Source organism: Chiloscyllium plagiosum, chromosome 33 (genome assembly GCF_004010195.1).
Source record: "Chiloscyllium plagiosum isolate BGI_BamShark_2017 chromosome 33, ASM401019v2, whole genome shotgun sequence".
Classification (NCBI taxonomy): Eukaryota; Metazoa; Chordata; class Chondrichthyes; order Orectolobiformes; family Hemiscylliidae; genus Chiloscyllium; species Chiloscyllium plagiosum.
In genome coordinates this window covers 22223559-22295647 of record NC_057742.1, presented here as the reverse complement: position 1 = coordinate 22295647, position 72089 = coordinate 22223559, and the positions used below count along the sequence as shown (strand labels likewise).

General features: G+C 39.4%; 2 protein-coding genes and 1 long non-coding RNA gene across 3 annotated transcripts; 1 reads left to right on the top strand and 2 right to left on the bottom strand.

Moving 5' to 3' along the window:
* Positions 1-16950: 16950 nt before the first annotated feature.
* LOC122539940 lies at positions 16951-48819 on the bottom strand. The gene is made up of 4 exons (XR_006309215.1): positions 48590-48819; positions 46744-46836; positions 21322-21418; positions 16951-17244 (listed from the first exon to the last, which is right to left on the bottom strand). It is a non-coding gene; the product is annotated as an uncharacterized LOC122539940 (long non-coding RNA).
* Positions 38999-45664, top strand: dlx4a (distal-less homeobox 4a). Its single transcript, XM_043675138.1, has 3 exons — positions 38999-39550; positions 40283-40476; positions 43717-45664. Exons 1-3 carry the CDS (start codon positions 39250-39252, stop codon positions 43966-43968), a joined length of 747 nt encoding a protein of 248 aa, XP_043531073.1. The 5' UTR covers positions 38999-39249; the 3' UTR covers positions 43969-45664.
* Positions 48820-53499: 4680 nt separating the features above from the next.
* On the bottom strand, positions 53500-57956 carry dlx3b (distal-less homeobox 3b). The gene is made up of 3 exons (XM_043675136.1): positions 57463-57956; positions 55799-55989; positions 53500-54776 (listed from the first exon to the last, which is right to left on the bottom strand). The coding sequence occupies exons 1-3, from the start codon at positions 57794-57796 to the stop codon at positions 54471-54473; spliced, it is 831 nt and encodes a 276-aa protein (XP_043531071.1). The 5' UTR covers positions 57797-57956; the 3' UTR covers positions 53500-54470.
* Positions 57957-72089: the final 14133 nt, after the last annotated feature.

The window sequence follows — 72089 nt, the reverse complement described above, 5'->3', positions numbered from 1 at the left end:
AAGAAATCTCCCACAGATCACAGATCAACAATTGCAGAGGAGGAAGCACTGAAGATCAGATGTCTTGGCTGTGGAAGATGGAGACAGTAGCCACAAACTTTAATAAATGCCACATCATCAAAGAAAACACATTCAGCTATATCATAACTTGCAACATTCTCACTGTGCCAATGATGAGTCATGTCTGTTATCTCCCAGATGGCTTTCATGCATAGTGTAGAGTAATAAGTTGTGGCAGAGACAAGTCCTCAAAGAAGCATAGTCCTTTTGAAGCAGCAATGTCTCAATGTTTCAGAAATACTCAGATATTCACACTGAGATAAAACCTTCCTCAGGGGTATTTGATTTTCCACCTGGTGACTCATACTTTCACAACTTACTACTGATTCATGAGGGGTGAATTGGCTCCCTCCTTTCAAGTTCGCCAGTTAGCTGGAAGAAGATTTATATTCTTTTTAGCACAAGATTAACCCTCCTGCTAATTAAAATGTAGTTAGCTAATGTCATTTTTATTAGTAAGGAGCCATCACAGTGAAAGGAAGAGTAATTCTATTATCTACTAACTCCAAGAAAAAGAATAAAGATACAACATCAAGCCTACATGTAGATACAAAGGGATGGTGTCGAGTACAAAAGGAAATGAAAAGGAAGGTACAGTTTTCCATCTTTAGAGTTTTATTAAGGTAAACAGTTTTAACCCAAGACCATGATTGTTTAATTGATGACTGAAATCCACATCAGTAGGAAATATTTAATTGTCTTTTTAGATTAGATTACCTACAGTGCGAAAACAGGACCTTTGGCCCAACCAACCCTCCGAAGAGCAACCCACCCAGAACCATTTCCCTCTGACTAATGCACCTAGCACTATGGACAATTCACCTGACCTGCACATCTTTGGACTGTAGGAGGAAACCCACACGGGGAGAATGTGCAAATTCCACACAGACAGTCGCCCGAGGCTGGGATCAAACCTGGGACCCTGGTGCTGTGAGGCAGCAGTGCTAACCGCTGTGCCACCATTCTTGGTGCACTGAGGTTTTTTTTCAATCAGAAGCTAAAACTGAAATTGCTGGAAAATCTGGTAACACCTGTGGAGAGAAATCAAAGTTAATGTTTTGGGTCCAGTGACTTGGGAGAATTGCAAACTGTGAAGAGAAACTGTAGACCTTCTAAAGGACATAGACAAGTTGGTGGAGTGGACAGATGGAGTTCAGTGTTTAGAAGTGTAAGGTACTGAAGTTTGGTAGCAAGAGCATTGAAAGATATTGCAAAATAGCAGGTACAATTTTAAAAGAAGTGCAGAGACAGATGGATTTGGATGTATATTGGCATAGATCACTAAAGGTAGCAGAGTAGGTGAAGAGAGCAATTAATGAAGCATACAATACTTATGACTTTAATAAAGGGGCATGGTATACAAGAGCAACAAAGTGATATTGAACTTGTGTAAGTTACTTTTTAAACCTCAGCTGAAGTATTGTGTACAGTTTTGGGTGCTAAGTGATACAAAGAATATAAATACATTCATAACAATACAGAAGCAATTTGCAAAAATGATTCCAGAGATAAGAAATTCAGTTATGAGATTGAAGAAGTTGGGACTGTTCTCCTTGGAGAGAAAAATGCTAAGAGGAAATCTGATACAGGTTTTCAAGAAAATAAACGGTCTGGATAGGAAGAAATGTTTCCATTTCTAAAGGCATCAAAAACCAGAGGGCACAGATTTAAATGATTTCTGCAAGAAATGCAAATGGTAGGTGAGAGTATATAGGTAAGTGTCATGAAGACAGGTTCAATTGAAGCATTCAAGAGCATACTGGATAAAAATTTGGATAAAAATAACATTGCAGGACCATGGAGGGAAAGCACAAGACTGGTAGTCAGTGATGATGCTTACTTGAAGAGCTGGTGCAGATGTGATGGACTGTATGGCACTATAACATTGTGATTCTGTACAACTCCATCCTTCACTATTACAATGACAATCTGACCATGAGAATATCTGAGTTATTGTTTCTAAACTTGATATTGTAGGTGATGTCGTTCATCTCCAACATGTGAAACTTAACATGCAAGTGTACATCAAAACTGGAGATGAGGGTTTCATCATGTCTGATCTAGTTTGTGTCTTTTAATAAAAATGTTAATTTGACGTCGGGTGATTTCGTTTATTCCATGTTAACTTCACAAAATTTAGCTAACTCTGACTGCTGTGATCATCTTACATTAGTGTGTGTTCCTTTCCAAAACCATTTTGGTCCATGAAAGTCCCAGGTCTCTCAATCAGATAATGGGATTCAAAAATCAATTATTCACACTTCATCACCATTATGACAAAGTCAACAAGAGTGAATGCTGACACCAGTAGTACCTGCATCACTGGGTAGAATCCTCTCCAATCTCTGCTCAGCTGGACATAGATCTTGTACCTGAAAAGTTGGGATAATAATCAGAATCGTTGAGCAGCCCCAGACAAACTACAGTACACTGACAGGCTTTTGCTATGGAGAGGTTGGAAGAGAGCACACCAAGCATGAGGTGGGAGATATTGTAGGCCACTGGGATGTTACCTTCTCTCATTGACAGAATGGTCAGTGTCATAGGCATGTTTTGGTGGGCGGCACGGTGGCACAGTGGTTAGCACTGCTGCCTCACAGCGCCTGAGACCTGGGTTCAATTCCCGCCTCAGGCGACTGACTGTGTGGAGTTTGCACGTTCTCCCCGTGTCTGCGTGGGTTTCCTCCGGGTGCTCCGGTTTCCTCCCACAGTCCAAAAGATGTGCAGGGTCAGGTGAATTGGCCATGCTAAATTGCCCGTAGTGTTAGGTAAGGGGTAAATGTAGGGGTATGGGTGGGTTTCGCTTCGGCGGGTCGGTGTGGACTTGTTGGGCCGAAGGGCCTGTTTCTACACTGTAATGTAATCTAATCTAATCTAATCTAATAGGCAGTCATGCATTTCAATTATGTGAAATGTCGGAGGAAGTGATGCAGGCTGGTACAGTTACAACATGTGAAAGGCAACTGGTTGGGCATATGAATAGGAAGGGTTGAGAGGGATATGGGCCAAGTGCTGCAAATAGGACTAGGTTAGGTTAGGACATCTGGTCAACATGTTGGATCACAGGGCCTGTTTCTGTACTGTGCATGTCTATGACTCTGTGACTATAGTGCAACATGTCTGCCACCTGAAATATATTGGCACATGCATTAGCCTTTGTCTGATGGCATCACACAGACCTGCATCAAAATAATTTTCAACACAATGGTGGCACTGAAGTGTGAAGCTGGGCCATATCAAAAAAAATCTTCTCACCCACAGCCTGCCTGTCAGTTAGTTGCCTTTGTGTTGCTATGTCTAACCCTACCCATGCCAAACTGTGGATAGCATATCATTGGCAGAATTCCCATGGATTCGAAAGCCAAATAATATTCTGAGCTATTATTGGAGAAGGCTGCCTCTACCTCTTCTGAAATCATGAGTGGTTTTATGTGCCTCTATCAAGTAGGTGTTTGGTGGAAAGGCAGCCATAAAATAGGACAGTTGTCCAGTCCACTGTATTTCCACTCACTGCTAAGCTCACTCCAATAGCACAGTAATACATTGGGTGGGTAGACACTGCAGTTGTCAGCCTACCCACCATTTGTAACTAACTCCCTTTGATCAATTGAAAAGATCTCATCTCTTTGCATCTAGGTCAATGTCTCACTACTGCACAATACAACCCACAATCAATCTGAAGTGTCTGGCTGGTGAATATTTACTGTCATAGAGTCATTGAGATGTACAGCATGGAAACAGACCCTTTTGTCCAATGTGTCCATGCCAACCAGATATCCCAATCTAATCCAGTCCCATTTACCACCATTTGGCCCATATCCCTCTAAACCCTTCACATTCATGTACCCATCCAGATGCCTTTTAAATGTTGTAATTGTACCAGCCTCTGCCACTTCCTCTGGCAGCCCAGCCTCTGCCACTTCCTCTGGCAGCTCATTCCATACACAGACCATCCTCTGCATGAAAATATTGCCCCTCAGGTCTCTTTTATATCTTTCCCTTCTTACCCTAAACCTATGCCCTCTAGTGTTGGTTTCCCTTATCCTAAGGAAAAGACTTTGACTATTCACCCTATCCATGCCCCTCATGACTTTAAAAACCTCCCTAAGGTCACCCCTCAACCTCCAACACTCCAGGAAAAATCATCCCAGCCTATTCAACCTCTCCTTATAACTCAAATCCTCCAACCCTGGTGACATCCTTGTAAATCTTCTCTGAACCCTTTCAAGTTTTACGACTTCCTTCCAATAAGAAGGAGACCAGAATTGCACACAATATTCCAAAAGTGGCCTGACCAATGTCCTGTACAGCCACAACATGACCTCCCAACCCCTGTGCTCAATCCTCTGACCAATAAAGGAAAACATACCAAACGCCTTCTTCACTACCCTATCTATCTGTGACTCTACTTTCAAGGAGCTATGAGCCTACATTCCAAGGTCTCTTTGTTCAGCAACACTCCCTCGCACCTTACCATTAAGTGTATGAGTCATGCTAAGATTTGCTTTCCCAAAAAAAAGCACCTCGCATTTATCAAAATTAAACTCCATCTGCCACTCCTCAACCCATTTGCCCATCTGATCAAGATCCCATTGTAATCAGAAGTAACTTTCTTCACTGTCCAGTGCACATCCAATTTTGGTGTCATCTGCAAATTTACTAACTATAATTCTTATACTCACATCCAAATCATTTATATAAATGATGAAAAGTAGTGGACCCAGCACCAATCCTTGTGGCACGCTACTGGTCACAGGCTTAAGGACAACTCTGAATCTGTCCCGTTTCCTGAAATGTTTTCAGCATGACAAGGGCCCAGTCAATCACACCATAATTAATGGCTAAATATCCAGTCACAGTCTTTAGGCATTCATTATGGCATGTACTGCAAGGCTTCAGTTACTAAATTTCTAATGGGTGCCATGAGATAAGCTTATAGTGGAGATCCTTTGTCACTTTGTTCACAGTACTTATGTTTCCTTCCAGATCCAAAGAGATCGAAGAACATGAACTACTGCAAAACAAACCATCATGGTAGCTAACTAAGAACTCATGTGTGCCAGCTCAAACTTGTTTCATGGCTAGTTCTACATTGAATAACAGTTAACAAATGTTCCTGGTTCCTCTGAGACTGTTCAAATTATGACGAGTATGCAGTTGATGCCACCCTGTATTGGTGAGAAGACTTCCAGACATATAGAGCTGAGAACTTGCAACATGGCTGGCAAAGGTTCCATAGTTGATGAACTGGCAAACAAAAACTGTTAGTCACCTGTCCTATGGACAGGATCACACTGGAAGATCTGCAGACTGTAGTGATTGTAACAAGGTCAGCCAGGCAGACATCATAGAATAAGAGTACTTTGATTGGGGCTGTTAATCTGGTCCAATCAGGAAGCCCAAACTGACAAATAAAAGCAAGAGTGTCTTTGATCACACAGCACTGCCCTTTGATGTGAAGGGCAGTGCTTCTCACTGGCCACCCGGGTGTTTTCCTATCTACGTGGTGGTGAAAATTGAATAAAGATTTGTGCACTTTGTGTCTCTCACTGTGTCTCACAGCTGCACACACACACCATGGGTGCTGGGGAAAAAATAAGCACTACCGCAGTTAGGCAGTAGTGTGGGGGGGGGGAGAGAAAAATAAAAATAAAAATAAGAAAATATATATATAACCAGGAAAAAGAAATAAACAGGAGCCTCTTCCTGAGGAAAAAAAGCAAGAGTGTCAGACATCATCTTCACTTGGAAAGTCTTGACACTGATCCAGCTTTTCAGAACCAGCTCTTAATGTGCAAATAAAGGAAGACCTGGTGACAGGATACCAGCCTCTGGAGTTACTTCAGTAGCAATGGGAGATAAGCACAATCCTGAAGAAATTCGCTCGTCAAAGTTATCTTTGAGTTAGGGTAATCATTTCTGGCATCATGCCATTATTTCGGAAGCTTGGCTCCTTCAATCCTACTGTCCTGCCAGTAAGCATGCTTTACTTTTTCCAGGCAAATGACATTGAGACAGAAGCAAAGCAATGAGTAATTCTCCTGACAGCTTGTGGATCTGGACCGTTTTCAGTTATTAGAACCTAAGTTTCCCTGAGGGATCAGATACAAAAGTCTTCCAAGAGTGAATGGATTTAGTTAAGGAAGATTATGACCCCAAACCTCCTCTAATTCTGAAATGCTATTAGTTTAACTCAGCAAATTGAGAACCAAGGAATCTATATCAGGATTTTTGACTAGGTTAGGATGATTAGCAGAGGGGTGAGACATTGTTTTAACCCTTAATGAGATGCTGACAGACCGTTGGATATGTGAAATTAATGATGTAACCATGTAAAAACACCTAACAGCTGAAGCCCAATTGGACTCAAACAGGCACTACAACTGTGATTTAAGATTTGTAGGTCAGTTTGAGGTTCAAGTTGTAAGTTTGCTTGCTGAGCTGGCAGGTTTGTTTTCAGCTGTTTTGTCACCATGCTACGAAAATCAGTGAGCCTCCGGTGAAGTGCTGCTGTTCTGTCCTGCTTTCTATTTTTGTGTCTTGGTCTCTGAAAGTGTGATATCATTTCCTGTTGTTTTTCTCAGAGGTTGGTAAATGGGGTCCAAATCGATGTGTTGATTGATCGAGTTCCAGTTTGACTGCCAGGCTCCAGGAATTCTCGTACGTGTCTCTATTTAGTTAGTCCTAGGATGGATGTGTTGTCCCAGTCAAAGTGGTGCCTTTCTTCATCTGTCTGTATGCATGCTAGTGGTAGTGGGTGGCGAGTTGGTGTTTGTGTCTCCTGGTGGCTAGCTTTCTGCCTATTTGTCCGATGTAGTGTTTGTTACAGTTCTTGCATAATGTTTTGTAAATTACGTTTGTTTTGCTGATTGTTGGTATAGGGTCTTTTAGATTCATCAGTAGCTGTTTCAATGTGTTGGTAGATTTGTGGGCTACCATGATGTCAGACTATTCAGACCCTTTGGCATCAGTGATATAATGTGGACAATGGGACCTAATGGGAAGGATTAATTGCCATGGGATCTAAGCAAGTAAAGGAATGAGCCAATAAGAAATCCAGTCATGTAAATCAAGTAAGTGGAATCCACTAGTGATGACTATGTTTATGTCCTTGGGCAGTTAGTGAGTGAGGGTCATGTGACAATCCATTTGGGTGTTCAAACATCTGAATTGCCTGTAGACCAAAGCAGGAAAAATTCAATACAGAACAAGCAAGATCTCCTTGTCCATCTCATTCTCTGTCTCTCACTCTTCACCCAGTTCTACACACTCTGTCTATCTGCTGATTTGATTACCTATGAGTTGTAAGCAAAGAATGTAATTAATCAACTTAGCAGCTGCTGTCACTGGAAGGAGAGAGAAATAAAACATTAATATTTTCACTATGTCGCGTCAGAAAGACCACTGAGTTCAGTCTGATGCCACACACACACACACTCACTGATTTAGACAGTTTAGGAGAATAGTCCAAGAATGGCTGATGAAATTCAACGTGAGCAAATGTGAGGTCTTGCACTTTGGAAAAAAGAACACAGGCATGGACTATTTTATAAACAGTGAGAAAATTCATGAAGCCAAAGTACAAAGGAATCTGGGAGTGTTAGTACAGGATTCTCTAAAGTTTGACTTGCAGGTTGAGTCCATGGTTAAGAAAGCAAATGTAATGTTGTCATTTATTTCAATAGGGTTGGAATGTAAAAAGCAGTGAGGTGCTACTAAGACTTTATAAAGCTCTGGTTAGGTCCCATTTAGAATACTGTGTCCAGTTTTGAGCCCCACACCTCAGGAAGGACATTCTGGCACTGGAGCATGTCCAGTGAAGATTCACACGGATGATCCCTGGAATGGTAGGTCTAACATTTAATGAATGGCTGAGGATCCTAGGATTGTATTCTTTCGAGTTCTAAAGGTTGAGGGGAAATCGAATAGAAACCTACAAGATAATGCATGGCTTAGAAAGGATGGATGCTGGGAAATTGTTTCCATCAGGCGGCAATACTAGGACTCATGGGCACAGCCTTAGAATTAGAGTGGGTAAATTTAGAATGGAATTTTAGAATGGTAGGTCTAACATTTAATGAATGGCTGAGGATCCTGGGATTGTATTCTTTCGAGTTCTAAAGGTTGAGGGGAAATCTAATAGAAACCTACAAGATAATGCATGGCTTAGAAAGGATGGATGCTGGGAAATTGTTTCCATCAGGCGGCAATACTAGGACTCATGGGCACAGCCTTAGAATTAGAGTGGGTCAATTTAGAATGGAATTTCTTCAGCCAGAGAGTGGTGGGCCTGTGCAATTCACTGTCACGGACTGCAGTGGAGGCCGGGACATTAAATGTCTTCAAGGCAGAGATTGATAAATTCTTAATCTTGCAAAGAATTAAGGGATGCGGGGAGTGTGCAGGTAAGTGGCGTTGAAATGCCCATCAGCCATGATTGAATGGTGGAGTGAACTCAATGGGCTGAATGGCCTTACTTCCACACCTATTTCTTATGGTATTATGGTCTTAAGTCACCAACCCTCAAGATCCATAAATGGCTATGACTTTATTGGACTTGAAATTCCTTAATCTATCTTTCATGCTGTAATCTATTTGTGGAAGTGTGAACTTCAGTCAGATTGGGTTAAGTACTATAAATACAGTTCTCTTTTCAAAAATTCATGGGGGCCTGTCTGTGTATGTCTTTCACAGTCATGGCCTACAGACAATTAAAAAAGGGAGGTAGTGGCACTTCTACACTCATTTCTTTTTGATTCTTTAAACTTCAACTCAGTTGACCCCAACCTCACCCAGGTGGTTCAAATCCATATCATAGTTATAAATCAACAGGTCACTGGTTCCAGCATGGTTCAAATGAAGTCAATGCAAAGGAAATGGAACACATTTCACCCGCATCAATCTTTGAGCCACACATTTACCTCTCTAACCTTATTTACCCTATGCCAACTTGACATAGCCTGGATAGTAATCCAGACTTAGTTCCCTTTTTGGATCTGCTTTTCAATTTAGCTCTGAGCTGCTCAGCAGAACCTGTTTCCTAGTGCTATCTATGAGTAGCACTATCTCGTTGGTACCTGCAAGAACCATGACAATTGATCCTTCCCCTACAAGTTCCTCTCCCAGCCCCCAAGTGCTGTCCTGGATATTGGCACTCGATATTGGGAAGGAACATAGTTTTTGCAATTCTGTATCTCATTCAGGTCTGCCATTGGTCCTTCTGCTTCTCTGCAATGATCCTCACTTCATCCAATTCTTTCAGTGAAACTGACTGCCAGTTCTGTTCCATAGCATAACAATCAAGACTAAAGGTATCTGAAACATATAGTTGCATTTCTGTAGCTTGTAACTTTTGTATCTTTAGTTACAGTATTCAAGCTTATTAGACAGTTACTTGCTCCGTATAATGCTTACTAAGTTATCAATTGAAATAAACAAGTTCTGTCAAACTTAAGTCAATTGAATCAATAATTTTTCTTAGGAATGCATTTGGTATTTTTGGGCCTCCTCCATTGCCACAATGAACCCACTGCAAATTGGAGGATCTTCTGCCTGGGCAGGCTACAGGCTGGAGGACTCAACATTGAATTCTTCAATTTCAAATAACCTCCCTTCCCATCACTTGACTCCCTTCCCAGCCCCACTCCCTCCCTTCCACTGCTCCCAGCTACCAACCGGACTCATCCTTCCCATTGACTAACCAGATCGTACCCTCTACCTGTCTTCACTTATCCCCACCTCATCATCCTGCCCCCCACCCCGACACCCTTTATCTGCAGCTCCCCCTACACCCACTCCCAGTCTTGAAGAAGAGTTACACCCAAAATGTCGAATTCTCCACCTCCTGATGCTACCTGGCCTGCTGTCTTCCAGCCTCCAGCTGGTGTATTCTGGCCTCACAGCAATAAATCCTGCAGGAAGTCAATGTTTTGTCATCTCTTTGTTGCTTTACTACCAATGCTTTTACATATTTCCTTTCATTTTACAAGCTTTGAAACTGCAAGATAGCAATACTGCATCACTTTTTCTTGTTTGGATTATATGTTTTATCAATATTCCATTAAATTAATCAAAAATGTGCATAGACAATATTGGATCATTTTCTTCTATTAAAGCTTCAAATGCTGTGAAATAACAATGAGGTAGCTCTGTACTGTTTATTGTGTGACTGCCTACCTTTTGCAGTCAAAATGATGGCTTCCTGTCTTGTGTGACACAAATGGTGGTTTTCCTCCCTTTTGTCGCCATTATAAAGGTTTCAGATTCTTTGTAAGCAAAATGGACATTCTCCTGGGCTTTCTTTACAGCCTAAAACACCATGCTTCTGTAACATTTCAATAAAGTTTTATGATTGCAGATTATATTACTCTTACATTAAAATATTGTTTTGAATTATTAATGTTCCATTCTTGATATGTCATTGGAGTTTTCTAATTATTGCCTTCTGTATCTTTTAAGTTGTCCTTTTGTCACTTTAAATCTTTCTCCTGACATTTTCAGTGTTATTGCCTCAGTACAAGTTAACACCATGGTCCTTAACATTGCTACTCTAGCCACACCTCATTCTACACACTTGCTATACCAGCAACACTCATTGTAAACAGCAAGTTCTGCTTCTTTGACTTCACGTTTTTCTGGCTAGGTCCTTTGCACCATTACTGTTTCATTCCTGTGCTTAAGAGGGAGTTTAACTTTATGCACAAAGCTCCAAAAACATTACTTCCCAGCTAAACCCCAAATCAGGAATGTCCCTACAGATTCCTTTACTCTAAGAACTCTGACTACCATGTGTGACCAATTTTTTAAGTTCTCATTAGCTCACACTGCTTGTCCTGTACTTTTTACCAGGTCTGAAGTGAATGTTTTAGTCTGGAGTGTTATCTCTCCCATGAGTTCTGCTGACTGCTTGTCTGTTCAAACTCTTGCAGTGCTGACTGTTTGAGTATTCTGACAGCCGTAAGGTATTTCAAGTTATAAATTCACTTTTCTTCTGACCTTTTTTTCCTCCTAGGTCCAAAAGACTGACCATTTTTATTGTCTAGTATTTCAGCAATGAAGTTGAGTATTGATGATCATATTTTATGCACTGTGGAACTAACCACCACCTAATAGTTGTGGTAGAGTGTTGGCACCAATCTTCTTTCTATACTGGCTCTGATTCACAGTGATAGAGGATAAAACGCAATTGAGTCTTAATGAGAAGAGATATTTGTCTTATCATTATGGTTTATTGCATGACAGCAATTGATGCAAGTTACATTGTCTCTTGATCATCTTAGTTATGCCTAACTAGCCAATGATGACACCTGTCTCCATCAGGATCTCAAACTATACTGCACCTTTGCAGAGATGCAAAGAAGAGATCAGGTTGGGTGGAGCTTCAGGCATTCTCCAATATTAACCCTTTCAGAATAATAATTTAACGTATCATGAAATCACAATTAGATGAATACTCACGTTAGCAAATGAATATCTCGGATTTATGTTTATCAACATTCCTTCCTAATTGAGCCTTTGAGTCTGTGATTTCCCCATTTGCGTCTCACATTATTATTATTAATACTTTCTAAGGCCTGAATCTCTGAGCTAGTATTGAAATGTGGTACTTCCTTACAAAGGGCTGATGTTACATAACCATTGATTCTGGGGCGACAGAACAAGATATATATATGTATTTATTCAAACCCATAAAATACAACTAGCTGAGGATTCACAGGCAGAACAAATTTGGTGAGAACAATTGCTGAGCTGTGACACAACCACACCACCCTTCAGCCACACTTTCCCAGTTGGAGGAATTCCAGTTCATTCACATTTTCCCATTTATATTCCCAATTAGTGTCAGCGTTTAGACTCTCTCATTATGAACTTGGCAAGGTTCAATCTGTCAGATTTTGCATTTGGCAAACCACCTGAACAGAAGGGATCTTTCCAGCCAGCATTTATCTAAAGGAAATGAGGCCTCCTACCACTGGCTTTCCTGTTTGGAAGTTGGCCAGTTGGTCAATTTGATTGACTGAATTAAATTGGAAACTAAATTCAATTGCACTACATTTAAAATGACCGTGAGACTCTATCACTAAACAAGACATTTAATTCCTCTGGATTTCTGAACTTTACCCTCCTCGGCAACACTCCCTACCTGTTTTCTTGCCTTCCCATAGGTATCAGAGATACTTTACTTGTTAACACTTCCCGTATTTTCTAGATGCTGTACCATTTATGGAATTCACTTGTACCTAAAAAAATGTTGTAGCCTTTTCCTCCTGCCACCTGTAAGAATCAGCAAGTTCTTGTCAATGATGCAAACTGCTTACAATATTTCTGTGGATGTTAACATGACTGGATGACCCGCTGCCAAAACATTTTATTGATACAATTTACATGTCAATTATTTGATTAACAAGTAATCCACCAACCTTTTTGCAGTTGTGTTCTAACCCCACAGATGTAGACCAGTTGTAATGTGTGCATCCTCAGAAAGTATATGTTCCTCTGAATGCATCCAAAATGTAAGTGAAAATGAATTCTCATGTGGTGTGCAATCAGAGCACGAAGAAAACGTTCATATTTAAAAAACAACATGAAGACTGTCTTGTCTTTAAAAAAAAAGAAAAGGAAGCACTTTATACAAAAGGAACCAATTCCTCCGCCTTTTTGTATTCTTGAAGATGCCATCAGTGACATTTGGTCATATTTTATCATGTCTGAGATGGAATCATATAAATTGTCATCTGCAAGCAAGATGAAATCAATGGAAACTTTAATGATTGCAGCTGTAGATCTTGCAAGTGATGTCATTTTTATGAAGATGTAAGAAATGATATGAGCTGGGTTTTTATTGCTTCTTCCCAAACAGAGCCAAACCATTATTTCACTGTGGGATTAATGGTCAGATACAGTTCTAGTTATTTGGATTTGAATCGTTTCCCAGCTTTTCTGGGTAACTCTTGTGCCAATAAAACTAAAGGAGAAGTTTAACATAGTTGTGGTGTAGCCTGGATTCTTTTATAGTTAAATGTCAATCGCAGAAAGAAAGGCCTTGCATTTGTATAGCATCATTGATCAACCCAGATATTCCAAAACACTTTACAGCCAATGAAATACCTCTGAATTGTAATCACTATCATGTGCACAGTTCTTGTACCCCATGATCAAGAATTTTTCTGCAATAATACCAGTAAAATCTGTCATTGTTTTTTTTTGTTCTCAACTTTTAGGTAATGTTGTTGGACTCACACCAACTGCACACATCTACTTAATGTGGTGGTTTTTTCTTTAATATACTATTTAGAACAGAGCAACTTGCTGGGACATACTTTAGAAATTCAGGGGCTCTATTCCTTCAAATACTTCAAAGAGATATTTCCTCAATATACTGCGCATTTGCTCAATGTTAATGCTTTACATTTTGGTACAAAAGGGGTTTTCTCAAATGACCAGGAATTGTTGAGTTTAGCACCTCACTTGTCCCTCACTTGAAGTAACAGATAAGAAATTCAAGTCCATATTTTCCATGAAAGGCGATTATCTTGTTCTCGATTTAATAAGAGATCCTTTTACTCTTAATTTCTTCAATTTGAACTCGACACTAACTTGAACGATGACCGCAAATACTGAACAATCTGCTTCAGTGTAAATATTTACTCATAATTAGCAAACATTTGAAAGGTGGAGGGAGCCATTTTCATAGATTGTTTTTTTTAGATGCTTGAACCTACCCCATGCAGTATGGAGGTTTGATTCTTGTCACAGAATTTTCTCTACTGTTATAGTAGAGAGTTAGCCTATTTAAAATAAATTGCCTGAACCCTGGGACAAAATAGAGGATGGAGGAAGTTCAGGTAAAGAATTTAAACACTTATATGCGGGTGTCCTTGGCATTGTGTCAGGGCTACAGGTTTAGTAAATAGAAAAGATTGTCAGGTATATATCAACCAGAAGGCACTGTTGTAGGAATTGGTTCTGGCATTGGTTCAAGTATGTAGCCAATAATCAACAAGCTCCTGAACCAGGAGAAACGAGACTCAGCCAAACTTTCAGATGTAATACACTATGTCAGATTTTGCTTAATGCTTGTTTCAGTGATTTAGTTGGTTATGGGCCAAGCAATGTTTTGATTTAAATGCCATGAATAATAAAGTACAGTAATCATGAAGCTCTGAATATATTATTACATGTGGAAGAAATTCTAATGTAACAGTATGGTTTAAGTTCAGTTGACTGCAATACTCTTGCTAAGTGAATATCTGATATGCAAAATTTTCCATTGACTGAAAATCAATCTAGTTTAAAATCTTCTCCTAATTGCTGCTGTTAACTGAATAAGTAGATAATTATACAAAGAATACAGAGAAGTGTAATGGACCCATGCTGCAAATTATAATATTTTTACATTTGATGTCTTTCCATTAAAGAGTTATCTGGGCCAAAATTTGACAAATTTCAACTAGTTTCTGTTAATCAGTGTCTAGAAACAGCATGTTCCGTCCTTTGAGTACATATGCTTTGCAAGTGGATAAACGCAAGAAGCATTGCTTACTAAATTAAAACTGGTTTCTATTGACTTATTTCTGAAAAGAATTTATGTTGTCTTTATTTATGTGTGTGGGATAGACAAATATGCAAACTCTGTCTGGAATTATAAACGCTAGCTTCATTGGACAACTAACATCTCGTTATTTTGATTGTTAAAAAACAAATCCATATCAGGCCAAAATCATTTTAATTAAATTCTCAGACAATATTTGCACATTTGCTATTGCAACAAGCAAGAGAATCATTTGCTGGCTAAATGAAGAAGAGTATCCTGCTGGCAAACAACATATTTTTTTTAAATTATAATTGCAACATCAAATTAGACAAAGATTCCTTGGACGACGAGAAATTTGACCATGCAGCACCTTTTATTCAAGCTCTAACTGGCTTCCTGCCTCTCTAGCAGCAGGAAATTCAAGTGGATTGATTATGAGTAGGAAGTTCTCCATTAGCCATGTTGTGAAAAGCTAGAAATAGATCAACACCAATTCTTTTTCTTGAAACAGGCATCCGACCCTTTGTAATTAAGGGCCTAACACTTTTGTGAGCCTCACTATAAAATTGGTTCACCCTGAAGGACCTGCCAAGTAGAAGAACAGGCCTATCTAAAACTTGACCATCAAAAAGCTTTCAAGCTATAATCAAAGATTTTCAAAGAAATATCAATATTTCTAACTGAATGTGGAACAAAGCTTTCTTCTCAAACCCACAATGAAAGGCTACTGCCAAACCAATACTCCAACTATTAATTCCCTTACCACTCTCACTCCAGCCAACCACCTGACTGAGCCATCTTTTCCTCCCCACTCCCACAAAGCTACTAAATCCAACAAATGGTCAACCCTCTCCCACACTTGCCTGATAGACAATTATAGTATCACATTGACCCAGGCTTCAAATAAACGTTGACAGCGAGTCTACATATTGTTATTAGAAAACTCAATTTTTTCATTGAAATTAAGCCAAAGGCCCACCATGACATGTACCCTCAAACCGAACTTTCCTCACAAGACATTTTATGCTTCATTACTTACACAGAAATACACACTTATAACATGAAATGCTGAGCTATAATAGAGGCAATATCTGCTTGACTTTGTTTAATTGAGTTCAACCACATATGTAGGTCACTGGAATGAAATAGAACTCTATGAATGTGGAAATATACTTCAAGGCTCATTCAAATACTCTCTTCTTTTGGTCTTTGAAGCAGTTTTAAAATTAGAAAATAGAATTAAGGATTCATATTTCATCTGTACTTTTAATTTGAAACTGTCAACTTTTCTAACTTAGTCAATAGATTTTTATTTTGTCTGAAATATATTTACCATTTGCACAATGCTGCCGATCTAACAGAAAGGCCAGGAACATACCTGAAATAACTGCACAGAGGCCAGTATCCTGTCACCAAATCACCTTTTATTTACTTGCACATAATGCACTGGCTATGAACAGCCAGCTCAGAGTCAGTCTCCTGAACTGAGAAGGTTCCAAATCTTCTGTTTATATATCTTTTTTCTTTATTCTTTTTTTTTTGGACACCCGGCCACGAACGTATCCCCTGTTTGTGTTTTTTCTTTTTCTTTTCTCCCCAGCACCTATGTTGTGTGTGTGCAGGTGTGAGACACAGTGAAGGGCAACAGGTGAACAAATCTTTATTCAATTCCCACCACCAGGAAGAAAGGAAACCCCCGAGTGGCCAATGACATGTAATGCCCTTCTCATCAAAGGGCAATGCCGTGTGATCAAAAAAGTGAAAGGGAGAGTAGAGATTAAATCGAAATAGAGTTGAAAATAATCTCCTGTTTATCTTAGCCAGTCAGGGGTTCCTGATTGGCCCAGGTTAACTACCCAAACAGAGATCTCACAGTTTACAAGATCCAGCTGGTCCAATGAACATGGTCACGACTAGCAATTGATGGTTTATAGCCAATGATGCAGTTGCAGTGTCCCTATCTTTAGCTTGGAAGCTTCAGGTTCAAGTTCCTGCCAGGAGCTGTTGGCCATGGAAGTCGAATTCATGATGTGGTTTAATTGACTGATAATCAGCCATGGAATCCTTCTGCCATCTCCCCACTGTTCCCCAAAAGGAAAAGACCCATGTATGAAGATATGCTTAAAAAGTGATTATATCAAGTACAGAACAACTGCCTTTTTAATCCACAGTCACAATTCAATTTATACTCAAATTTGCATTTCAATATACAAAAGGCGCAGAGGTGCTTAAGAAGTTAACTTTTGGTGTGTGATAAAAATGATTGTGACCATATATACATTTCAGATTAATATAGATTTTCAATATGCTTGTTGGGTTTCTTATTCTATAATTTATTAAATACAACAAAACAAATATTGCAATCAGAATGTTTTATTTTGAAAATGTAAGGTATGCAGAGTAATTTACTATTAAAATAAGATATATATTTTAACATGATGGAAGAGAAAGTGGCAATAGATTACTTGCTAGATTGACATGAGTGGAAATTGCGAGCAATTACTTATTTGTTCATAATATATATATATATAAGTGTAAATATAACTTTATAATTTAGGACTTGCCATGAGTATTTTACTGCATTTTGAACTTTAATCTTTGAAAGCTGTCACTAGTATCTTTCATACAGCAAAACGATGAGTTTATTGTACCTGGAAAGAAAGGACAGAAAAATGGATAACATACTTCAGGAAATGCCTCTCCCATCCTTCCACCAAGATCAAAAGAGTTAGAGTACATCATAACCCAGGAGATTAAAAATATATTGACTTCTATCAGAATATAGACTCTGCATCCCTGTATTGTTGTACAGAGTAGCTAAGCATAGTTAATCAAGCAGGCTGATTATGGGATGTCCCCTCCACCATTTTCCATGCCAAATAAAGAAATCGCCTCTGCAGACTCTTTTAAGATCTTTGCAGGAATTTTGGGCTAAAATGACAGATCTTTTGAAGGTTGCTGATATGAAATTTCTTGGAATGCATCCATCCAAAATTTGACTTTACACACTGTTAGATTGTTCCCCGAAGAAAATTATCAGTGACATAGTTGATAATAATTTAATTTGCAAGAATACAAATAATGATTTTTTTTAAGGTTTGTTAACTTTTTTTCACTTCAGTGTTCTTATCCTAAAAAAAGTTGCTATTTCAATATTAAAAAAATGTGAAAGAGACAGTGCTTTTATTTTGACTTTGTGCAGAGATCTGCTAAATGGATACCTGTGTTCTGTTTCTTAATGTATGTGCTTTCCTATTGCAAAACTGGTTACAATATCTAGATACATTTATTTATATAAATTTGCCACTGTTCTTTTATGTATAATGTATATTGCATTGTAACATAAGCTTTTAAGAGTGCGGTGTTAGAAAAGCACAGGAAGTCAGGCAGCACCTGAGGAGCAGGAGAATTGACGTTTCAGTATAAGCCCTTCACAAATGAGGCTTGTGGGCCAGGGGGCTGAGAGATAAATGGGATTGGGGGCAGGTGCGGGGGAGCTGGGGGAAACGTAGTTGAGAATGTAATAAGTAGATGAAGGTGGAGGAGAAGGTGATAAGTTGGAGAGGAGGGTGGAGCAGATGGATGGGAAAGACGGTGGACAGGTCAAGAGCGCGGTGCTGAGTTGGAGGCTTGGGACTGGGATAAGGTGGGGAGAGGGGAAATGAGGAAACTGGTGAAGTCCACATTGATGCCCCATGGGTTGCAGGGTCCCAAGGCGGAAGGTGAGGTGTTCTTCCTCCAAACATTGGGTGGTTGGGGTGGAGGAGACCCACACCCTGCATGTCCTTGGTGGAGTGGGATGGGAATTGAAGTGTTCAGCCAAAGGGCGGTGAGGTGGTTGGTGGGGGTGTCACCTATGTTTTAGTAGTAGCATCCTCATTGATTTTGAGGTTCAGAGGTTTAGGGTTCAAGCTCTATTCCACAAATGGAATCTTTAGATTTTGGCTGATCCGCCAGTGTATTACTGAGGGAGGTGCCATTAGACTGGGGGCTCTGCTTTACCGCCAATGGAGAAACAAAAACCCCTTGGGACTTTCTGAAGAAAATCAGTTGTTTCTCCCTGGTATCCTTGCTGATGTTTTTCATTCAACTAGTTTCACTAAAATCGAGTGGTGTGGTGTTGATTTCACCAGTGTTTGCGGAAATGTGCATTGTACTTGTTGGCTGTTGCATTTACCTGAAATGGAGAAAGTCACTAAACTTGAAAAGTATGTGATGGGCCATAAAACTGTTTGGAGAATCCTGAAGTTTTGAGAGATAAATTCAATTATTTATTTTCTAAACAGATAGTATTCAGTTTCCAATGGTTCCCTGTTTAGTTCCAGCAAGCTTCATCAGAAAATTTAACTTCTTAACTTACTTTGATCAGAACTTGTTTTAAAAACATTTATGCTGATTGAACTGAGAAATGTTCATGTTGAGAAATGGAATTCTTCTGTTTCAAGCTCGAGGGGTTAGTACCAGGTACTGCCCTACTGTTATGTAAGGTAAAGCATGTACTATGTTCTAATAACATCCATTTGTTTCAACATTAGAAGAATGTTGCTAAGTGCACCAATGTGACATCTTCCAGTTCCCAAGCAACCTATTTTGTGCCATCTCACTTGCAAGTTGAAACCACAATGTTCAAATTTTGGGTGAGAATTATTATTTTTTTAAAACATTGCATTCCCTTTTGTACCAAGAAATGCATTAAGGCCGCCCATACTTATTTCACATTCATTCCCTTTAACCATCAGCCTTCAATGGATTTAAAATCCGAGGTAAAAGCCAAGAAATAACAAATTACATGTGCAGCTCGAGTAAAGAAAAATAAAGAACTACAGATCCTGCAAATCAGCTTCCTCTCCGCAGATGCTGCCAGACTTGTCATGTTATTCCAGCAATTTCTGTTCGTGTTTGATTTTAACCATTGGTTTAATCAATAATTTATTATTATTGTGCTGTTGTATTTTAGATGCAGTGGGCCCAATATGTAAGTTAGCAATATAAAATTGCAATTTCAAGTGTTAAATAAATGCAAATATTTCTTCTGACAGGATGAAACAACTTTAGTTTTATGGAACGATGAGCTAAGAAGATCAGGAGTCAATGATTCTCAATTGGTTAGTGCCCACTCTCACACACAAAGGCGGTGCAATATGTTCAAAATGAGAAATCGAGAACTGGACTATCCTGTAACGCACAAATGACAATGGAATGAAAGTGTTTACTTTCGTAAGTTCAGCATAATTCTGCATGTTTCAGAACACCAAACTCTTGTTAGATAATATATACTCATGTCATGATCGAATTTCTATGACTGACATTTTACCAAGATGTAGGGCTTGACTTTACATGTAATATTTTCAAGGGTAGAAATTCACCCTCTCCCATCACTGTTGCAAAGTTGCCAGATCAGAGTTTGCTCCTGCCAAACCTATTCACAAAATTAATGTAAAATAAGCCAACAAGTATTTTTATTATTGAATTTTTACTTCAAATTATGCAAAGTTTTGGTCAAATGTGATCATGCAAAATTATTTCTTGAAATCTGCAGTGCCTAATCTATTTGCTTCTTTCAGGGCAAAAATATGGATATTTTAGGTAGTAATGATCTGGCAGACCATTCAGGCAATTTTCTTGGATATCTATCTTACAACTTCATTTGACAACTGCTGCCCATATTGCTAGGTTTTCTTCTCTTCACAGATTTATTCTTAGGCCCCTCAGATGTGCTTCCTGCAATCAGAATTCTCTAGATGCTGCACAATTATTTGTCTGCCTTGCAATCTCAACAACTTTATTTTGCTTATTTTGTACATCTGCCATTCTTTCTTGTTGCTAATTTGTCAATTGGAGGGCAAAATTGGTAAGAGTGCAGCACATGTAGGTGAGGTGGTAGCCTTGACTGCACATGTTGACATGTACAGATACAAGGAGCTGAACTGTTGCATTCAATGATGTCTTGTTGTATGATTCTATGAATGAGTATATTTGCAGCAGGATGAGTTTGACTCCAGGACCAAGCAATTGGTAAACAGAAAGAGTTTGTTTTTTTTTTGGCTAAACATCAGGGTTGTCTTATACGCAAGGTCAACCATTACTTGAATATATATGCAATGTGAGATCTAAATATTAAATTCAGGATATTACTTCTAGAGTCAGCATTGTACCACTTGGATGAGTCTTTTTCCTAGGATGGGGCGTCCAAAACTAGGTTTACGGTGAGAGGGATGTAAATATTTCATGCAGAGGGTAGTCCGAGTATGGAGCGAGCTGCTGGATGAGGTGGTGGAGGTGGGCAAAATTACAGCATAAAAAAAGCATCTGGATGGGTACATGAATAGGAAGGGTTTAGAGGGATATGGGGCAAATGCTGGCAAATGGGACTAGGTCAGATTAGGATATCAGGTCACCGTACGTGAGTTGGACTGAAGGATCTGTTTCCGTGTTGTCTGACTCTATTCCCCATTCTATGGTCAGCTTGACTTGAGATTATTGCCTGTCTGATTTCATGAATTTGTCTTTGCAAACATATCTTTCCTAATTATTATTACAAAACAAACCTTTTAATTGAGTGTGCAGTCGTGGACTACCTGCAAAGAGATTTTTTCACACAGGTTGATCTGGCTCTGTATGCCCTAAACAAACTGTCTGATTCAAATTGATGTTTGGTGGACAGGAGGACCCAGGGACGTCTTTGGCTTCAAGGGACTGTAATTCCCTGCTTTACCGTGTTAGATTACCTGGTTTGTGCCACAACGGTCCTCTGCAGGTCAGCGAAGGATTAGAAAGCTCAGTTCCATTAAAGGTCATGTGTTCATTTAAATGGGTTGATCTGTTCTGGGAATGTAGACAAAACAGTCTTTGGTTATACAAAGTAAAAACATTCAGAAAACAGTTAGCACCATAGAAATCCAAAGAATAGATAACTCCTGATGGAATTCATCATTGCACAATATCTGTGAAATCGTACAGTGGATAAAAATGTCAAAATTGCTCATTGCACCCCCCCCCTCCCCGCCCCCACCTGAGAGGATTTGTGATTATGAATCCAACGGCATTCATCTTTTCACATGATGTAAATGTATTTGCCATCTCTGTTTTGATAAATACCAACATTATTTTCAATAAAATAATGACTGGACAATTAAAATGTTTTATCTCTGGTGGTTATTTCATGTTTTAATAGCCTAGGGTTTGATTAAGTTGACTAATTTCAGTGAGAGAAAAAAACTGTATGCTATTATCCTAACAGACTTATTGCTATTTCTGGTGTTAAAATATTACAAGAGAAAAATTAATGTCTGTTCATTCCTTTAATGACTTTAGTTCTTGCTATACTGTTTAATGTTCTTTGTGATGCAAAGTAGATTGTATTCTTACATGAAAGTTGTCAACTGTACCATTTTTCATAATATTAATGCTATCATTTTTAATGAGATATGAAGTTGTTCAATGAACAAATATTTGTACAAAAAATGGCAGTATTTAGGAAAAGCAATAAGAATGTGTTTTTAAAATATAAAAGTGTTACACTCAGAAATTTCAGTAACACAGTTCAACTTTTTTGGGTCCTGTGATTGAGGTAACTATGGTGAATGTGTCTATAATCACTAGTCATTTTCTCTTATGTTGGATTAGTATCAAATAAACAGAACAATATACATTTCTAGGATATAGTGTCAAGGAAAGAATTCTAACGTTTGCCTTCACCTATACCACAGCTGAACAGATACACTTGCAATGCCATTTCAATTCTGGATGGATATGCTATGAAATAATTAAGTAACTTGATTTAATTGTATTCTTTATTTGCTAAGAAAGCTTTCTTACAGATTCGAAAACTTGAGGATCTATCACAAAAATTCTTTTGTACATAATTTTACAAGTGAACAAGTGAACCCTAAAATTGTTGCCAATACATCCATTACTAGTTGCCATAAGTTAAAACAAAAACTGAGAAAAAGCAATTTGTCTGATTTATGATTTTTAGAGAGGATTTTTGCAGAAATTTGGAATGTTTAGTAGTATGTCATGCAAATGTAATCTAGGACAGGAAAGAGTATCCTTTCAATTGCTATATCTTCCCAAAGGATCTGGAAGGCCATTTCACACTGTGGGGAAAGAAACTTTGAATAATCAATAATTGTGGTAAACAGAAGGATATTGACAAGATTTGTCAAGAGCAGAATATTAGCCGATAACTAAGATGTGAAACTCGATCACAAATTTGATTGTGCTTCCTTAGGAATGTCATAAATGTGTTTATTTGCAATGTAGTTAATTTGTGTTATTTTGTTTAAAAGCATATTTTTAATGTATTATAATAGATACATTAATTCCTTTTTGCCTTAGTTACGTAATGTAGCTGAATAAAAATTAGAAGTCATCAATTTATTTATAGTATGTATTACAATAAATACAATTGATGCAGACTCTAAATATTTGGTTAATGTTAAAATAATTTTAACTAAGCATCCTGAAAGAAACATTAAGTGATGCCATCTTACGTGCACAAAAAGGATTTTATAATGTTTATAATGGAGCCTTAACCACTGATGTGAAGGCTAAAACATTTCCAAAGGAAATACTTGCTAGGCCATTTATCTCATTGGTTATTAACAGGTACTAGGTTGTGTCTTACAAAACTATATGAAATGCTAACCACTTCTTAAGTATTTGCTGCTGACCTTAAATTCATAATATTTATGTACTTGTCAAAAATTGATCTTAAAAAGAATCTCAATTTTAAAAATTAATTTACTACTTGCTAATTTGTACATGTATATATACTTCACTCCAAAACTGTGAAAGTAAAACACTGCTGGAAAGCTAAAATCAAAACGGAATTCACTGAAAACTCTTAGCAGGTAAGGCAGCATCTGTAGAGAGATTGAGTTGAACTTGACTTCTTCAGAAAGTGAAGATGCATCTTCTACATCAATTTCTAGTTTTACCTGATAATGTCAGAGAATCATAGATTGGTTACAGATTATGTCATGCTTCATTGGAGTAGTGTTCTGGAAATCAAACCTTGCTATTTCCAGACTCATCACAAAAGATTTAAATTATAAAGAATTCCCCAATTTATCTGTCTTTTAGATCTAGGTTGACAGAAAACATGGACCAGGTTTCTGTACTTAAATGAGAATTACCTTTTATTACAAATAAGTAGATTCAAACTGCAGATAATAACTTATGAACCATCAACATATGAGTCCACTGGATAAAACTCTAACTCCCTCATAAAATCCCCTCTCTACTTACACATGGATGTCATGGAGGGGAGAGAAAGATTGGAAAGATAGTTTAGTAGTCTCTGTCCACAGGGTTTACTGAGATGATCCTTTTGCTGAGCAGAATGCTACTTCCCAATCTTCCTTTTTCAGGTACGTTCACTTTGTTTCGTGAGAATAGATGACCAGTTCACATTGATAAAGATCTCCAACTAATTAATTAAAAATCAATCCCAACTGCAATTGGTGAGAGGACAATTGGCAAGTTTTGAGAAGTTTTGTAGCTCAGGTTGAGGTTCTGGATGTAGGTTTGCTCACTGAGCTGGAAGGTTCGTTCTCAGACATTTCATTACCATACTAGGTACCATCATCAGTGAGCGTCCAGATGAAGCACTGGTGGTGTAACCCATTTTCTATTTATGTGTTTGGGTTTCCTTGAGTTGGTGATGTCATTTCCTGTGGTGATGTTATTTCTTATGGTGACGTCATTTTCTGTTCTTTTTCTCGGGGTGTGGTAAATGGGATCCAAGTATAGTGTGTTTGTTGATAGAGTTCCAGTTTGAACTAAGGAGGAAAAACAACAACAAACTGCCATTCCTAGATGTTGCAGTAGAGCGAACAATCAATGGGGAACTTCAAACCAGCGTCAAACCAGGAAAATAGCACAAATAGACTACATTTGAGCTACAGATGCAATCATCCCAACATCCACAAACAAAGCTGCATTAGAACATTATTTCAGTGAGCCACCACATATTGCAGCACAAACGAACTACGAAGAGCAGAGGAAAATCACTTATACAGTGTATTCAAAAAGAACGGGTACCCAATGAATACAGTCCACCGATTTCTCAGCAACAAACCCAAACAAGCAAACAAAACACATCCAGAAACCTTAGCCATTCTCCCCTACATCAAAGATATCTCAGAAATGACTGCCAGACTACTCAGAATCCTTGGCATCATGGTAGCCCACAAACCCATCAACACACTAAAACAGCAGCTAATAAACTTGAATGACCCTAAGCAGACAACAAGCAAAATTAATGTCATTTACAAAATACCTTGCAAGAACTGTAACAAACACTACATTAGACAAACAAGTGGAAAACTAGCCACCAGGATACTGTACATGAACATGAACTAGCCACAAAAAGACATGACCCACTCTCACTCGTATCCTTACATACGGATGAGGAAGGACAACGCTTCAACTGACACAACTTATCCATCCTTAGACAAGCCAAACATAGACATGCACAAGAATTCCTAGAAACATGGCATTCCAAATAGAATTCTATCAACAAACACATTGACTTGGATCCCATTTTCCACCCCCTGAGAAAAAGAACAGGAAATGACATCACCATAAGAAATAACATCAGCACAGGAAATGACATCACCAACCCAAGGAAACCCAAACACATAAATAAAAAGTGGGCTACACCACCAGTGCTTCATCTGGAGGCTCACTGAAGATGTTACCTAGTATGGTGATGAAATGTCTGAAAACAAACCTTCCAGCTCAGGGAGCGAACCCACATCCAGAGGAAAATTAATTGGTTATCATTAGGCTTAAGATACTTTTTTTTTACTGCAGAACAGAAAAAGCTCCTTCCCTTCCAAAAATCTGATGGCTTCAGCCTTGTACATTCATATTCACAAGCTGTCTGTGTAGCTAGGAACTCATCACATCAGTGATGGCCGATACAAGGTCTTTTTCATTGACAACTGGACACCTATTCGCAGGTGACCCAGCTATTTGTTTCCATCCAAATCTTCACAAATACACAGCCCCTGGTGCCAGTTGATCTGTAGCTTGGATTTGCCTACTGTTTGAACCAGCAGCTATGAAAACATCACTAACAGTGAGGGTCAATTTAAAAATGCGCTGCAATCCTTCAAAGATCTTTGACTTTAAAACTGCTCATTTTCCCATTCTAATCAAAAATTCCATAAAAATGGTCTTTATAATTAGGAGAAAATTCAGCACCTCCTGTCTGTGTGGCTCTCCTCAAGAGCATATGAATTTGTCTCACTTTCCCACCTTTTTCCTGTAGCCCTGCAATTGTTTTCTACTAAGGTTATTAATTAATTCTTTTTGGTGGCCTTGATAAATTTGCCGTAGCTACACTCCAAAAAGTACATTCCAGGTTCTAATCACGCGCTGCTTAAAACATGTTTTCCTCATGTTACTGTGTCTTTTGCCAATCCTCACCATATCTACAAGGTAGAAGCCGGGATTGCTATGGAATATCCCCCACTTGTCTGGATGAGTGCATCTCCAATAACATTCAGGAAGCCCAAAACTATATAGAACAAAGCAGTTCATTTGGTTGGCATCCTGTTCAACACATTTTATTATTCACTCCGTCATCACTAACACTCAGTGTAGCAGTCTGCAACATCAACAAGATACATTACACCAATTCACCAAGATTTCTCAAATTCCATAACTGATGAACCCTACAACCAAAGGGTCAAGGGCATCAGGTACATGCAAACACCACCTTTGCAACTTGCCCTCCAAGCCACGCACCAACCTGACTTGAAACTATGTTGCTAAACAGTCTTTATCATTGAATAGAAATCCTGGAAACCCTTCCTAACAACATTGTCATTGTGCTCGCCTGCCCTTCCTCTGGACTGCAATGGTTCAGGAAGGCAGCTTACCACTTTCTACAGACCAATTAGGGATGATCAAAAATTGTTGGCCTAGCCAGTGACAAGGATTGATGAATTGTAAAAATGTTTTAAATTGATGTCCTCTGTTTCTAGATCTGCATCAAAGGGAACTTTTCTCCCTATCTATATAGAATAGACTCCTTTGATTTGAAATATGTCACTTAAATTCCCTCAAATTTTTTCTCCAGGGAGAACAGTTCCACCTTCTCCAATCCATCTACCAGAATGAAATTCTCTGGTGTTATTCTCATAAATTTTCTCTGCCATATTTCTAATACCTTCACATCCTTTCCAAAGTACAGTGTCCAGTGCAAAGTCCTGTGTTTAAAAATTTCTTTTTTTTACTGAATTTCAAGCTAAATACAGATATTTACTAAATCACAATGATCAAACTGCTATCATTCAAATCCCTTGACTGTCCATGGTCTCTGAAACCTCTGCTGACTTCATGACTTCTATGGGCCAATGTTTTTTTTTAATGCTGTGGACCTCAATGACTCTATGAGAATGCTTGTTTGATTGAATACAACTTCTGTTCTTGGTGTCAGAAGAACGGTTAAAGACAAATGCTGACCCAAAGAAGATTTTTGTTTGGCAATTCTGTATATCTGAAATGAATTAGGGAGATCTATTTTAAAACTTGCAGAAAGTGGGTAGTGAATAAACTCAAGGTTAGGATGGTTCCAGATTCTCAAAGCAATTCGAAGTAAAAACAAAACCATTTGAGAAGATTCTCAGTTCACCAGTAAAAAATTTTGATACTCAGCTTGACACTACACTGAAGCTAGACTTCATTTAATGTCCAGTCTAAAGGAGGTTTCACATCACTGCACACCCCATCAGATCATGACCTGCCTCTGCAATTAAGTTGCAATCTTTTGTGACCCTTTGCAAGATCATCTGAGCAACTGAGCAGTAACTGTATCATTGAAAGTGATGTTCATTATGATTTTTGATTATCAAAAATTTTCTTTGTTTTTAATTGGCTAACAGGTCCAACATATCATTTTAATAAAAACTACTATTCATATGAACCAATGTAGCTCTGTCTGTTTCTCCTAGTAATAAATTGTAAGTTCTCCTATGAGCTTGCAGTGATTAGGCCAAAGGCATGAAGCTACTACAGGGGGTATCATCACAAAACACTGCACAAAAAGAGGTCTCAAAAGCAAGCAAAACAGTTTTCAAACTTCATAATATATTAACAGAATACTAAAATGATGTTACATCTAAGTTGAGTGATCAAAGTTCTCAAGTTTCACATTTGTGGTTTATATTGCTTGAATAGGGGCAGCACTGTGGCTCAGTTGTTAGCACTGCTGCCTCACAGTGCTAGGGACCTGTGTTCGCTTCCCAGCTTGGGTGACAGTCTGTGTGGAGTTTGTACATTCTCCCATGTCTGTGTGGGTTTCCTCTGTGTGCTCCAGTTTCCTTCCACAATCCAAAGATGTGCAGATCAGATGAATTGACTATGCTAAATTGCCCATAGTGTTAGATGCATTAGTCAAAGGTAAGTATAGGGTTGGGGAATGGATCTGGGTGGGTTACTCTTCAGAGGGGCAGTGTGGACTTATTGGGCTGAAGAGCGTGTTTCTATTATGTGGGGAATCTAATCAATTACTAAGTCATTTCACCTTTTTGTAATTGTCATCATTCTCTTTGTAGCAAAGTATTCAAAGTTTTAATCTTACTCAGTCATTACATGCCCAGCTGAGTTTATAATCCACGTGAATCAACTCAAATACTAATTTGATCCCTTACTGCAGGAGAAAAACAAGACATTGTACAAATTTATAAATTAACATCTTTTTACACAACTAAAATAATCTGTAGCAATCTTCAGAGAACATGAGCAAATCTGACTTTATTAATAATACACCTGGTTATTAATTGCGTTTCATGTAAAATACGTGCAACTGGTGTGAAAATAAAACTTGCTTGGAAAAAATTAAATAAGCTAAAAAAAAGCCAAAGTATTTACTCAAAGTCAAAATAGCAGGAATCTTCTGTGTGAATATTTTTGTTCAAAAGCTTTTATTCCCTGAGGAATAATTAAGGGAACAGATTAAAATAAATCATGGTGCGCTATATAGTACAGATGGATTAATAAAAGAATGCCTTTTCAAGTTCAAAGAATCAGCACATTGGGTTCAGTTAGCAGTTAATGATTAAAATATCATCAATTTCATATCTTGGAACTGAGATTTTCCTGGATTTAAAAAGGTTTAATCACAAAGTGGATTATTTTCCTGCCTTATGGATTTTATGTGGCTACTGACTTTCTACAACAGGCAGTCTGCAGCATAGCTTTTGTTTAGAAATGTAAAAGATCGGTTAATGGTTGACAAAAGGAATCTTGTGTATTTCCATTTGGCTTGGAAGGGATGTGAATTGTATGTTATAAGAACTGATGGACTCAAAGGAGGAGCAGTGTGGGGCTATGTGGGGGTAATTCTCACTAAATGGCGGCATCCTGCAACTATAGATATTTTCCTAGTCACCCTGTTCAGAGATGTTAATACGCACCTTTGAAGCAGGATCGGACTTGAGCACGACCTGCTAGTTCAACAATGGGACGCAAGCATTGAAAGAGGGACACTACTATCTCACTACAAGAGTACCATCCTCCAACTATATAATTGCCTGAATAGCTGACTGTTGAACATTACTGCTCGAGAACATTTGCATGTGATGTTAGAATAGAAACTGCTCAGAGGAACCAAATATATGAAATGGGCCATTTTTTTTTATTTTTGGGATCTTCCAGGAGAGTCTTCATAGATTAGTGGAACCTGTGTTATTCATTGTATGTAATTGTAACATCTATCATGCCCCACTGATTTTCTGTTATGCGCAGTTCTGTGGGCAAGTTTGCATTATTCGATAATCTCCCTAAATGTAGAAGACTCTCTTCCCAAATGCAGAATAATATAGTTGGTAATAATCTATCAAGAATTGGTCACAAATCTAAGGTCAGTCAAATCTCTGTCCAATCACTGAGAGCAGAAAATGAACGAACAAAAACCCAATTGCTGGTTCTGATTTACCACTGACCAGCTACTAATTTCGGGATCGTAGCGCCGCATGTTTTCTCTCCTAAGAGTAATAAATGACATGCGAAATAAATACGGGACAGGGTGGTCAGTTATGTAAAAACAAGATGCCAACAAGTAAAGAACATGAAACCAGGCAGGTGGAGTAAACTCACCAGGCAATTATTCGGAGGCGGGAATCTGAAGTTGAAATATTGTGTTTAGTTGTGTGTAGGTTACAAAATGAAAATGGACCGATGTGTTCCATTATTTTGGGAGGTGCAAGTGCTACACTTGATCCTACAAAAATAAGCAGCCCGGCCGAGGAGGGATACTCATCAATCATCCAACGTTAACACAGTGAATGTACATTTCGTGCTGGTTTTGCTTGTTTGTCTGTGGCAGGGACCTTGACTTAAATAGGCTCCCCCTTATTATATCGACTGAACTGCGGACCAGAACAGACGTGTGCGAAAATATTTCTTTCCGAATTGGCACAATTAATCTGCTCCCCCTTTCTTTCCAGAGTCACCGAGAGGTGCAAAAACATTGAAAGGAGGGCCCAACTTGACCTCTAATTGCGCGTTCGAGTCTAGATAGCTTTTTTGTGCTTTATTATACTGATCAAAGTTTTTTTATTATTTTGGCCGATTCTGTTATGCACAAGATTTTGGTGAACTTGATTGCTTTCCTATATTCATGTTCCCATTTGCACTGTACGTAATTCATCAAAGAACCACATTTTTTAAATGTTTATTGATCACATTACGTGCCCATTTCCAAAAATAAATCACCAGTTACACTGGTTATAATCCGTCTGCAGCGGGATCGACATAGACATAGTTAGGCCATCGAACTGACGGAGCATTTTACAATAAATAATTGAACCAGCGAAGACTTATCTGTGATCACCAACTGTAACTAACCCATTTAAGCCATTTTTACCTCATGTTGAGATTACAGATGATGGAAGTGGCACCAATCCCGTACACTAACGACCAGTCAGCGATTGTCACAAGTGTACGTGAGATTTAATTATGCTTTTTTGAAAAAAAGAAAGGTTTCTAAAATCATTGAAGACCAACAAAGACGGAAAATGATTGGGACCTTAAACAATGAGAGAGAGGCTGAACGCCATTCAGTAGTAAGAAAGCACAACCTATACAGTGTTCTGATCTGCCCCTTATATTAATGGCACTTCCACTTACTTAATGATACACCCCATCCAATTTATGAACAGAATTATATTGGAGGAGAGGATGAGTGTATGAAAGGTATCAAGAGCAATATGTTGAAAAGTTAACATTTAATTGCAGAGCACGCAAGAGCTGACTCCAGCATTAATTAGGATCGACTACTTGTTGGTCATGGCATATGAATTAATTCACATTGGTCACAGCAGTGAGTGTACCCGGGCCTTTCTCCCGCGAATTCGGTTTGAATCGCCGATCTTCTCGGCCACTTATGCAGCTGTCAAGGCGACTGGGTCATTTCACCTCCTCAAGCGATAAATGGCGGGAGCGGAGTGGTTCTGAAACCAGGGATTGGAGTGGGGGTGGAAATGGTGGTGAATGAACAACCGCAGGATTACTGCCCTTCCTGTCCTCACTTAGCTTGCTGCAAATTCTTTCCAAACCTGCAAGCTTAAACACATCTCGTGGTTATGTGATAGTTGGCCACTCTCCAGTACCACAAGTGGAATAGACAGAGCACTGACTTTCCAAAGTCAGCAGCGGAACGCAAACATGTTCATTTTTATTTGCGAAGAGGCGCGAGAGCGCGCTCATTTAGCAGAGGACGCTCTGTTGTGTTTAGATCCTTTTGCACGAATTGGAACGCGAATTTGATTATATGTTTGCTTATGGGCTGTTATTTGTAAACTGCAGATCAAAAGTGCTGATTAGGAGGTGAACAATACATTAATGTTAATAATACGTTAAGGTTAACAAAACCATTGTGAGCGCTCCGTTATTTGAAGTAGAAAATTAAACATTAAATAATAATATGATTTGCTGAACAGCAATGTTTGTGGTCTTTTGGTGTACGGCTCGTGTTTGGTGTAATTAAAAACACAAATTAAGGTTTTAAAATTTGGTGTGACGAAATTACCAACAGAAAACTCAAGTGATGAGACAGTAACGCAATCTGATGTTAAACAGCTTAGTTGTGACTCTGTACATAGGTTCTGTGCGGAGATGTAACAAAGCGATTATCTGTGCATCCATCTCGGCGCATTTTTTTAATGAATTGCGAACCAGCGCAGGCCAAACCTGTCTCACAAGATGGGGAGCGTTATGCCAATTGAATTTTGAAGAGCTTCGTAAATGTTTTAATCATTGGAAGTGCAGCTGCTCTCTGTTTACTGCTGAGAAAGAGCTCAAACCGATCCAGTCGCGATTATAGTCATTTTTGTGCCCATCAGAAAATGTTAATTGTAGCTGAGAAACACTGGCGAAATTCGAAGCATCAGAGATGGAGAATTGGGAGGGAATTAATTTGAAAAGTGCACCCGGATCCACATGTCTCCCAATCCCACTTCTCCACCACCCACTCCCCCTCCCCCCCCCCCTCCCCACTTCCCAATCCGCCAATTCCCCTCCTCCCTGCACTCCCCCCAAAAACCAGCGACTTGCAAGTTCACCAATCGGTGGTTGTGTGGAATCGTCAGACCGGGACAGTTTCTATTCTGCTGGTGTTAAAACTCCGCTGAACTAAGTGATGCCAATTGAAAACTGACAGCAATTCACCGTCCCAAATCACCAATAAGAACTCTAATTAAATTTGTTGTTTCGTTTACAAGCGAAGACTAGGCTAATGATTCGAATAATTGGATTCTATTTGTCAAATTCCAATTTGTGTTTTCCGCTATACTCGAGAGAAAAGTCCCCAATGGTTTCGGATGTGATTCTGTGATGAACAAACATTGCCACCCAAACCAGTTTAAGCCTTTGGCTTCTACTTTGTCTTTTAGCTGGCCAGTCAAGTGACTGGGCCGGTCACCTGCACAAGTCAGTCTCCCATTCCTCCTTCAACTGTAGAAAATCGACATTTTAGATAAATCTGTGTGCGCAGCATTCGTTCATTTTAAACAGTCTGCCCACCGTGTCTTAGAAGCCCAGTGTCCAGTTATTAGATTTGGCAATGCATACGTCCAGAGCTTTTAAAAAACGCCGTGGGAACTCATTCTAACGGATGTTTGCGGTTTTAGGTTTACAAAAATTAAAGTCTGCATTTTACAATGAGCAGTTGGTGAGTTTTGTCCATGTGTGCAATTGACCCACGTTATCATTCCCATTTGATAGATTTAAATGGTAAGCTCATTTAGTTGTAAAGTATTATCGATAAAGTGCAAGCAACTAAAAGCGACAATCTTTAACCAAGATTTAGTTTTGAGACAACTTAATTATTTGCGGCAAACGCGTAACTTTGTCGAGGTAGATGGGCATCCGTAAAGTCCTGTTTTCGTGTTAGTTCGTGTTGTGTTCTTTGTAGGCAACACAGCTCAAACGTACACTGCCTAAGGAGTGCACTGCTACAAAGCCAAACACGGAAGAAACGTTTACAGTTAGAAGAAAGCGGCTGCTCTGCATTTTCCCCCTGTGTCATTATAGTTAAACTCAGTAATTTTCCTTAAGCCAAGGTTGCCCACTTTAACTTGACTCTGGCAATAGAAACCATATTTATCTTGATTAAAGAGCAGTATCTGGTTTTGTGAATTTTGAGAACCCGCTCTTGTCCAATAACAATGTCCAGTTTTCTTCAGTGGATCTGAATGGGGCATTTATTATTTATGCCCATCTCACACCATGCTTGTTGGTCTTGTTTTTAAAACGTATTAATTCGTTTCGAAGTCGTGCAGTGGGGGTGTTGAGACGCCTGGATGTCTGCTCTGACGTTCCCATGTCTAGTTATTAAAGCTTCTCTCCTTCTATTACTGCACATTGAAGCCTCAACCTCCAATGCATGGCTCCAGGGCTCGCCTTTGTTCTTGCTTTATCCATAATTATAGCTCTTAAAAGAGGGTACCTTTCCTTTTCTCGGTGCTTCACCGTGTTATGACAACCACTTTGAATTGTCACCAAATGATTTACGTTTTGCCCTGCACGATTTGCGTTTAAAACTTATGCTTTGCAAGCCTAAGTATTTATTCTTTTTTTTAAAAGGCAAATACACAAGTAAATACAAGTGGAATGTGTTTTAACTTCTAGTAAGAAAACATTGCCTTTATCTTTTGCTTTCATGCTGTAATGTGAATTTGCATTTGTTTTGGAAAAGCATGTATGTGGGGAATTCTTGAATGTTATTCCATGTATTTGTTCTGGTCTCATTCCTTGCTGAAAGCATCTGTGTTATCCGACTTGATTACATGTTCTTCACTATAACGCAGATGTGTGTTAAAGTTAGATTGAAATGCCAACTTGATAACTTGGTTAAAAGCAGTCGGCGTAGATCAGCAAGTGTGACTTAATCGTCCCCACAACGCTGCTTTCAAACCAAGTTTGCGAGCGATTGTACATGTATCTCCAAGTTAGGGTGTGCTACTGACTTGCCATTAGCGAGTCTTATTCGTGAGAGGCACTTGCAGCAATTGTTACCAAGTCCAGCGATATTAACTTTTCCTATTGGTTTGCCTTTTCAAAAAAAACTCTCACCCTGACTTCTGCCAGAACAGCTCTTAAAGTAAAAGCTGACCTTTCTGGAATATACTTATTTTATTATCACTGAGTTTACAGGCCCCGTGAACACTTTCCGCCATTCAATTCTCGTTTCAAACTTTGTTGCGTTCTTCAAGTTACAGTATTCAGGGACTGGACTTCTTTTTAAGGGGACCTGGAATTCTGTTTTATTTATATCTTAATAAGCTCGTAGTTAGTCGCCAAAATTATGCCTTTCTTCTGCTAGATGTAGATATTGTCCAACAACTAAACAAAGAAAATGTCTGTTTTTATATATAAACACCCCCAATGTATGTTTAATTTGGATAGAATCAATTGTTTCCATAATATTCGTTTGCTTTTACCTGAACACGGGTTTTGTATTTAAAACGACAAGAAAGCCAAAAATAAAGTGGAACCATTCTACATGGTTCAAAATTAAGCCTAATAATTGCAGCTAGTTTAATTTTGTATCAGAAATGGATTTTAGAATCAATTCAACATTAGACTCCCAACATCATTCTATTCCATCACACGTGCACAACGAGCAGGAGAGTTGTTGCTTATGTCGCTTTTTGAAGGGCACGCGTAAGGAAATGGCTTAATTATCATATTTATTTCTGCATTTGGTGCTTTAGACTGTGCAGAGGGGTATTCAGTCTAATAATCTTAGGCAAAAGCTGCAATGCCGTAGCTCGAGTGTTGGCTGAAACAAATAAATTCTCAATGCAAAGAACATAACTGTTCGGTAGGAATTACTTCCTATTTGAAAAGGTCCCTCCATGATGATCAAGAACTCCGTCCAGACTGTAGTTGTGAGGTGGGTTAGAGCAGTAGAGTTTTGCTATCTGTTTTTTTTTAGCTCTTTAAGTGAACAGATTTTGTTTTGCCAAAACTGGACAGAGTTCAACAATTTGTTTTTCTTTAAATTCCAATAATGAACTTTTCGCAAAGCTCCTAAAATGGCTGATGGATACACACCTTTACTTCCACAGTCTTAGGACGACGTGTTTACACAACACTATTCATTATTTGGAAACTTGTTCCTTATCGTCAGGACACGAGTAGATCACAGACAGCATCTGGGTACAACGGAGGTATAGGAATTTTCACAACTTGTGTAAACCAAACAGGTTTTAGGGAATGTTGCAACGTGTGAAATACACCGAACTTCTTTGAAGGCAGAATAACATAACATGGGTTTGTGCACGATGGAATGGCAAAAGGTGAGGAGTACCATTTCTCAAGTTGTATGCATGAAAATTACAAACGTAAGGGTTGGGTTAAGACCTTCCAGATAACTGCCTGTGCCTGTTTTGCTAAGTGAACTCTATTCCCCTATCAGAATAACTGTCGCCGATTTTTCCATCAGTTTAAAATTTGCTGGCGGTTGTTCAGTCTAAATTACTAATTCTTCCAATCCATTGAAATGCAACACAACAGTGCTTACTTGAACCCCGGATTCAACATACACAAAGGCAAAATACTGGGGATGCTGGAAATCTGAAATAAAATCAGGGGAAAATGATGAAAAGGCTGGGTAGGTTTGCTGTGGCATCTCTGGTGAACCGTACCAAAGACAAGTTGTAAACTTTAAACATGAACCCGGTTTCCCTCTCCACGGAGTGCGACCAGACCTGCTGAGTATTGCAACATTAATTGGAAATACACCCCTCCACATCCTCCCCCCCCCCCCCCCCGGATTAAACATGTGCAACCGCAGATCACACACCTCCAGATGGGAACTCAAACAGGAATATCAGAGGCTCCGCAATGCACTTGTTAAGTGCTAACATTTAACTAAGACTCCTGAACCTTTGCGTAGACTGGTTTAGAAGGTGACGCGTGGTACATACAAAGTAGCAAAGTGTCTAACTCCAAATGCATTTATGAACGGGCTCTAAACGAACAAGTCCAAGCCTTGCCCCAAAGAACATCGATGTACTGTTTAGGCAAGATAACAGTTTCTTCTCAACACACAGTCTTTGCTGCATTTTAATTCACAGAGCAACACCATTGCAAATTCCCCGCATCCTATTGTACTTAAGCTAAAAATGTCGCTGGTCTTCACGCTAGTGATATTATAACAAAATGCAGAAAATCCTGGAGAAATTCAGCAGGTACATTTCGAGTCTAGTATGACTCTTGCTCAGAACACCGAAATGATGGTATATTTATAATTCGTGTTTCCCAATCAATTAGCTTCCAATTTGGAATAATATTCCAGTCTTCGCAATTCGCCTCGAACTGATGAGTTAAAAGCCTTATATTTAATTTTTTTAAAATAAAAGCAAGCAAAATCGCGAAAATTACCCCCAATTTCCGCAGACTGGTTGCACCTGTTATATAATTAACTATTTAATAGCCCGCTTCTCTCTTTTGTGAGTGAGAATCTTTTCTCTGCCTGGCTTTGAATGCCCGTTCTTGGTGCATTTGGAAAGCTGCAAATCATCTGCTCAGCGGGAGAAAGCAAACGGAGCGAACGGGCCGGGAGTTTTACAATGAGGGCTTATTCATGCTGCACAGATCGGCAGTAATTACGGGCCGTTAGAAGGCAAAAAAAAAGTTAAATACTGACTACACCCCGCAGAGTTCTTTTATTTAAAAAAAAGCCATTTAAAAACAGTACTGGAACAAAGTATACATATAAAGGCAACACGCTTCAAGACAAGATGGTCGAGGAGTGGGTGGGGAGGTGGGGGAGGCGACAGGGAAAGGTTTCGGTTCATAGACCCCTTGTCAACATTCACCTCCACAGACCGCTACATGCTTGAGATTTTGGCAAAACCAGCCGATATTTGAACAGGGGAAAACGAGGATTTTAATCGTAACGGGAAGCCCTCTGTGGGTGCATTGCCTGCATCTGCCCTTAAGACTTAAAAAAATCTCAAATTATTAGGAAAGAATAACTTAGAATCTTGAAGTTTAGCTTCAAGCTTTATCATGGTTACCTCCACCCCAATCTCCAACGTTTAATGCTGAGTTGGGAAAGAGATATGACAGTTATTTAAATGGGCCACGTGTCGGTAGATACTAGATTTTCAAGAGGATGGGGGTTCTCCGATTGTATTTACCAAACAGTTTGGGAATCAGTAATTCGATGTCGCATTGTTTTCTTTTCAGACTTTTTTTTGTAAAAAAAGCCGACAAATAAATGGAATTCAGCAGCGGACTTTTTTTGGATCTCTTAAAGATCGGTTGAACGTTTCTTTTTGTACAGTTCCCAGACCGTCGGAAGATCGGATTTCTTTCTCGCGTGTTCCGTTCCAAGGAGCAAACAAATAAAAGCTCAGGCCCTCCACATGCTTTCCAGCATCTTTGAAACCTCCGGTAGGTGAGGCGGAAGCTCAGGTAGCGCTTTCACGCATTTCTCAGCCGTCCGCCGAAACTGTCACATCCCTTCTCATCATCTCCCACAGACACGTCTGTCTAAAAAAAAGTTTTATTTGTTTTTTTCCCCAATAACTCTTTGACAATTCGTTCACCCTCTGTGCAAAAGTCGTTGAAAATTGTCTCTCTCTACACACACACACATATATACATATACAAACCTACCCCAACCCGTCGTCACCTTGACAGCTAGTTATAATCAAATTGATCCAAAAAATACATCCGAGCAGTGATCCGCAAATCACCCGTTAATTTAATGATACGCCAGAAGCGAACTGAACGTAGCGGTGACAGAGAGGAGAGAGGACAAGAACAATGTACAGAAATTAGTAAACGATCTTCACTTGTTAAAACGAAGTTCCGGGAACTTGTCCCACCTACATTCACCAAGATTGAATCAAATGATCATTGCGAGCTTTGACTCTGACGGGACAAATACCTGGTGTGGCCGAGACACGAGGCTGCAAGGACGGCAGTGACAGCGCCAGACAATTCGCCGCTTTGCGACAGGACTAAAGATATTTATAGTTGAAGTGGGTATCACATGAGAATGTCATTTACATCGGTGCATTGATTAACAGATAGCGGAAGAGACCAGGTATAATTAAGGGACAATATGTAAGGTATTTGTCCTAAATTGCACTTTAAAAATGCAACTTCTTTGCTCCTTTTCCTCCTACCCTGAAGTTTTTTTTATAAGTGATGGAACAGATAGACTAGAGGCCGAAGGAACCCACAGCTACAAATAAATGCCATTGCCATCACGGCGGTACACTTTGTTTCGAGATCATTTTCATCCATTTTTTAAAAAGAAAGCATCCTGCCTCTCTAGTTAGGTTGCAGTTATGTTGTATTTGAAACATAAACTTTCAGAACGTGGCGGCATCTACACGGTTTTCCTATCTACTGTTGTATTCCCACCTCCAGTCTCTGCTTCCCAACCACCCACACCTCCCCCCCCCAAAAAAAACATTCCTTGTTTTACTGCGCCCTGCTCACTTTGTTTCAAACTCAACCTCGAGTCGCGGTTCCTGAGCTACGCATCTGTTGGCGGCTGGGGAGTTTGTTTGTTTATCAGGTTCTGTCACCACCCACACCCACCAACACCACCCCTCTATGTTCACCTCCCTCCCCCACCCACCACCCCAAACTCAGCTCCCCACCCAAAGGATACATAGTGGCTGCCGCGCACAGGACAATTTCCTCGCATGTTTGTGTGTGTGTGTGTGTGTGAGAGAGAGAGACTGTCGGTTATCTGGGACGGACGGGGCTGCTAGTTGCTGAAGCTGGAGCGCTCTCATTAACCGAGTCCTAATTAAAGTTAATTAGGATCGCCGCCGGCGAGGTGATGTAATACGCCCGTCGTCCAATCACACGGCAGGAGACAGCCAATTGGATACGTTGGCATATCAGATCCATATGCATGAAGCAGCCATGCAAATCCAGAAGTTTTCCTGAATTTCACGGGGAATTCTCTCAACTTAAACCCCTGTTTTTTTTTCGACTCAGCCGTCAAGCGGGAAATTCGCCTCTGCTCGGGAAAATCGAGGGGGAAGACGCCTGGATTTGGTTTTGGCGAGCGGCCCCTGGGTCAGTTTCATGTGGCGCGTCAATTCCTTGTCAATTTCCTGCACGCTGGTAATTCCTAGTCAGTCCCGTGCACTTCCTCGTTAATGATGACTATGACCGCGATGGCTGACGGTCTGCTAGCACCAGACTCATCCAAGTCGGCCTTTCTGGAGTTTGGTCATCCCGCTCAGCAGTCATCCCCTGGCATGTCCCATGGACACTACCCGGTGCACGGCCTGCACTCCAGCGGACACTCCCAACACGATGGCTCCTATTCCGGCGCCTCTTCCTACGGCAGATCGCTGGGTTACCCGTACCCGAGCTCAGTTAGCAACCACGCACCCAATCCGTACATGCCCTACCAGAACAGCAGCACTTTGGGCCACACCAGGTTAGAGGACTCAGGTAAGGACGCGGGCTCCGGCCACCGACTTCAAACTTACTGAGTAAAGAAAGCAGTGTGTCCGATCGCTTTCCCCTGTGGTTTCTGTCGCCACGCTGCAACTCAAAGCCTTTTTGGAGAGAGTGCGCTGCCGAGATTTGAGAGGCCTCGCTGATGAAATTATTTATTATGTTCATTAAACGAAAAGTAATTGCGGTCTTTAAATAGACAATCGCAAGTGGACAGAACTAATGCTGGGAAATCAGAAGCTGTGTACAACTCTCCTGTTCCCTGTCCAAATAGTCACATTCACGGACCAGCGCTACAGCTAAAATGATCTATTGTTTGCCGAGAGATCCACTTTGACCAGGCTTTTTGTAGAAGTGTATTATCACATTGAGCGGTCGGGGCAAATATTCCCGACTTGGAAGACAACGCACGCAAATGCTGCTTTTGTGTGTGCGGTAGAGTCAGCTCCGAATGAGGGAGAAAGCCACAGACATCAGAACTGAGTTTCTGCAGCGCATCCAGCACCTAACTTCGGTTCAAAGCATTACTTTCTTTCTCTCTCTCTCGCTCTCTCTCCGGTTATCACTCGCATTGTTAAACTTCCGTCTTTAATGGGATCATCCATTCACGGCATGTAAATTTGATATACTTTTTTTTGAGAGGCGGGTGGTTGTTGTTGTGGAGAGCAGATCGTGTTGTAGAACTGATATTCCCTAAAATTACATTCTTTCCACTTTCACTCCAAGAGCACGAGAAATCGACTGTAATCGAAAACGGGGAAATACGATTGAACGGCAAAGGGAAAAAAATCAGAAAGCCAAGGACCATTTACTCGAGTCTGCAACTACAAGCCCTGAATCACCGCTTCCAACAGACACAGTATTTGGCACTACCAGAGAGAGCAGAATTAGCAGCTTCTCTGGGACTCACACAGACACAGGTAGGGTACTAGGCAGAACCAAGTCTCCCCTCTGTAGGGGTAAAAAGTCCATTTTCTTTTTTATTTGTTGATTTATTTTAAAGCACTGTCTTGTTTGTTATTGGGGAAAATCAAACAGGCCATCCGTGTACAAACATAACCCCGTCTGTCAAACACAGATCAAATGTAAAGAAACATTTTCACCCCTCTCTGTTGGTAAAGGGGATGGAATTCGTCCAATTAGAATTATGAGTGATGAACTAAATGTTAAAAAAGAAACAGCAATAAACAAGGCTCGCTGGGAATCCTTGGACGGTTCACCCGAGATCCGAACACATTTAAAGCTATAAGGGCGCTGGAATGTGTGCAGAAATTCCCACCTCAGATTCACTAAATGACAATGTGTGTGGTAGAGATGCAAGAAGATGTAGCGTGGACTGAAACATGTCCCCCCCCCCCCCCCCCCCAACTTTCAACAAAACGGCACGGGATCTAATTACAGCACTGTATGTGCACGATGCCGTTTTAGAGAAATTCTGTTTTTTGTCTAATTTCTAGAGGGTGTGGCGTTGGAAAATCCTGTGTTATGTAAAAAGCCTCTGTCGCTTCAACGGCACAGATTTTATTTTGTGTGGGGACGGATGTTGCAAAATAAAACGCTCATCGTTTACGCGCCAACTTTATCGCGAAAGGTTTTTCTTTCATAAAACGGGATGCATGTTAACAACTATTCTCCAGGAACTTGAAACATTTGTTTTGTGATTGGTAGTTCAGGGCGGAATAGTGCTTCTCCAGCGGCTACATCACTGCTGCGCCTTCCTTTTTACTATCACTTCCCCAGGTTTTAAAAATGCTACATTCACCTATCCAAAATGGCCGTCTGCGATGAAAAGATAACCATTTCCAATTCTCCGAATTTATTCCAGTGCATTAGATAAATCCACACTGCAGGGATTCACAAAAGACGCGTTGCTTCCTCCACACAACTAAAATCATCACTTGTTTAAAGACCCTCAATAAACCAGCCCATTGTGTCATGCTGCCTTCAGGCTTGTAAAAATACAACAGGCTATCCATACATAATTGAAGTATCAACGATAATTTCCACAGTGATCAGCTTCACATAGACCAACCCCCTCCCAATTTTCTTCTGGTGCTATTAATTGGATTTTTTTTTAAAAAAAGCAAACTGTATATATGTAAAAGGAAATTTCTAAACAAACTGAAAGAGTCCTCTGCTTCACGTTATTCATCCTACTGCAGCAAAACTAATTTATTTCCGCATTCGGCAGTTTCAGTATTTCAGATGTTTTCAGTTTGTTCCTGTAAATCGCACAGTCAAAGTGTACTTTGCTTGACGACCCTCTCCAGTTTGGACAGGCCACAAACAATTATCCAGAACTATTATTGGAAAGACAGTTCAAACATGTATGGAACAAAATCTCGCAAACACCACATTGTTAAAATATACATGTCTCAGTGAGGGGGGAAGCAGTTTACCTCGGAAAATGTAGATTTTGCGGAGAATTAACCTGCACTGCTACAGTCCCTTCTTGCCAAACGAATGTTATTTGATTCAATTGTCTAAGTGTTTGTTTCAATTATTGCTGCATTATTTCTTTAAAATGTCATAAGGATTTGGCGACAGCCTTTTGTTTTAGCTCTTAAATTGCTACAACAAATTTAGCGGACTTTCAAAACCCTTTATTTAGAACAATTGAAGGAATGATAGTTTGCACACACGTAAGAAAACTGACGCCCTCCAAATTCTGAGCAATTGTTCTGGGTGCTTGTTCTCTGCTCGATTTTTGTTGTTGTTGTTGTCCTGTGGACAATTTACCCAAATAGCAGTAGAGCAGTTAAAGCAGGCAGGTAACGTGTTAGCGAGCGACACTTCGATATTTGGATTGTGTCTGAACTAGAAATGCTCGCTATATAATCGCCAGGTAGTTCTACACTGGAACATCTTAGAAACAACGTCTTTATCCGGTTTACGTAAAATGAAAGTTCAAATAATCTATACTTTTTAAAATGCAGATTAGCTACAGATCCCACGGCCTACATGAAGGCACCGATTTTTTGGGCTAAAACAATTAATAATTGGACGCTTGATAGATTAGTATAAAATAATTTGTAACCAAAGTTGTAATTTTTGTGGATTTGTAACGCTGATTAAATGTTCAGAGATATTGCATTAATCTGTTGACTTTTTTGTGTCACTTTCTTCTCCCTGAAGTGTTGGAGCAAGGGGAAAACAGACAGTAGTCTCCTTTAGCTTTTTTTTTACACTTTAATCTTGCCTGAGGAACTAGGGTCTGCATCAAGTCGTTTTGCATTGGCAAAAGACTTGAAAACCTCGTAATAAGCAAGGACATGGGATTTTCAATGCAAATTAAATTGCCATGAGCCAAATTCCTAAAATGCCACAGGTGCTCTGTCTCTAAAAAGATACCTTTAACTTCAAGTTAAACCGTGACATCTTTACTAAGGAAGCAACACTTTTTTTAGATGAAAAATTATTATCTATAATCAAATTCTACGAAAAAAAATGTGAATGCTCGTCTTTATTATGGTCTGTAGGGCAATTGAAATTACCAGACGTTATGACTTATTACCGTCAATCTCTAGCTTTTTGATCCTACTTTTACTTGAGCTACGTTATATAAATTCCTAAATGGTTTTTAAAGAAACTGCTCTTTAGTGGACAGTGGCATCTCATCTTGATTTGCGTTTAAAACCGCCTGGGCAGTCTGTTAGCGTGTGTTTTATTTGTACATTCCCATTGAAACCTTTCACATCGACGTCATCTGAATCTTTAATATGCATATACCGTACTCAATTGCGCTCAATTGCTTTTGGAGCTTCTAAATGTGAGTAGATAATTATTTACTCACGGCCTTTTTTTAAGAGCAGCCTGTATGTTCGGGCAACAATGGTTTGACAAGATCATTGGGAACGGCTGCAGTAGCTTATAGTCTTGTGTATATAACACATTAATCATTTATAAGTATTAACAAACGTGAAACTAGTTTGTTTTTACAAAAAAAACCTTAACATATTAAAAGCTAAATGGGAGTCCTTTTGGGGGTGTTTTGGCTAGATGACTTGTGAATGGACAAACACGTAGACAATATATTTTTATTGATTTTAAATAAAACATTGGACTGGCTTGCATTCGGCAAAAGCCCAAAAGCGCAGGGTTAGCACATTAGCTTCGCAGTACGGTAAAATGTGATGCGTTTGTTTTTCATTTTATTTCAGGTGAAAATCTGGTTTCAGAATAAGCGCTCCAAATACAAGAAATTGATGAAACACAGTTCCAATGTGCAAGAAGGCGACCACCTGCCCACCTCCGCTGCTTTGTCTCCATGTTCGCCCAATATCCCACCAGTCTGGGACGTTCCCATGCCAAATAAGGGCTCCACTATGCCACCGAACAGCTACATTAACAGTTTTGGGTCATGGTACCCGCCGCCCCACCAGGACACCATGCCAAGACCCCAGATGATGTGATTGACCCAGAGTAGCATCATTCCCACAAACTTCTTAAAAACACTCAAAACAGTGTCACATGATTTGAAGTAGTCTTATGGACGAGAAAAGACGACTGAATCGACATAACAATGACTATATGCTTTCAGTCGTATCTAAACAGGTTTGTTCCAGAAATACAATGAGTATATAGAGTCAAACTCCTCTAATGAGTGCAATACACAGCTGTAGAATGTTTGTAATTCTATTGGAGTAGTTTGATGCATCTATAATCTACGTTGTGAATTACAAAAAAAATCTGATTTTATACCTGTTCTATTAAACTCAATTTTAGTGTTTTGACAAAACAAAACTTTTTTTTTACTCCAGGATGCAAATCCTTCTTAGTTGGGCAAATGCATGGGCTGTATTTCAAAGCGTTTACGGATAAACTAATCCAATCCCTTCTTTGGGCTTGTACCATATCAGCTTTCTTTTTTGTGTATTTTTATTTAATTACCGTAATTCAAGCTTGAAGCATGAATGTGTCATTTGCCATATATGGCTTCAGTCAGATCGAGCTGCGAACACCTGGTTAATTGAAGAATATGCGGCGGGAATATTCAGGGTTGGGAGATCTGTTTAATGTGAAGTGAATTTGGTAAATGCACATTTACAATCACAAAACCGGAATGGTTCAGCAAGTTTGGAAATTCGCGATGGATTTCAACAGTGCAGGCTTTGATTGTTGATCAGAAATTCCCTTGAATTTCTGGAAAAAAATCAATACCTCAAACAATAACCGTTTTCAAGATCCTGGAGGAAATATTCTATCTTTCCAATGTTTCCTGTATTGTTTAAGACAGTAAACGTTTGATATGCACTGTATATAATTGAACTGGGCCACTCTAAGCTCCTATTTCCATTGAGATCTCCAATTTGTGGAACTGCTTTGGGCAGTAGTTCAGCCATGTTCAAATCTTTCAAGGGTTAACTAACTGGAGGCGGAAAACTCTGGGCTGACTCGTTCCCACCGTTTGCAAAAGGGTTTTCAACAGGGTGCATGCACTCTGTGCCCATCCCTCTAGTCTCTCAACAGCAAACAATGCTGTTCACAATGAACGTGTTTTTTTTTAAATTTGAAATACAGCCTATGTTGTGACATTAAAAAGCAAGCAATATGAAGGTAAACGATTTCTTGGAGAGCAGACAGCGAGGGAACATTACGTGTGTATATATTGTTTAATTAGTTGTAAATAGTGCATATGTATTATGTCTCATTATTCTAAGTGAAACCCGTGTTAACGCGATCAATCGAACCAATTTGGATAAATATGGCTACCCAATTTAATAGTACGTTTCTCAGGATTATAGAAACCGAAGCGTGTTAGCATTTTTTTAAAAAAAAGCAATGCCGACTTAACTGTGGATTTAACTGTAATTATGTGTAAAGGAAAGACACAAGGTTTGCATGTAATTGATCAAACTATTCCATTCATTGCACATCCCGTCACAGTTTCTCGCTTCAATTTCCTTTGGGGTCAAACATAAAGAGGAACCTCGATACAATTTAAAATATATAAATATATAAAATGTATGCGGCCATGTTAAAAAGTGGAGGAAACGTGACTTTTTTTTTGCATGACCACATTTTGGATTCGCCAAGAACTGGTGCATTTCTGGAAATGTTGTTACTTGTCTTCATGATTAAAAAAAAAACCTGGACTTTTAAAATTAACCTGTGGTTTTCAGTGTGGTCACCAAGGATCGTGCCTCTGTATTTCTCACAACTGACAGAAGAATTCCTTGATAATGTGGAAAATTTGGTTTGAACAAAAAAAAAATCGCAATTTGTCTGTGATTCTTGATTTTGAAACCTTAATGTGTTAATAACTGAGACATCTTTTCCCCTTTAAACTAATTATACATCCTGGGATGAGATAGTTGTAATGGGGGAGATTTATTTTCTATTATAGAAGGGCACGTCCTATTAAAAAGGTCCTAACAGAGAGAGAAAAATAAAGTTAGTTCTTGTCGTATGAGGAATAATTGTAGATAATAACATGTCTTTCCAATGTGCAGTATATGTGTTGTCTGTTAAATGATTCCGGCGGCTGTACATCATCTTGTACTCCCTGTGGCCAGTCGATGTTATCACCAACGATCAGTATACATTCTCAACGCCCCAACATGTACCGTCAGTTGCACTTTTGACATTAATATTTTATCTTGATTTTCATTGCCATTCATCCTGATCAATCCTTCAATATATGCACCTAGATGACAGTTATTTAGTTTTCCGCTGTTTTAACCCCCTCCTTCCTTAAAGTAATAAAATGGTGCCAACGTCGAATCAGCAATGCGTGTGCCTTTCAATGTCTGCAGTACGTCAGCGGAGGCCGATCCAAAATCTGTGCTAATTCTGTTCTCAGTAACAATGTTCACTGCAGGGGAATAGCACCTTTTGTACCAGGGCCGTGTTTTAGCCTCTCTCCCCGATATGTTACTAAACATCCACTATCATACCTTTTGGATGTATTTCTAAACGGAGTGACGAGGTAGAGTCTGCTACAGTATATCCCTGATTAGCCAAGTAAATGATAAATCCGTCCTATCAAATGAGATCGATTAAGATATAATATGTGCTGATTGCCAGTCAGGGCTAGCGGCCTTTAAGCCCTCAGGCTTGGAAGAATGTGTTCGACGTTTTCCTGGGGGAAAGAAAATGCTGGAAGCGAATAAATCTATATTCCTCGTTCGGCGGTCTGACAGATACACCTGTATCTAACATTCCCAATTAAGAAACTCATTACTTACCACGTGTCTCTGATCTCCACTTGTCAGGTCTCACAAACTACAACACGTATTGAAATCCATGGTTTGCTCTCCCAATTTTTTGTCAAAGTCAGTCTACAAGACAAGATAGTGGTGTTTACAGATTTTAATGCATAATAGCTCGCATGTCAAGCCTCCCCCCGTAACATCTGCACTGGAAGCCGTGTGCAAAGCCCACTTCTCTGCTATTTTAAGATTTTTTTTATGCTTGTGTGAAAAGGGCTGTAATTAGAGCAATTTTGACTGTAGCTCCCTGAATAAAGCGCTTTCCATCAAGATAATTACCAGCAATTTTCAGTCGCCTAAATGCACTGCTTAATATGTAACAATTCCGAGTGGGGGGAAAAAAACGCGAATCAGGCAGATGCACCGGTTGCAGTTGGGCAGCCCAGATTTGAGTTATTATTACCTAAATTACTTGCAGGTGTATATTGTAATCAGCAAAATACTGATAAAGGAATATATACACAAAAGAAGTAGGATTGGATCGATAGTCAAAAAAAAAACAAACGAGGAAATCTGCATCACAAATGGCGCGACAACATCCGTTATAGAATTAGCGAACCGAAGAGACAATAGTTCACTTCTGTATTGCTGGTTCGTACCAATGTGGACCAGCCCCAGCCGTTGTAGATTATTTAATAGTAAACTGCTAAATAGTCCAGTGAAATTTTATTATCTCTTAACTTTCACTACCTTGTAGGAAAAATTGTAACTCCCCCACAACCCCCTCCCCCTTCCATTAAACAGAATATAGAACATTACAGCGCAATACAGGCCCTTCGGCCCTTGATGTTGTGCCGACCAGTGGAAGCAATCTGAAGCCGTTCTGGCATGTTAGTTCATATCCTGTGAAATTGCAAGTGGTGGTATTAAAGTAAAATAAAATCAGAGAACAAAGATACAAGGATAAAATGAATTCAGTATCATTGGGTCTAAACTGATGGCTGAGATACAGAATAATCAAGTCACAAGCCAAGTGAAAGATAAGATCATGGGGTTCTGGTTTTTTTCTCTCCTATGTTGAAGTGCACCCTCTTTTGTTATTTCAGATACAATATCACCTAAAACGCATCCTTTTACTTTATTGACATATTCGGTCTTAACATATTTTAAATCTTATCCGTGATCCCTCTTAAACATTAGCATACATTTTTAAGTGACCTGCCTGGTGAGTTCAGCTTAGCCTACCCATTGACACCACCAGGCCTGTAAGTAATTTTCATGTACTGGAATACTCAGCAAATAATCTATCAACAAACCAGTTTGGTAAAAGGAGGGGAAGGGGGCAGATTATGCCCCGTTACACCCAATGCCTTTGGGGTAAATGGGTGATGGAGCACACAAGGGAATTATAAGTGGGTGTGGAATTATTTCAAAACTTGCATCTTGGCTGATGTAATCGAGGTAGCTTCTTAGTATTTTTTTTTCCCAAATCTCCATTGCCTCCCCCGTACACAACAGTTACGTCCTTTGAAAAAATAATCCTGCCCGTTGTTTGCAGCAAACTCTCTGTCCTAACGGGTCGACCACCGAAACAAAAAAAAATGCATGACTAATAACATACCGAATCAGGTTGCTAAACGTTAAGAACGCCTTCGAGGCAAAAGAAACATACCACATGCAACCACAGGGGTGAGCAGAACACACATCCATCTCCTACATCGAAACTTAACATGTTGCTTTGCGATATTGCTAGGTATCTCAGCATTCCTCCCTTCTATGTAGCAACACCTTCAATGCATAGGGCAGTATATTTCTTAACTCCACTGAAGCAAATATCCTGTTTAAGAGAATACGAGAATCATAGACGAAGGCGAGAGCTTACCTGCTATGGCTGGTGTGTTTACTCGGAAATTATTTTGCAGCCTGAACAGAATGGCAATTTGTCAGCCTCTTTTATTTTCTTCCCCTGAAATGCATGCGGTAAAAAAAAAAGTGCAGGAAATGGAGCTAACAACGCCGGTGCTGCTAGCTCTGGTTAAAGCTCCAAGTGTGAATTAATTCTGCTATCAGCGTCCTCTTTATATTCTCAGCTCAATTAGCCTTTATTACTGGCCATGTTTACTCATCGAGAGATGGGATAAAATGTGTTGAATAGAGAAATTGCTCATCTTTGCAAATTATAGGTAATTTCAAAGCTTGAGATTATAATAATAGCAGTCCAATCTGGACAGCCTACGTATAGTCTTCCAAACAGCATAATTACTGGAAAGGTTTAGGAACTCCAGAGAACTGAATTCATTATTTACTCTTCTCTTTGACGAACTTGGGGCTGTTTGATGAATACAAATCGTACAGATATAATTACAGTTCGGATTATTTTTTTTATTATTACGAGCGCTGGGACACATTCTCCAATAAATCTGGGAAGGATACTGCTTGTCCACAGTGAGGAGCCGAGATCAGACTAGGCATTTATTCCCTCTTTTCTCTGTGTGAAGAGAGAGGTTGGAAAGTGGTCTTTTTAAGGTGAGGTGAGGGATCTTTCAATGGGCTTTGTTAAAATACTTTCCGCTGTAACGGTTCAAAGAGTTGTGAGGTCAAACCGGGCTCCGGCAATGTAGATGAAATTCTGCTGCACGCTTTGATGTCTAAAGATCAGGGGGTTTAAAATCGCGTATACTAGTGATCCGCCTCGCCGGATCTCGGTATTTCTTTTCCGCCGATTGCAGACTCGGGAGGGGGCGGCAGTTCGAGCTCTCGACCCGAATCATACAGCGTGTTCACTTGACAGAACTGTTGGGACTGGGTTTCGTTTTAACCTTCCGTGGGCAGCCTTGCACAGAATCCTGGCATCAGGTTCGGGATTGTCAATTCTTCGCTTTAATTGAATCAACGCTACAGCAATACAAGGGGATTCATCACGATTCCATAGTTCCCAGGCTGAGGAATATTATTGAATGCAAATGGTGCCTTTCAGGCCGGAAAGGGTTACACTTAATTATTGCTCTTAGGGACGATGTTACATTACATGTTATGTAATGATTCCAGAATGCTGTTATATGCCATCTATTTCTTTTTTAACATGCACACCCCGTGCCGAAATTGGACACACTGCTTGCTTCCTTTCAACTCTAACCGTACATTCTAAATGTTGTAAGTGCAACATTTGAAATCAAGGACATTTTGCGACAATGAAATTGAAGCTTTAACCTTTTTCCAATTATGCATTCCCCCATCTCACCCCCGACAACCACCCTCCCCAGTGAAACCCACCCGCGCCAGTTTCACTTTCTCTCTGTCAATGGGCGGGCTATTTTTAAATCATGGCTCTAACCAAAGTATTTACGAGCTGCTCTTTGTACTGCAAAGCGTTCTTCTGAAAACAACATTATCTTTGTCATCCTCACCGAGATGACTGCAGTCCACTGCTCCCTCTACCTGTGTCACGTAAAATGCCAGCATTTAGATAGCCTCCACCTTTTTTGTGTGTCAGTTTTAAACAATTTTTCCCTCCTTCCAACACTCGTTATCATCAATTAGAGCCAGTAAAAACAGTTTGTCAAATGTTTTTCGCACGAAATGCAGCACTAAGAAGTTACACACTGGTCCCGTCAGTGTGATTTGAACCAATGTATTGCAACATAATTAATATTCGACATATTTAAATGCAGAAATGGATTGTTATATATTGTTCGAAGAAAACATATGTATTATTTTGTGGACAATGTTCCTTTATTGTCTATCCCTTCAGATGCCAATTTTTAGGTAAAGTCATCTAAAATTCCACCATGAAGTAAGGTGAGCAGATTGCAACCGCCTGACCCATCGAATAATATTCAAAAGCAACAAAACAAAAATCATTTGCTGATTTTGCAATTCGAGCGCTAAGTAGTTATAATATCCGGGCAGGGGTGCATTGGTGTGACACGAACTGACAATTCGTGTTTCGCGAATCGAGGAAAAAAGTTCATAGAAATTAGAGGAACATTTATTAATTAAAGAACGCATTTTCTGTTCTTTGGATACGAACTTTGGTGGAAGTGTTACTTTCTGAAACTGAGACCTAAGGAAAGGTGTAAACAAAACCACAGCCGAAAGAGCCGCGGTTGCTGGACATCACAACCAAAAGCAGGAATCAGGGAAGCAGTTCTAAGGAAGGGTCACTGAACCCGAAACAGTAACTCTGATTTCTCTGCACAGATGCTACCACGCCTGCAGAGCTTTTCCAGCAATCTCTGTTTTTGTTTCTAATAAACAAAGCATTTAATTTCCTGGCCGCAATGTGAGTCGATGGAGTTTCTTTTGGGTTAACTTTGCACAAATTGTAAGGCCTAGGAAGTGCAGAGGGTTACAATTTTCTGCCGTTTCCTCGAAGGAACCCCCCCCTTCACCACCACCCGTTAAATTGTTCTGCATGTCAACATACTTTCCTGTATGGCTATGGGAACAACATCATTTGCGTTTGTGCCATTTTTGCAGATTGCCGGGGTGGGGGGAACTATGAAGTTTCCGAAATAAAATGGGAGTATACCTCAAGCGTCTGGGATGATATCTGTCGAAATTCTGTCACTGGTCACCAAGAGTGTCTCGCTGGAGTTCTCCCTGTCTCTACACATAGCTGGGCAAGAACATTTTCTTTAAAGTAAAGAAATAGCGCGATGATGCATTGATATAAAATGAACGTAAAATGATGTTAATTTCTTCGATCAGTTCCCATAGGTGTACCATGTACCTCACTAGGCAAGATGTGTGCATTTGCTAGAATTCTGTACACAACGTCCATCACAATATCTGCATGTAGTTACTGGGCTACATAACAACATGTAGTGTGATCAGCGATCATTTTCAACCAATTTGTCTGCGTGCTTTATAATGATGACTGATAACTGATCATTGTATTTTAACTGCAGCCTGCAATTGATGTTGGTCACATTCTCTACAACTGCAGTCCTTGCATAGCGTCTGGCGAAACAATTTTATTCTTTTGCTCTATGGATTTCCACTTGATTTTTACAGCTGTTGCTACCGACTGAAACAGAAACTATTCATTCAACAGTGACATCGGCTTTCCTGGAGGGATTCTGTGTACGACTTGGCGGAATAGATGGAGATATTAACATGACAGAGGGCAGAGTCATGGATAGCACAGTGAAATCTGCGGTCTCTGGTACTCCCGACGCAGCCAGTGTATTCCTCAAAGTTTGGAATCTGTCTTTACTTTGAGTTTCCCCCAATTTATCACTACGCTGTATATTTTGCAACATGACACACACACACACACACTCCCTTCAATTACGGCGAGGAGACCGCTTTTAGGATTTCGTCATGTTTTAATTACTACCTAAGATATTTCCTAACGCTGCGTGCTTGTTACTCAGCCTTAGTTATTACTCGTATTATGTACACAAATAGAGAAAAATAACCCTGACTCACAAGCTCGCTGTTGTAAATAGTACGGTGCGCTTTTAAGTTCGAATAAGCCATAAACTGTCCACTTTATACACAGGCACATAGATGGGGAAATCAGGGCAACTATTCTACGGAATTGTACGAAATGGACCACCTATGGATCTACTTATGTGCAGAAAGGACAGTACAAATACACACTACAGAATGCCTGCGTTAGAAGCAGATGCATTATCAAGTTTTGAACTATGTACCGTTTTGGCACTGAAAGCAATGGCATTTGATGTCCTAGTCCTACATTAGAAATACTCCTGGCTTTATTTTTTTTTACGGCGAGGCTGAACCTTGAGCGGTAAGCCTGTTAAAGATGCTGTGCAGTAAAATATGTCAGCGCAGTTACTACCATTGGACCTCAAGTCACATGTGGATTCGTAATTTGCATGGGGAATTATTGATAACTACCTGGGGATAGTGACATTTATCTCACTATATATCCAAACCAAATATTAGTTCTGCTGCAATACACTAGGCACAGGCATGAGTGGTGAACTTTGTCACTGGAAATATTTTCCACTCCAAGTTCGCTTCCAAGTAACTATCCCCTTTTATTCCCGTTCCCCTTCACTGGTAGACGCATCCTTTTCATTGCAAATGCCGACCTCTGTTACATTCGGTTGTTGAGTTCGGTAAGAATAGGGTTAAACCAGACAGCTCCTGTTGTAGTCAGCCTGGCAATTGCAACAGCTTTGATGCACTTGCTGGTATGTGAGCTCTAGCACGATATTAACCCCAGGCGATGGAGCAGTTTTTTTTCTGGCAGTCGTGCCTAATAAAATCCTGCTCCACGCAACTCAGTGTCTCCACAATGTCTGCCTGGCTGTCGCCTATAGAGCTTTTGCACGCAGCCCTCAAACCAAACTGCCTTTAATAGCAGGAGATGGGTGTACGTTTAACTATTTGCTTTCCATATGCTACCCTTACGTGGAGTTTTCGTCGGTTTTCATGTGTGTTTTAATATTTCATTGTATTCCGACATTGTATCCAGCCCTGTTTGAGAAAAGGGGCCATTTCGGTAAAGTAACCCATCTATTAGTCACATTTCCAAGCCTATCAATCTTAGTAGAATGCAGGTGTAACCCAGGGTCACCATCCTGTTAAATTGTAACTTCTAGAATTTGTACAACTGGGGGGAACGTCGGATATGGTACTCCGATTAAGAAAGCAACTTTAGCGGAACGTGAATATTTAATTATTTAATGGTGACTCAGGGAAAAAAAAGAGACCACAGTGTGAATACGGAGTGCAGTTTAGAATAAGCCATCTTGTCAACAGATTTCAAGTTGTCATCATTTCTATTTCCTAAATAAAGAATATGAAAGCAAGTTGTGGAATGATGACTTTTTTTTATTATTATTAACATTCTCAAGGACATAGACAAGCATTTAAAAGATTTATTACAAAACAGAATGTAAGTTAAAACAGAGCTTGGTACTTCTCGGACATTCTTTACAAGCCAAATAGTTGCAATGAAATTTTCATGATTTTGAGGAGTTCCTCCCAGTGTCACATATATTCTTAAAAATTACCCGCAAGGTTTTTCTTAATTATTACTTAATAGCTGGAGTGTAAAATTTTATGTACACTTTCTTTTAGAAAAAGATACCCTGATAGAGCATCATAAATAGAGTTCCTGCTATTTGTCCACAGTTTGTACTCCATCGTTTGATCTATTGCAAACTGAATTCCCATTTTACAGTGAATACCATATTTTAAATCATACTGCATTGGACATCGTTCAATGGATACAATATATCTGCTACATCAAACAAACTGGCCACTACTCTCTAATATTATACAGGCAGTAATAATTTAACCACTCCAATAGATCCAAAAAAAAACTTAAATAATATAACAAAACATAGGCAAAGGAATGCAAAAGATTGTGTGTTACTGAAATTGGGAAAATTATAACAGTTCAGTGTGCAGCGGAGATCTGACAACTGACAGAGTTACAAAATACCTCGATTTTGTTCCTCATATACAGTTATTGGTATTATGTACAAAACTGCTTTGTTTTACTATAGAAATGAATGGGGGTACATGCTGGAAATTTATTCCATTTTCCTGATGTTTTTAGTTCACTTACAGCCTGGCTCTTCTGCAGTATCGATGTAGAGTTTTAATCACTACATAACTTATTTATTTTTACACATCTGTGAAGAGTTTTGGCATATTTCTCACCCACCCCCCCTCACTAAAAGGAGCTATATAGACGCAAGTTGTTGTTGTCATTTTCCAAAACAGCAAGAGATCAAAAGTTCAAATGTTTCAAGGTTTTTGAAGTAAAAATAAAAGTTTTAATAGACTGCTCCAGTACTCTGAGGTGGTGGCTGGTGCAGTGAGTTTGTTGCTGATAAGTGAGAGCCTGAGGGGTGGGGTGGGTACCAATGATTAAAGTCTTCCAGGTAGCTCTGAGATGAATTATGAGGGGTTTGATGTTGGATGGGGTTCCTAGTTGAACTGTGGCTCTCCCAAACGGCTGGAGAAGGTGGTGAATTGCATGCCATCGAGTCACTGTTGTTAGGACTGTGCTCCATTGTGAGCTCTCCATTTTTGTATAACTTCTTAAACTTGGATCTTCTGTTCTGAAACCAGATTTTCACCTGAGTAGGTGGGAAAGAAAATTTTAAAAAATGAAATTTGTGGTTAAGTCTTTGTTATTTAACATAGTAGAGAAAGCATGCAAATATTTAACAAAGGGTACCATAAAAATCACTTCTCAGAAATATGTAACTACAACCATTATTACAGGAAAGATTTGCCTCTTTATGGTCACTTAGACTAAAGGACATTTCTTCTATTTCAGTTTTCAGTTTTTAGTACTTTTTATTTAATCCCTGCAATCTTTCAAAGAATAAGTTCATTTTACTACATAGATTCTGTTCTGTAATCAGTATTAATCCAATCTCATGCTACACCCCTCCTCATTCAAATCTTCCATGTATGTATACACACATGGAGAGAAAATGTGGAAAACACATTTTAAGGTTTTTGAAATATATTTGAAATATTTTCATACTGTTGCCTTGATACCTTTTATTTTTTATTATGTAGAAAACTATATATGATTGCAGGTAGGCACAATGCCAGATGTTTTCCCTCTTTGTCACTAATTTAATAAATTTGCTATTTTAAAAACATAATATTATATTAATGTCTGATAACAAATTTACTTTGCAAACTGTTATGTAAAAGCTTTCACCATTACACCATTTTATCTTTTCCAGTGGCAATAGGACAGCAATGATCAATCAATGAAAAGAAACAAGACCTACAGTGAAAAATGTAAAATCTCATAAATAAGTGAATACTTATTTGGCTACATGGTGCATTCTCAAAAAGGCAATGAAACCAAAAGCATGGTAATGATTGTCTGTGAGAAATATTTGGAGAAAGCAGTGTAGTGAGAAAACTTGAAAGTGATGCACTATTTCAGGTAACATCGTATATATTGCTAGTATACCTGTTTATAAGCCAGTGTGGAAAGAAAGGTGACTTGTCTCAGCAGTAAAGCGGGTGTGGAGCAATCACTCCAGATACTTATTGCACCCTCCCAGGTTAAGCCTTAGCCCAAGGGTACTGATGTAAAGGCAGTGGGTGCACCGATACTGTGAATAGAGTTTACCTGTGTTTGCGTAAGTCCCAGAGAGGCTGCCAGTTCTGCCCGCTCAGGTAACGCCAGATACTGTGCCTTTTGGAAGCGTTTCTGCAGAGCTGCCAACTGGAAACTTGAGTATATTGTCCTGGGCTTGCGGATCTTTTTAGGTTTCCCGTTCACAATTCGCACTTCAGGCTCCGGTTCTTCTTTCACTGAAACTTAAGCACACACCAAAGAAAAGTTAAACATGGTCTCACAGAATAGTTGAGACTTCACATCATAAAAAAAAAGATGCAGCAATTCAAAATTCACACAAGGATAAAACAAAATTGTTCTTTTTCCTTCTCATCCAAATTGCAAATGTAAAGTATATCAAATGGGTTGCAGAATTCTTTAGAACATTAGAATGCAACTTGAATAGTTGACTGTTGAACAGAAAGATACTATTAAAGCTCAGTTTGCCATTCTGTTAGTTCAGGCAATGATTCCTTGCATAATACTAATTAGAGAAAGAGGGAAGAAACTGCTAATTATTATTATTGTTAATTATTATTACACGATACAACCCAAAGGATTATTATCTAATTTAAATAGTGAAATCCCTTTTCATGTTTTCCACGTCATTCATATACAGCATAATTTTGTTTACTTATGTTTTATATCTGTAGTGTGCCAATAGAGAAATAAAATCATGGCAGGATTAAGGAAGACATCCCCATACAGAGCAATGTCCAGTGCCCAAATGAGAAAGGTGGACTGGGGACAATCTTTACTGTGTGCAACTTGAAATGATGTGGCCAGCTTTAATTTTCTAATCTGCATTTGTCCCTTTTAGAACTGTGACAAGATGCATTATAGCTGACTAGAAATTAACACAACTTTCCCTATCACGATGTACGATTGTTATATTGATGTTTCACAAACTAGCAAAGCAGCAATGCGCCTGAGCCTGAACAAAGCAAGTTCGTTCCCATCAAATGCTGAAAACAAGTCTTGGTCTTAACACTAGCTCGAACCCAGGACTTCTGTCCACCTACTGGTCTCGCAACCCTGTTAGGTTCAAATGTTACTGTAAAGACCTAATCAGGTCTACAAAGCGAGCACTTTGAATAACTCCTAGTATCACTGAGCAGCAATTTAAAGTGATATTTTAAATTTAGTCGAGAACTTAACTTCCTTAAATAGTTTGGGTTGTCATTCCTTGGTTGATATTGTCAAGTGTGCCTGGTTAAGATTCTTATAGTTATTTCGCGCCTTAAAACATTTTGGTCACCACGGATGGTTCCAAAGATTACAACACAAGCCTTAACAAAGCCAAGTGTACTGTAGCATTGGGTAACACCTTACTGTCGATCTAAACCGCGTCAGCCGACCTCGAATAGTGAAGTGAAAATGTGTGTGTTGTCTGTCAAGTTAGATACTCTATTCTGATGCAGGTATCTCTGCACGGCATGTCAGCTCATCCAGCCTTATAGCGTCTGACAAATTATGTTATCGCTTTCTGTAACACTCCGTCAGGCATAAACATTCACGCACAAAGACTAGACTAACAATCTCCCTCTAACATGCAAACAGGCAAACCTCTCTTTCTATGAGGGAATGCGACATTATATATGACGATGCAGCAATTAGTTTGCACTTGGCGTCCGACTGGAATGGTCTTCGCAACTGGGAATTTCAAGAGACCTTACCTCTCTCGGCCGCCGATAGTTGCGGATCCCTGTTGAAATGGCTGTACTGACGGTACGAATTGCTGTAAACATACTCGGGTTTTTGGGAATAAGAGCCAGGCCCCGGAATATTGTTCAGATTAAATTGGTGGTACGAATAGTGGTTCACCGGTTGAGAATAGGCTGACGTCGAGTAGTAGTCGTGTTGAGGATGACAGGACTGTGTATTATAATAGCCAACATCTGTAGCCGTTGATTCTGGGAGGGTTGGAGAATCTTTCGCTGGGTGACATCCCATCGAACTCTGCATGTCTGTGAGGAGGGCAGGCAGCTTTTTTTCATAGGTTCCACTCATTGTTCCCAACGACCAGTTTCTCTCTCTTTTTCTTAAAATAAAAATACTTTTAAAAAAAAAAATAAAGCTCAAACTATGCACACATCACTGTGCACCAAGGAGATGAGATCCTTACAGCAACTCCAACCAAACTGATGGAAGCTCACAAGCCCGGCGTGCTTAAACCTCTAATTATATGGAACCGAAGGGTGGATACAGGAAGCTTATTGGTTCCACAGATGTCGCCGAGAAAAGCAGTCCAAGTTTTTCAGACTTCCCACGCTCATATTTGTGGAGCCAAGTCTATTATCCCTCTTCCTCAACTATTAAAAGTGTCTGCCTTTTTTTTGTGTAGCTGCTCCCTCCAAGCACTCATTTGGAGGGGCTTGAAGAATTTAAGCAGAACTCGGAACAAGTCCCGACTAGCACTTCTCCGTTTGTAACTGGTTTGATTTCTTACACACACAGAGAGAGAGAGAGAGAGAGAGACAAAATAGGGTGAGACCCGATCTACTTGGGCGAGGCGAGATGGTGTGGTAGCGCCGGCTTGACATTCTACAGTTTTTTTTTTAACAAAAATCAAAGCCTGCAAGGAAAAAAAAACAGACAGCGAGGCGAGAGGAGTTCTGCTCGTTCCTGTTCGAGCCACATTTATTGTCATGGCTACGTGTAACTGAAACTTGTGCTGAAAGCTGAAATAAGCTAAAATTTACAGGAAAGGTTGATACAACATATCGGCCTTGGATCATACAAATATCCAAACCCTTTAACCTACAGCCATAAACTTTTTAAACCGTGTATACCAACTTTTTAAAAATAATATATACAGTTCCAAAGCTACCTGCAGCCTCCCAACTGAGTGTTTTAGTTGCAGGGAACTGGGTGTGGTTTAACCTGTGTTGCTGGTTTTACCATGGTTTCAGACGCCGGAGAGTAAAATATAACACACACATCTAGAATGTCTCCACCTTTCTTACTTTGTGAAACACCCTTCCCACAGTGAGTCCGAACAAGCTGCAAACCGCTGACAGACATAGTGACTCACGGTGGGGGGGTAGGTAAACGAGCTGAGGTGTCCCGGACTGTACATGCCGCGGACGCAGTGACACCAACATGCTGTGCCGCATGGACCCAGACACCGAGAGGGTGACCCTCTCCCCCCACCCCCTCCCTCCCTCCCTCCCCCGCCCACGTTTACCTGACCGACCGGGAGAACGAGGCAAATAAACAATGCGCAGGATCGACCAGGCTCCCCGGAAAGATCTCTTCGCTTGCGGGCTTTGAGGAGAACTTAAATAACTCGGCTCCAAAATGAACGAAGGGAAAGAAACTTGCAGAAAACAAACGGCGGAATTTTGCAAGTGATTAGCACAAAGTTTGAGGGAAGGGACCGGCTCGTTATTTTGGGATGTGCTTAATGCAGACTGACAGATCCTACAAATGACCACATCTTGTAATATTTCACATCAAACATTACATTAATGTAAGGTGGTGCTTGTATACCCCCCTTCCTGAATATCTAACAGGAAACATTTTCACGGCCTCTGTTCGTGAAGCTGAAAGAGGGTGAACTCCGTCACTAACTGATGTTGAACTTGGTTTCTTTCTCAGGTTTTACTCTTTTCAGCTGCACCCCCCCCCCCCCAAACTATTTCGCATTCTCCCTGAATCTCAAAACAATATTTCATGCTATAGGCGGATTATAATCAAATACAAGACAAACTGAACCGAGTTCCTATTCCTTATAGATCACGCAGTGGTAAAGTCATATAGAAAACACCGTGCAAAGTTAGTTTACATTGTTTCAACTCCCGAGATCAGTTCCTTGCAAATGCTACTGAATAACGGAGAAATTACACACTTTCGCTATCACACGTTTGCACTACAAGCTAAAATGCACCTCATATTTCAAATAATGACTGTTCTAAGAATATTTCTGGCGCTGGGAGATTGAGTTGATAATTAGTAATACTGGCAGATTTGATATACAATGGTGCCACCTAGTGTTCCCTCCGTACAGACTTGGCCCCGTCCAGTATTTGGAGCATAGCTGTGAGTCGCTTATTCCCAAGTTTAGCTTCGGTTAATTTTGATTTGTCTGGAACAAATGTTCATGGTAAGCAATCTTGCCACCATTATCATCTATCAGACAGAAAGCCTCACGCACCTGAACGCGGCTTAATCAAATATCTTAACAAATCACCTTTTAAACTTTAAAATAAAACATAAAGAAAACCTGAGGCTGTGAGAGATCTGAAGCAAAACAGACCTGGTTGACCGAAGGGCCTGTTCCTGTACTATACCACATTCTATATTCTAAAAGTAGACACTGCTAAAGAAATTCAACAGCTCTATCAGCATCTTTGCAGAGAAAACAGAATTAATGGTTCCAGTCCCAGTGACCCTTCATCAGAAGCTTTCACACTCCATTGAACACTCAAAGGTTGACAACGGTTGTGTCTTCCTGCCGTGAGGATTCGATAGATAGGATGAGGAGGTTTTTTAAATCCTGGCATATCCTGAAAAGTGACCCTCAAAGTGCGAATGGTACTGTTAGACAGTGCCAGGATGTGAGCTGGGAGCAACGCTCATTCAAACCTGAGAACAATGGGTCCTTCAAATCTCATATGCACGCTTGCAGTACAATGAGCTTTAATAACGTCGCTATCTGCTACATGGTGATACATGAACACAAGAAGAGGTGACACAATCTGTGAGTCAGACCAAGGAAGGAATATTATTCAGGATACCATTCGTGATTTCTAACGTCAACAAAGTCTGTGAAATTATCTGAAACAAAAACGGAAATTGCTGGAGAAATTCAGCAGGTCTGGCAACATTCGTGGAGAGATAAATCGAATTTCCGCCTCCAGACCCTTCGTCAGAACTGTGCAGAAATGATCTGCTTGGATTTAACATATTTTGTTAGATGCCAACGTAGAAGTTCAGCAGCCATTGCCTCTTTTATTCTATGTAATTTTATTTCATTTTCTTTTTGGTGAGGAGCAGAATTGTCAAAGTCTTCGTCAATAATTCTTCACCGAAGCAAACTGACTTCGGTTTTCATACAAAATGCTGCGAGTGTTGTTGAAAGAAAACACAGAATCTGTTGAGAAAAACAGTGCTGAAGAAATTATACCGGATTGGGAACATTAACTCTGTTTCTCTCTCCCCAGATGCTGCCAGACCTGCTGAGTTATTTACGGAGTTGTGAATATTTAGCTGCCCAATTAGCAGCGAGTGAGGTAAATCAGTCTGAACCGGTAACTTTTTTTTATTTATAAGCGCTGCTGGAAAAGCACAGCGGGTCAGGCAGCATCCGAGGAGCAGGAGAATCGACGTTTCGGGGCATAAGCCCTTCCGGATGAAGGGCTTATGCCCGAAACGTCGATTCTCCTGCTCCTCGGGTGCTGCCTGACATGCTGTGCTTTTCCAGCACCACGCTCTGGACTCTGATCTCCAGCATCTGCAGTCCTCACTTTCTCCTATTCATAGGTGCTGCCTAGTAGTCTTGTTTTTTTACCCCAGAAATATTGTTACCAACAGAGTCAAACAATTGGACAGTGATTGAGATGCTGTGATTGATAAAACAGAAACAGAAACAGCTGACAGAGTCCACTTGACCGGTCACCATTTGGAAGAATTAAAGACACCTCAAGATAGCAAGTTTTGAGAAGATTTGTAGCTCAGGTTGAGGTTCTGGATGTAGGTTTGCTCGCTGTGCTGTCATTTTGTCAACATACTAGGTAACGAAACTTCTGAAAATGAACCTTCCAGCTCAGTGAGCAAACCTACATCCAGATACCTCAAGATTTCAAGCACTGACCCATCATCCGCACTTTCTGAATCATTCAGGAGCTGACTGAATGTAACTTCTTATAGCTTAGTTGGTCTGGCGAAAGAAGCAAAAAGTTATAGAAAAACTACATTAGAAACAGGAGTAGGATACGGCTGCTAATCCGCTTGAGCCTGTTCCACCTTTCATAGGATCATGGCTGCTCTGACATTCCCCATGTGCAATTGTCTGCCCTACCCCGTTACCCTCGATCAAGAATCAATTTCAGCCTTAAATATATGCAAAGACTCTACTCTACCCTCTCTCTATAGCAAAGAGTTCCAAACAGTCTCAACCTTTGAGAGAAGATATGCTTCCTCCTGTCAGTCTTAGCTTGGCACCCCTTCATTCTAAGATGATACCCACTGTTCCCAGACTCTCCCATGAGATCCAACATCCTTTATGTTAACTTTTCAGATTGATAACCTTTTGTGAAAGATGCTTCCAGAGCTGTTGAGAATTTTCAATATTCTCTGATGCTATCTTGCATTTCCAGCATCTGCAGCATTTTCTTTCATGTTGAACCTTTCTGTTGTTAATAGCAGGTTTCTAATATTCAGGTTTTATCTCTCCAGAGAAATTGTTCACTTTCATGTAGTTAGAAGTGGAGTAAAGGCATTTATATGGACACAGAGAATAAGCATTTAACGCTGATTTGAAGCACTTTGAAATTTGGCTGAATTTAGATTTGAAGTCATGCAAAATACACTTAGCAGGGGTCTAAGACCATCTCCAAGAAAGAGTTGAACCATATTGAGCTTTCCCCCTGCTGCAATACATCATAAGCAAAGTTTGACTCAATGCCAAGTTTAAAAGCTTAATTCTAATATTTTTGATCTTACCAGAAAATTAACTGCCCCAATGAGACTGGTACTCATAGTACACATAATTCCATATATTACAAAGCCATTTCAACACACAGAGGTGTATAACCTAGGGCTTTTACACCAACACAGTATGCAGAGTAATCCCAGAACACTCACTGAAATGTCAATGAAACTTGGTGTAGATGAGTTTAATTTCACTGTGACTACAATTTGGCTAAACTAGTAACCACTATTGCAATAAAGACAGAAGATTCTGAGTTTATGCACCATTTTAAGAGTTGAACATTTAATCTAGGCTGATAATGTAATAGTAAATATACAATGTACTGTCGGAGATGCCAATTACAGTTCATGTGCTAATACCAGCATCTCCCCCCACCTATTACAAATATAAATGCCTCTTAAAGTTTGATAAAAAGAACAGGAAGTAGAATTGATCAACATTCCTCCCCAGTCACTACACAATGCAGGCCATTGTTTATGGGATCCAGTTTAGAGAACAATTGACTGTAGAATTTACTTGCATAAAATAATGAATTATTATTAACAAAAGATAATTAAATGGATTCAAGGACTTTTGTGTTTTCCATAGTGCAAGAGTTTTACAAACTTCTTAAAACACACTACTAAACAAGTGTGTTCCATGCTTCAATAAAATTATTTTGTCCAGTACTTTAAGGAAAATTAATTTAGTTCAAAGAAACCTGCACAGTCTATAACCCACTCATTCTAACTCAGTTAACCCCTTAATTAAAACAGAGAATTAAAGTATTTGATAAGAACAAGTCAATATTAGCATCATCTCAGCCACTTTTGATTTTATCTGAATTATTTAAGTCACATTGGATTTAACGAAGATCAAGTTGGATTCAGAACTTGTTAATGACTCTACCAGGACTGAGGCATATTTGTTCTTTGATCCAAATAATGACCATCTAAGATCAACAGTGAGGGATATATTTCTATACAGGACAGTTTTCATAATCATTCACTGTTTTGAAATGAGTAGATCAAAGTCTATCATTCTGAAACGTCCTCAGATAAATTTAAAAGCAAAATTCCACCTGTCAGTGATTTTGCTAAAAATCATTTTGCCACAGACATGGAATGGGTAATCCCTTTTAAAACATCAACAGTTTTGATAAAGTATTGATGGGAGGAATCTCACTCACTTAGCGTTGAATGTATTCTAAAATGTAAGTTGAATGCTTAGAAAATATGTTTTGAATTAGCCATTACTTTTCCCCATCTGCCTGTCACACTCGCTTGTCTCCATTTAACCTGTAGAGACTGAGGTGGTGAGCAATTAGATAAGTGGCTCCTGGCTACTCTGTCAGCAGCAGGAATCCTATGAGTTTGATGGAATTCACAGCTTCCATTACAGCAGTGTTCAGATCTTATAAAATAAATCACTGTAAAGTACCCAGTTGTCAGTTGCTCATGGAACTTTAAAAGCAAAGGGGGTGTCCATTAGGTTTCACTTGAAATGGGTTCAAAGTTGTTGGAGCACCCACTTCACATTAGCCCTGATCTAGTTTGAACCCCAAGTCTATTAATAGCTTGTCAGTTGTGAAAAAAACTGAGAAAATTGGCTGACTCTCATGCAGAACTGTGGGAGCTTTGACTATGAGACCAGGCTGATGTTTCTGGCAAGGGTCCCAAACAGACCAGCAGCATATGGAATACTACTTGGTTCTTCTGGCTTTGATAAAACTGAATTAAAGTTTCCTGTCCTCTCTTTCAGGCTTTTGATTGCACATCTTGAAGCCTGGTACAGATGGGTAGGCAGTGAGGGACACACAACCTGTGTAGACATTTTCTAATCTGCTGTTAAGAGATATTAGTACTCACCTCTGGAGGAGGTGGGACTTGAACCCAGGCCTCCTGAGTCAGAAGTAGGGATACTGCCACTGCACCTTAAAAGCCTCACACATGCTGGATATTTGAACATGTAAATTGGAAGCAGTCACTTCATATTGAAAGCATCTGCTTTGCATATTCACCCACCCTCCTTCCTCTTTAAACAGATGTGTTACTCACCTATTTACAGACCTTCCTGGAAATTCTAAAGCTGATCCTAAGGCTGAGGAAAGCCCACCTCCCACACCCCATTCTCACCACATTCTACGGAGGGTTCATTGAGAGTACCCTGAGCTGCTGCATCACTGCCTGGTTCAGGAATTGCACCGTCTCGGATTGTAAGACACTACGACGGATAGTGAGGACAGCCAAGAAGATCGTCGGGATCCTCTTCCCTCCATTACAGACATTTACACCACACACTGCAACTGAAAGGCTAAGAGCATTGTGGAAGACCCCACACACCCCTCACTCAAACTCTTCTCCCTCCTGCTATCTGGTGGAAGATACCAGAGCATTCAGTCTGTCACAGCCAGACTGTGCAACAGTTTCTTCCCCTAAGCTATCAGGCTCCTTAACACAGTATGATGGAATCTTGCCAATTTGAAATTCTTTGCATGACTTCAAATTGCTCTAGAAAAATATTTATTATTTATCATTCTTCGATATACCGTAACTTGTGTGATTTGCACTTATTATGCACTTTATGTAGTGTACGATTGTGTGGTTTGTGCTGCCCATGTAGAATCCTTGGTCCTGGAGAAACACGGTCTCATTTTTACTGTACCAGTTGTATATGGTAGAAATGGCAAATAAAATATACTCTGCTCTCTACTCTACTCTAATGGAGTAGTTAGAGTGCTATCCCTCTCCCCACTGACTTTCATTTGCTGATCCCTAATTTTCTAGGCAAGAAATAAGCAACTGGTGGTTAAGCATTTCCTCCAAGGTTCTCAGCATTTAAAAATATATTCTTTAATGATTTGTCAAGTTAACTTGCAAGTCATATCAGATATTCCTTTGAAATGACACTAATCCAAAATGTGTTAAGATCAAATCCTCTCTCATAGTAACATATAATATGACTGGTTTAGATAAGCCTGCTCAACTCTTAGCCAAATGAAGCCCATATTGAAATAATTAACTTGTCATTGTCTAAGAATTCATAATAAAAAGTAGCTTCACTGTATGTTTTTTTCATTAGTCATTTAAAAAGAACTAAACAGTGTTTAAGTTGCTCATGGTATTCTTCAAAGAGTTGGTGACTCCTCAACTTTGCTCCAAAATAGACTTGCAGTGTAACTGATGGCTTGGGAATTTTCTATGCTTCATTTTCCAATTCGGTGAAAACTAACAGCTCTTCAGCACTAAACTGCAATCAATGAATCAGGTAAACTCACGCAAGTTAAAATAATCACTTCCTCAATGAGTGTGGGACATTTGTTTGGTCATTCTAGAGAGAGATTTCTTAAATTAAAATGTACACATTATTTTATTTCTTAACTTATTTTTCAGATTAGAACATATTTTATTCACTTTTTATGAATTTGCAAAGAAAAATACTTCCAATCATGTTACATTTTTGACATCCTTCGCATGTCTTAAGAACTTCAATTTAAATAAATGTAGGATGCTGTCTGATCCGATGTGATCTCCAGCATTTGTTGCTTTCAATTTAAATGAATGACTTGTTGTTGTTTTGTAGATAAATATAGCCACCAATTTATGCATATTACAGTTTCACAAGAATCACTGACATGAATGACTAGCTATTCTGTTTGGTGGTGTTTATAGAGAGAAACCTCGGCAGAGTTACACTTCTGGTCTGGTTCAGCTGAGACCGCCGAAACATGTTTTGTTCACCTGAACAGGCATATAGGCATCAGCTTGGCATTTTACCGAATGGACATTATCGCTGATGGTCGAACACTTTCTCATTGTTTTTGGAGTGTGAACCTCAAATTTGCTCTTGGAGTGGAGATAGAACCATTTCATTCTGACTTATGATGAGAGAGCTTCTACAGAGCTAACCAGAAGTTGCAAATCAACAAGAATGGAGGTTCCAAAGGAACGCTATATTCCCATTAACATGGTGTACACAAATCATTCAATTTTGAATCCAATAGGAGGATGATGTAGTATAATCCAGCATTAAATTATGATCTCCAATGGCACCATATTGAGTCAGTGTGAATAAGGAGACTGGAGAGTATTGTCTGCTGCAGAAAGCATTTCAGATCGGGTCTTTATTTTGTGCAGCAGATTGCAGATTTTCTTGCTGCAAAATACATCTTATTATTTTCTTTGCACAAGCGAGCGTAGATTTTTTTTAAGCCTTAACAATGAGTCTCTTTCTGTGCTTCAGCCTTTTAGTCAGCTTTCAGAGGCTTTCAAATCCACCATATATAGGTCAAAGAAACAGCAAACGTTTGCTTTTAGGTTCTTTGGAAGCTTGGGATGTAATGCTCTCAACAATGAAAGTAAAATAATATGCCTTTTCCAAAATGCACAGACCATATTAAAATGTTCACTTTGAAAGCGAATAGCCTGGATGCTTTACATAAGGAGGCTATGTAATTTCTTTTGTGAATCCTCATATAACTATTCATTTAAATATGTTATGCTGTTAACAGTGGTCTGGTAAAGGAACATTAAATATTTGATATTAAAATCTATTGCAAGTGGAACCAAAGGAGCTTGGTTTAAATTTCACCTTAATAAATGTCCTGGTGCTGACAAAAGGTAGAGTTTGCCATATTTGAAAGACATATTATTATTTTACAACTTATGCAGAGTTGTTGTTCTCTTAACAAAATATTGATATCTTTGAGTATTAGGGTATTTCTGAAAATGGTGCTAACCAAAGTTTAAGTTATCTTACTCTTTCAGCTATTGATCTACCATGCATTTTGCACATTTCACTGCGTTATTTATCAATATTCAGACAAAGTGCAATGCCAACCGATGATATTACATGTATCCCTGGCTTTCCAATCAGCATTTTACATTTATTAATAACACACACTAAGTTTAGACCAGAAAGAAGTTGGTGGAGAATAGATGACAACACTCAAAGTAAAGGACACCGAGTGATTAAAACAACTTACATTTAACAGTACTTTTCTCAGAATATAGGCTATGGCATGCAAGGGTAGATTTATTAGCCATTTCTATTTGCTCTGGGTCATTAAAAGTCAACCATGTTGCATGGTGCAAGGGTTTAATGTAGTGGCCATATCAGGATGGGGTGGCAGGTTCTTCTTTCTTAAGAATATTAGTGAACTAGTTGGGTTTTTACAAGAATCCAACACATGTTCTTTTTATTTGTGTGTTAGTGTATGAGTTTTCCAGTACACAGGTGCACGACATTGCAAGCTGGACTGACTATCCTAAATTGGTTGTTCGTATAGTTCTTCACAGGCTCAGAATTATATCGAAAATATTGTCCAATTGCATAATTGCACCTAATGTTGGAAACAATGTTGAGAGTTTTGCAATTGCTGTTTAGTTAGGTCAGTATTTTGCTTAAAGCAGACAACTAAAGGGGCATGTTATTTGATACTATCCACCAGTCTTTGGAATGTATAGCTTACATACCTGGCATCACACTGGCATGAAAATTCATATACCACATTAGTAATGCAGATTTATTTTTTGACTTGGCCTCATTCTAATAGTGATGGACATTACTCCTAATGCAATGAATTATGCACACGCTGCTTCTGTTTCAACTCAATAAAATAGGTAACATCACTCTTTGGTTCATTTTTTAGAGCAATATCCTTACATATCGGAATCAACCTACCTGTTTTGAAATCTAAATGGACTTTAGTAATTAACAGTCATTCAGCATTAATTGCTACATTTTCTATGGCCACACCTCTACCAATCAGAGTCCCCTTGCCAACTATTCAACACTCTTTTCTTATACTGTATAAAGTTGGTTTCCCTTTATTGACATTCTTGCAAATGGTCCTGATGAATGCAAAATGAAAAGCTTCAATAAACTTTTTATTTTTTTCAAAAATACTCCATTTTATATTTTCATGGCCCAGCACAGGAAGCTCTTATAGTAGTTCCCTGTCCAGAACAAGCATTCCAAACACTAGGGACAATTCTACTTTATCTGTCCAACTCTCCATTTCTACCCAGCTTGTCTGAAGTGTATTAATCTTTCCCTAATCTCTCACTGATCTGTGAACATTTCTAGACCCAGGCTACTGCACCTCTCAGTCTTTGTATTAACGCAAGGTCATCAGCCATAATGGTCACTGTCTGAGCCCTGCCATTCTCATGTTCCTGTACTTGAGTATAGGTTGAGAAAGTTGTGGAATATTTGAACTCTAAGGAGAATTACTACATGAAGATTTTCATAAGCAGCCTCAATTTCCATTCCCTGTACCCATTGTTCAAAAACCATGCTGCTTAATCTGTTCAAATACCAGAGACGTCTGGTCAATCCTTTGCTTGAGAGTGAATACTTTTTGCTGGTACACTTCTGACACTAAACAATATATGCAAAAGCTTCAAGTAATTCCTTTTATTGCTTCTTAGATGGTTGCACACCCTTCAAGTAAGGGAGTGTAAATGAGCGCCTGAAAGAATGACTTAGTAATTGGAAACTGATTGTTTCCAGTATTTGAGGGAGCAGGAACAAAAGGCTCACAAATATAAAATTACATGGAGGATATTTCAAACAATAGGCAGGAAGTTATGAAGCTGTGCAATTCACTTCCAGGGTTAGAGGTCAAAGTTGAAGTTATATAAATAAATAAGAGTAAATTAGTTGACTGATGAAATGGAAGATAAGGAAGGGATATGGGAACAGATTAAGTAAATTAGCATATATGGAGCCGCATAGAATTTAGAGCACAGAAAGCTTCACCTGAACCTTGTGCTGTACTCATTGGACTGAATCAATAGGGGGTTCCTTCACTAGAAGAAAAAAGCTGAAGGATGACTTGATAGAGGTCGTTGAAATTATTAAAAGTTTCATTAGAGCAAATGCGGTGAAAATATTTCCATTATGAGGATGTTAAAAGAAAACTAAGGGCAATATATATTTTAAGATAATAGCTAATAGATCCAGTAAGGAATTCATGTCCACAAAGCCTTTTGGAGTTAAGAACTCATTACCTTGGAGAATGGGTGAGTAGCTTGGGCACATTTTAAGAATGAGTGTGACACTGGAAAAGCACAGCAGGTCTGGCGGCATCTGAGGAGCAGGAGAGTTTTCGTTTCAGGCATGAGCTCTTCATCAGGACTAATGCCTGAAATTTCAACTCTTCTGCACCTCAGATGCTGCCTGATCTGCTGTGCTTTTCCAGTGACACACTTTTCAATTCTGACTCTCCAGTATCTGCAGTCCTCACTTCCTCCCACATTTTAGGAATGTTAGATGTCCTCATGGGGTGAAAGGGGAAATGAAATCGGTACAGCTAGGATGAAATGAAGATGAAAGAGAGGACACACTTATTGAGTATAATATCCAGCATAGATTAGTTGGGCTGTATGTTTTGCTATTGCAAACTGTTATACGTAGACAGGAAATAAGACTATGCTTTCAGATTTTCATTTCCATTTTGGAAAAATTGGATAAATGAAGAGATCACGTTACCTAATTTGTATTGTGCCCAAGTTCAAGTTTGTGTTATTAAACATAAAATTTGAACTAGGTTGATCTTCTGGGAAGAAGGTGCAATACATTCACATTTCTAGACAATGTGACAACACAGTGGTTAGCACTGTTGCCTCACAGCGCCAGAGACCCGGGTTCAATTTCCGCCTCAGGCGACTGACTGTGTGGAGTTTGCACGTTCTCCCCGTGTCTGCGTGGGTTTCCTCCGGGTGCTCCAGTTTCCTCCCACAGTCCAAAGATGTGCAGGTCAGGTGAATTGGCCATGCTAAATTGCCCGTAGTGTTAGGTATAGGGGTAAATTTAGGGGGGTATGGGTGGGTTGCGCTTCGGCGGGTCGGTATGGACTTGTTGGGCCGAAGGGCCTGTTTCCACACTGTAATGTAATGTAAAAAGAAAATGTAACCTGTGTTGACTATGGGTAAGCTGTTAATCTGCAGGTCTCATATGGAGGTATTATAAATGTCAGGTTTCATAAATCATTATCTTTTAAACTATCTACTCAGTTGTCTCATACAGTACAGGTGGGAGTCCAGAAGATAGCTAATCAGCATTTGTACTTGGCTATCAGGCCCATATGATTCACACTGCCGTGGGATTCAGTTTAGGAAGGAAAGGCAATTAAAAAAATGTAATATCAAGTTGCAGGTTTCTCAAGATATCCCTAAATCTCATACACGACTCAGTCTTCAGTGGTCTGAAGGAGAAATAAAAAGAATTGACAGAAGGTTAAAGGAAAATTGAAGACACCAAGTCCATAAGGAATTAATGAGGTGGGAAGAATCGTCGAGCTTTCACTGCAGAGTCAAATCTCAAGGTAAATCATCATAGTGGAAGCGTGGGGAGGAAATGGCCTCATGGTATTATCACTGGACTGTTAATCCAGAGGCCCTGGGGACTTAGATACAAACCCCACCACAGCAGATGGTAGAATTTGAATTCAATAAAATAATCTGGAATCAGCATCTAATGATGACAAAGCATTGCTGGTTTAAAAATCCATCTGGTTCACTAATATCCTTTAGGAAAGGAAACTGCCATCCTTGTCTGGCCTACACATGACTCCAGCCCAAAGCAATGTGGTTGACTCTTGGCAATTAGGGATTGGCAATAAATGCTGACCTAGCCTGCAATGCCCGCATCCAGTGAATGAATTAAAAGTCAGTTGGGGACAAGAAGTCACCCAGCATGGAATGGAAAAGGAAAGTAGGCCATCAGAAGCTGGGAATATTTTCACAGTGGCTCTGGGGAACAGATTTTCCACTGAAGGGACAGACTGAAATAACTCTAGAGTGGGATTGCTAGTCACATTGGGAAACTTGTCTTTATTTTACGATTTAAATGCTTGAAAATAATATTTAGACAATGCTGTTTTAGTTTGTTTGTTACAATAAAAATCTTAAACGATGAAATCTCATTTTGTGATCCCTCACATAAATTACTTGAAATTCAGATATATTTTTACAAGCTATTAGTCTGTAGAGGATAGAAACAAAATATTATTTTCTATTAAATGGAGGTTCTTATTCTCTGATTGTGGTCCAGTGTTCATCATTCTCTAGTTAGGGGAAACATTTCTCAGTGCTCCTGTCCAATAAACACAAGTTAATTAACAATTCTATAGGAAAGGCATCACTCAACAAAAGTGATCATAATATGATGCTATTCAAGCTCAAGTGATTTATTTAAACTAAAAATAAAGTCTTAAATCTGAGAAAATCAAATTATTTAGGTCTAAGAGGCTAGTTAGCTGAGAAAAATTGGGAAACCAGATTAGAAGTAAGAAAAGTAAACAAACAATGACAAACATTTAAACAATTAATTAATTACACCAAAATGTTGGTAGTGGCAGGTAAAGTTAGCACTATACAAGTGTAAATAAATTTCTCAGAAAAGAGACTTTAGCCCTCTTTCTTGATGATCAACTATATTATCTTCACTGAATCATCTTTCATTGACATCTTGCATGCTATCCATTCACAGAAATGTTACCAGATCACTGCAGCTACAAAGGCAGTAAGAGGCTGGGAACACACTAGCTGATCTTTTGACTTTCCCAAGCCTTGCCACTATCAAGAAGGCATAATTCAGGAATATCATACATTTGGCTGAATGAGTGCAGACGCACCAACATTAGAGAAGCTGACAATGTACAAG

Excerpts from the sequence above, each read along its gene's own strand:
- dlx4a (XM_043675138.1), top strand. The coding sequence starts at position 39,250 with ATGATGACTATGACCGCGATGGCTGACGGTCTGCTAGCACCAGACTCA. Across the intron at positions 39,551-40,282 it reads CACCAGGTTAGAGGACTCAG|AGCACGAGAAATCGACTGTA; the intron begins GTAAGGACGCGG and ends TTTCACTCCAAG. Across the intron at positions 40,477-43,716 it reads TGGGACTCACACAGACACAG|GTGAAAATCTGGTTTCAGAA; the intron begins GTAGGGTACTAG and ends ATTTTATTTCAG.
- dlx3b (XM_043675136.1), bottom strand. The coding sequence starts at position 57,796 with ATGAGTGGAACCTATGAAAAAAAGCTGCCTGCCCTCCTCACAGACATG. Across the intron at positions 55,990-57,462 it reads ACTATCGGCGGCCGAGAGAG|TTTCAGTGAAAGAAGAACCG; the intron begins GTAAGGTCTCTT and ends TGTGTGCTTAAG. Across the intron at positions 54,777-55,798 it reads TGGGACTTACGCAAACACAG|GTGAAAATCTGGTTTCAGAA; the intron begins GTAAACTCTATT and ends CCACCTACTCAG.